A 52541-nucleotide genomic window follows, 5' to 3' on the forward strand; every position below is an offset into this window, starting at 1 on the left:
CACACACACACACACTCACACACACACACACACTCACACACAGACACACACACACACACACACACTCACACTCTCACACACTCACACAGACACACTCACACACACACTCACACACACACTCACACTCTCACACACTCACACACACTCACACACACACACACACACAGACAGACACTCACACTCTCACACACTCTCACACACTCACACACACACTCACACACACACTCTCACACTCACACACACACTCACACACAGACAGACACTCACACTCTCACACACTCTCACACACTCACACACACACTCACACACACACTCTCACACTCACACACACACTCACACACACACTCACACTCACACACACACTCACACACACTCACACTCACACAGACACACACTCACACTCACACACTCACACACACACATTCACACACTCACACACACACTCACACACACTCACATTCACACACACTCACACACACACACTCACACTCTCACACACACACACACACATGCACACTCACACAGGCACATACACACACTCACATAGGCACACAGGCACACACAGGTGCACACAAACACAGGCACACACAGGCATACACACTCACATAGGCACACACACACATGCAGGCACACACACGGGCGTGCGCGCGCGCGCATATATATATATATATATATATATATGTGTGTGTGTGTGTGTGTATATATATATATATATATATATACACACACACACACACACACACACACACACCACACACACGCCCTTGGTGCTGGCCTGTCTCTCCCCCTCCCAAACCCACGGGCTCTGCCTGTGCCCCCACACACTAGCGCACATCCCACCTTGCCTGCCTCTCCCCGCCAGGAGCTGCCATGGAACTCGCTCATCAGCTCAGAAGTAACACGGCCCAAACTCCCCTTTCTGATGCCACTGTCAGATGGGAGGGGGACGCTGGCCGAGGTCACACAGCCTGCCAGCAGCTGAGCCACACCAGGCCTCCTGTGACTGTCCGGCTACCGACTCCGCCAGGAGCTGGGGAGGGGAGGGAGGGGAGGAGTGGTCAGGGACTGGGTAGGCAGGCTGGGGCTGGAGAAGAGAGAACATGAAGGGGAGAGAGCACTGACCAAGGCCCGCAAAGCAAAGCACAAATGCAATTGGGGTCAGGGGGCAAGGGAAGGTGACCAAGGGATTTAGGGGCAAAAGGAAAAGAAAATTCCATTGGCAAAATCACCTCTGGACCCACATGGGCTCCTCTGACATCATCAGCTCCTCCTCCCCCATCAGCAGCCCCTCCTCCCCCATCAGCAGCCCCTCCTCCCCCTGGCTCATTATTTAAAGACTGGGATTCTCTAGCTCCTCCCACATCATGGGCTCCCGCACCGCACCCCCCAAGCTGCCATTCCAGACCACCCAACCAGCCCATGGGCCTCCTGAGGGCTGAGGCCTGTCGCTGTCCGTGGTCCTGAATCCCCCAGGCCTCTCCCAGCCTGGACAGTGTCCACTCCCACCGAGGCCTCCCGGAGTCAGTAGGGTGAAAGCAGAAGTGTGGGGGAGGGAGGGGGTGAAGGAAGAAGGGGGGAGAGAGGGAGAGGGGAGGCAAGGGGAGGAAGGAAACAAAGAACAGGGATGGTGGGGGAGGTGGCCCCGCCAGACATTTCCAGAGAGAGAGCGATTTCTTCTGTTTCCAATCGCCACAGTGACTGAGAACCACAGCGAACAAGCTGGCAAACCGCGGAGGAGGCCTGGTGGTGTCTGCAGCGGGAAGATGGCTCTGCCTCCCCTCCTCCACTACCTCACCTGCCGGAGGATCCTAGCCTTTAAATAATGAACCATTCCTAATGAGTGTGGACAGGCACCGGGAGCCGGGCCGGAGCGGGCACGGGGTGGCTGGGAGTGACGCCGGGCAGAGCGGGCCGCAGTCTCCAGCCTTCCTGCTTCACCCCCCAGCTGACGAGAAGGTGGTGCGTGTTCACACGGCCGGAGGGTGGTCAGAGCTGCGGCTCCTCTGAGCCGGGCCCCACGCGGCTGCATATGCTCCTGACGGCGCCGTCACACCTCGCACAGCTCCAGCTTCTGTTTCCCCCTGGGAACGTGGCAGAGTACAGCCCTCGCTTTCCCGGCACAGGCCAGGCTCAGAGCCTCCTTCCTGGCAGACACGTGACCCCGCCCCACCCCCCATGTTCCAGTTACACTGTCTGTGCCTCTGGGCCTTTGCACCTGCTGCACACACACACACACACACACACACATCTGCAGTGCCTTCCCCCCGTCCCCCCTTTCTCCTTCTCCGCCCAGCTCCTCTGTCTCCCCCAAAGGACACGGCAGGGCAGGAAGGACCACGCTCATCGCAGTATCCCAAGCGGCTGGTCAATCCATTCACTTTGGTCCCTTCCCTTCCATATGAATGAGCTGAGCCAAACAATGCGTGGCGAGCAGCCCGGTCTGGGTGGCCCGGGTGATTACAGCATCGTCCCGATATGCCAAGGTTGTGGGTTTGACAACCTTGTCAAGAGGTTGGCCACATACAAGAAGCAACCAGTAAATGCACCCATGAGTGGAAGAACAAATCCTCTCTCTCTCTCCCCTTCCGCCCTCCCTTCCTCTGCTCTCTAAATATCAATTAAAAATATTTAAATGCATGGCTAAATATCCTAGGACTGGGAGAGGGGTGCACGTGGACACCCTAGAGGTGCTCAGAGGGAGAAGTCTCCTGGTTCTCAGAAAGACGCTGCCTAAAGCAGCCTTAAAGACCATTTTGCATTTTGTATGCTCTCCCCTCCCTGCTTGGTCTCATTTTGCAGATGAGAAAACGGAGGATGAGAGAGAAAGGGCCTTGGACACGGTTGGCCGGGGAGATGGTGGACATCCCGGAGCTGCCCGAGAGGGTGGGATGTCCTGCTGAGTGGGAGCAGGCGGGGCGGGGCCGGCTCCCCCTCCCAGGCCCATGGGCCCCATTGTGGCCACACACCCCCCTCGGGAGAAAAGATTTGGGCCTCCCGCTGAAGATGGCTCTGCCTCCCCTCCTCCACTACCTCACCTGCCGGAGGATCCTAGCCTTTAAATAATGAACCATTCCTAATTTAATTACATCGTTAATTAATCCAGCTCTCCCCGGAGCTCTGAGCTGGAGTCTGAGGAACTGCTCCACCGGCCCCAGGAGGAAGGGGGGTATTCTTTCCTGCTTCGGGGAGGGAGGAGAGCAGGTCGCACTGTCCCCTGGGACCCAGGGTGCCCTCTGCCGTCCCTCCATCAGCGCTGGCTCTGAGACGGCGGTGCTGGGCTGGGGGTGAGGAGGCAGCTGGGGAGGAAGCAGGGGGCAGAGGGAAGCCCTGCTGGGGTTCCCAGGCCCGGCTCACCCACGCAGCCAGAGTCGGGCTCGGGAGCATCATGAGCATGTGATCATGTCTTGAGGGTCTTCTCGTGTCAAGCACTTTATCCCACTGAACTCTTACCTCACGGTATTTCCATCTGCGCCTTGCAAAAGAAGAAACTGAGGCTCAAAGGACAGGGAGTGCTATTTTTCTTTTTATTTTGCAAATGGGGAAACTGAGGCATGGGCAGAGGCTCTGGCCCTGGTCCCAGCCGGGGCTGCACCAGGCCATCTGGCTCCAGTCGGAGCTAGAAGCCACTGTGTTAACTGGGCGGGTGGTGGGTGGCTTGGGAAGTGCCCAGGCTGAGAACCCTCCCCGTGCCCTGGCGACAGTCACACTGGGCTCTCCCGCCTCCACCCCCACCCCCACTCCGAGGGCACCATGCTTGCTTTATGCTCTGCTCTCTCGATGGTAATAATTTTTTAAACAAGGGGCCCTGCATTTTCATTTTGCGTTGGGCTCCACAAATACATAGTCAGCCCTCCCCCAGAGTCAGAGGCCTCCATCAGTATCCGCTCTGCTCCCCTTCTGGCCTGCCAGCTAGGTCGCCCCAAATCAAGGGGCACCCACCGCTGGCTGGCTGTCCTCCTCCCTCCCCCCATCTCCTCATGGCGGTGTGCTGAGATGGTTCTGCCCTGTGTCTCTCTGCAAAGCCCAGCACAGGGCCAGGCACAGCATAGGACCCGGGGGTGCAGGCTGGGTCAGACCCGCTGGAGTGGGATGGAGTGAGCCAGCCCTCTTGGGGGTCCTGGGTGGAACTGTGAGTGCAGTTCCTAACTCTGATTTCCACTTGGAGACCCTGCGATCCCCCTCTGGCCACACCCTGACTCTTGTCCTGGGCTCCTCGCCCAGACACAGCTTCTCGGGATAAACCTTTAGGGGCTCTGGGCCCAGAGACGTGTCCCCTGCACCTCAGCTCCGCCTGTTTGGAGTGAAGAGATTCAGACATGTTATCCTTCTTTGCCCAGGCTGGCAGCGGAGGCCCCAAAAGAGCCAACAAGGACAGGCCTCAGACCCTGTTCCTCTCCAGGCCCCCCTCCCAGCCATCTCAGGAGCCTCCGTTTCCTCCTGTGGTGGAGGGAGCGCCAGGGGCAGGTGAAAAGCTCAGCACACCCCACGGGCCTCCAGCACCAGCTCCTGGAGGGGCAGAGGCCCAGGCTTCTTGAGCCTCTGCATTCTTTTTTCTTTTTCTTTTTTTTTTCTTTTCAATTGATTTTTAGAGACAGAGAAAGGGAGAGGGATAAAGAGATAGAAATGTCCATGAAAGAGAAACATCATTGATTGGCTCCCTCCTGCATGCCCCCTACTGGGGATCAAGCCCGAAACCCGGGCATGTGCCCTGACTTGCACTGTGACCTCCTAGTTCCTGAGTTGACTCTCGACCACTGAGCCACACTGGCCAGGTGAGCCTCTGCTCTCTTGAAGCCTGAGCTTCCAGGGGGCTGGGGTTCTCACAACTGAGCAAACTCAAGGCCCTGAAAACATAGCAAAGCCTGCTCCTCCTTGGTCTTCCTCTGATTCTGCCCCTCGCATGACACAGGTCATCCCAGAGCCCCAGCCTGACATCCTGTGGGTTGGGGGTTGGGGACTGTCAGAAGGGGAACTGGGAGGTGCATTAGTCAGGATGTGATAGGTTATGCTGCGGTAACAAACAGAACTCAGAACTCTCAGAGCTTTGACACCACAGTAGGTTATTGCTCACTTGTGTCAGTCCTAATGGGCAGTCCCCCTGCCATCCCCGTACCAAGGTCACGGTAGCAAGGAAAATGAGCTGGAGATTGCAAGGGCTGCTTTCAAGAGCCAGGCCAGACTCAGAGCTCAGTTCCCAGCCCCACCTAATTGCCAAGAAAGTGCAAACACCAAGCTCTGTCCTCTCCTGAGGGGTGAGGGAGGTTGTGAGATCCCCTTCTGGGAACCGAGCCCCATCTGGTTCGAGAACAGCCCCCTCCAAACGCAGCCCTCAGCCCCGCCCTTGCTCTTGCTGAGATGCAGTCTCACCAGCTTAGCATTAGGAACTCAAGATCCATCATCAGACAAAATGCCATCACTCCCTCCCCACCTCACCCTCCCCTCCTGCAGGCTCTGTGCCAGAGGCCACATCACCCAGCCGAATGGAAGCAGAAAGATAAGCACCGAATGGCCCATCCTCATTCTTTGTCTCCTGGTCACAATTGTTCATTTATCATTTATGCTCTCAGCCATTTCGAAAGAGGATTTCCTAAAAAGTGAAGTAAACGATCAGAAATCATTTAGGGAAGAGGAGTGAGCTAGCTGTACTAGACAATTATTATGTGCAACCCACAGATGTACTAGAAAGTTGAAATGAATATTTACGTAGTACAGTTGAATAAGATAGCAATGTAATACAATAATATGATAAATGACATGTTTTCCTGTAACACTGTAATAATAATACTATTCCATCTGAGCTTCCTAGAAGCACAGACAAAACTTCCTCCAGCCGAAACCGGTGTGGCTCAGTGGATATAGCATCGGCCTGCAGATTGAAAGGTCCCAGGTTTGATTCCGGTCAAGGGCATGTACCTTGGTTGCGGTCACATCCCCGGTAGGGGGTGTGCAGAAGGCAGCTGATCGATGTTTCTCTCTCTATCCCTCTTCCTTCCTCTCTGTAAGAAAATCAATAAAATATATATTTTTTTAATAAAATATATTTTTAAAAACTTAAAAAAACACGCACAAAACTTCCTCCATAGAGTCACCCCTTCCTGCTTCTTCGGCCCGTTCTCTTTTCCCCTCCTGACTCCCTTCTCTTTAACCTCCCTCGTGTTCAGATTCACTGAGGGCAATCCCCCTCCTTTCTTAGACACCCATTACCCCACCCCCTCACCCTCCCATCCCACCTGCCTGCAAGGGAAGGACAGCAGCAAGTCAAGTGGCTACAGGATGAGTGTAAGGGAAGCCTCAGAGGGAAGATCTGGAGCCTGCACAGGACTGCAAGGTCACTCCCTCACCATCTTCCGGCTCCTTCCGGATAGAGCAGAGGCTGGATGCTCAGGGCATCGGACACCTTGGCTCCACATGGCAGGGGTCCAGGCCTTGGCGTCACCAAACGCCTGGGACTGCATTTGGAGGGCAGACCCCCTTCCCTAACGCCCGATATACTAATTCACTGGATCCGCAGGGGGACCCTGCAGGAGAGCCCTGTACTGTTAGCCCTGACTCACAGAGGGGGAAACTGAGGCCAAGAAAGGAAAGTGACCTTTGCAAGCTTACCGGCTCCCTTCCCCTGCAGACCCCGCCTCAGGGCAGGGGATCCCCACGCTGTGGGGGAGGTACTCAGAGTTCTGAGAGAGGGAGGGAGCGAACAGGCAGCCTTCTGTTTGGTCAGAAAGGAGGAGGGGAGGGAGATGGCTCCCCTCTCCCCACTCCCAGGCTTTAGTTGCCATGACAACATGGCCTACATTGCGGGTGTTTATTGGAACTTTGTGTTTTAATGGAGATGTAATTAGAATTAAAAGGCTGAGGCTAAAAAGGGCAGAACCTATGCCATCCCCTAGGGCAGTGGTCGGCAAACTCATGAGTCCACGGAGCCAAATATCAACAGGACAACGATTGAAATTTCTTTGGAGAGCCACATTTTTTAAACTTAAACGTCTTCTAACGCCACTTCTTCAAGATAGACTCGCCCAGGCCGTGGTATTCTGTGGAAGAGCCACACTCAAGGGGCCAAAGAGCCTCATGGGGCTCATGAGCCGTGGTTTGCTGACCACGGCCCTAAGAAGCCAGAACCCCCCTCCACCTCCCAACCTGACGCTTTTTCTACCACCACACTGTCCCCACTGCCCAGGCGGGACCCTGAGCTGTGTCTGTGGCTGGTCAGGGTGGAACCATTAAGAAGGTCCCACCTATAACCCACAACCAGAGTCACAGTCTGACCCCAGATCTCCATGGAGAATTTCCAGTAGCTTCTTCCTGTGTATTTTTTTTTAAATATATTTTATTGATTTTTTACAGAGAGGAAGAGAGAGGGATAGAGTTAGAAACATTGATGAGAGAGAAACATCCGTCAGCTGCCTCCTGCACACCCCCTACTGGGGATGTGCCTGCAACCAAGGTACATGCCCTTGACAGGAATCGAACCCGGGACCCTTCAGTTAGGGCTTCCCGTGTCTTTTGTAAAGATTTTCTAATTGGTTTTTAGAGAGAAGGGAAGGGAGAGGAGGAGAGAGAAACATCCATGTGAAAGCAAGACATCGATGGATTGGCTGCTTCCTACACACCCCCCACCGAGGATGGAGCCAGATACCTGGGCATGTGACCTGACCTAAATCAAACCAGCAAACTTTCTGTGGGCACTCAACCAACTGAGACACACGAGCCAGGTCTTTAATGACTTCTTAAGTCAGTCATGCCAATCATTTTATCTTTTCATCCTCCAATCATTGAAAAGAAGCCACTCTGTCTCCGCCTGGACCTCTGTCAGAGGGGACCACAGTCCCTGGGTGCCACCGTGAAGCCTGCAAACCCTGGGGTCCCAGACCAGCCCTCGGAGGGAGCAGAGGCCCACGCTTGCGGAGAGGGTGGTGTGAATGTGTGCGCACCGCCAGGCACGCGAGCAGCCCTATGTTTACCCCGAGTCCACCTCCCTGCAGGGAGCACGCTGGTCTCTATGAGATGTATGTTGAGTGAATACATGACTACGAGGCAGGCCCTGCTGCTGAGCACGCTCTGTGCAGCCTCTCCGGGCGCCTGGCAGCAGACCTGTAAGGGTGGCCCTGCCAGCTCCCACCCAGCCCCCAGGAAGCTCAGAGAGGGGACGTGACCTCCCCAGGCCACACGGCCGCATTTGAACACAGACCTGCTGACGCCACGCTCTTGAGCCCCCCTGTGGGCACCAGTGGGCATGAGTCAGGCGCACTGCCAGCCCAGGTGGCTGTCACTTTTTACAAGCATACAGCACCCTCTCTGTGCCCGGGGCTAGCACAAGTGCTTTGCACTCAGTCCTCACAGCAACCTTACAAGGGAGGGACAATTATTAAATGCAACTCACAGCCGAAGCCGGTTTGGCTCAGCGGATAGAGCATCGGCCTGGGGACTGAAAGTTCCCGGGTTCGATTCCGGTCAAGGGCATGTACCCTGGTTGTGGGCACATCCCCAGTAGGGGGTGTGCAGGAGGCAGCTGATCGATGTTTCTCTCTCATCGATGTTTCTAACTCTCTATCCCTCTCCCTTCCTCTCTGTAAAAAAAATCAATAAAATACTTTTTTTTAAAAATGCAGCTCACAGACTTGAGAACCTAGGCACGAGAGGGTATGTGACTTACCCAAGGCCGCACAGCCGGGGGGGGGGGGGGGGTGGAAAAGCCAGGATGTCCACCTGCTCGGGCGGCTCTAGAATCCATGCTCCCCCCAGACCGCAGGGCCCCACCTCCTCAGCCCTGGGAAGAGGGCGGGACAATAGTGCTCAAAGCCCAGGGGGAAAGGCCGCTGGCTTCTGGACACACAGCTCGGGGAGCACAGTCTGCCAACCCTGAGATCCCCCTGCCCACGGCCCTGCCCTGCTGCCAGCATCTCCCACCCAGACGGACACTGAGCCAAGACACGGAGGAGGAGCGTGGCCAGGAGGAGATGAGATGTGAGACACACGCAGGAAAGCCCAAGACTGAGCCAGAGCCAGAGAGACCCTGAGGGGGACGAATGAGACCAGAGACGGGGCCAAAGGGAGCCCTCAGCCCCGAAAACTGAGAACCAGGCCGCGCAGAAATGGATCTTCTCTCTGTAACGGCACTTCAGAGCCGCTGATGGCAGGAGGAGGAGGAGAGAGGGAGGCAGGGGTGCACTCGGCAGTAACGCAGAGCAAGGCGGGGAGAGAAGGGGGCGCGGACACGGAGACTGGAATCCACCTGACCACAGAGGCAACTGGAAACTCCATTCGGGTTTTCAGTTGAAGGTGGAGAGAAGCCAGGCGTTTGGGGGCAGGGGTGGCTGAGCAAAGAGAGAGAGAGGGGACTCAGACAGAGAAAGGAGAGGACAGACACCTGAGAGGCAAGAGTCAGAGATAAAGACAAGGCGACCAAGGACACGCAGAGATGGAACAAAGGCGGAGAGAAAAGCAAAGGCAAGTTGTAAGATCCCAGGTGCCCCCATAGAGACCAGCAAAAAGATCGCACTCACACACACACATACATACAAGCACTCGCACACACATGCTCCTCACACTCCTGCTCAGGGCTCAGAGACCTGGGTTCTAGGATTGACGCTCCTCTTTTTTCTTTTTTTAGTGTGTGTGTGTGTGTGTGTGTGTGTGTGTGTGTGGTGTGTTGATTTCAGGAAGAGGAAGAGAGAGGGATTAATGATGAGAAAGTACCATTGATTGGCTGCCTGCTGCACGCCACCCCCTGGGGATGGAGCCTGCAACCAGCCAGCTTGATCTGCTCTTGAAAAACGCTTTTCAAGCTGCAGGAGGCCCGCCTCCCTGGGAGCCTCCGGTCCCCCTGAGCGTGGGTGCGGTTGGGCTGGTTCCCGGAAGGCCGGGCATGTGGGCAGCAGGCTCACCGCGGGCCTTCTCTATGTGGAGGCCCCGGTGAGCAGGCACTGCGGGGGCCCTGGGTGGCGGGGGGAGGGGTGGCAGGGAGGGGGAGCCTCTGGGAGGTGGGGGGCCCTGGGAGGCAATGGGGGGCCCTGGGAGGCAGGGGTCCAGTGCTTCCCCCACAGATGAGGAGACAGGCTCAGAGCAGCGAAGCCTCCCTCGGTGAACACAGCCGGGACAGGAACCCCTGTGAAGTCCCGAGATGCCCCCTCTGACAGGGACACGGGCAGAGCAGGAGGGGGCTGCTTTCCTGAGCCCTCCCCTCAGGAGTCAGGGCCCTGGCCCTGGTTCTTGTGCAGAGAGGGGTGGGCATGTCTGTAAGACCCGCACACAGTCGCTGGCTCTGACTCCCTCTGTTCGAGGTGCTTCAGGGCATGAATGGACGGGCGCCTCCCACCGCCTTGTTAGGAAGCTGAGCCCATTACACAGAGGGGGAAACTGAGGCATCTGTGAGGGATTGCCGAGGGCCCCATTGCCCCCTGCAGCTGCCCCAGCTGCCCATCGTACCCCCTCCCAGGAGGCCCCTCTCCTGAGCAGCCCAGCCCGACGCTCTGCCTCCCCTTCCACCCGCTCCCCCGGCCACAGGGCAAGCACAACGAGGATGGCTGCAAAGAGCCCATTGAGACCAGGGGTGTCCCAGTCCCACACTCCTATCTGGACACCCCAACAGGGTCCTGGACACCCCAACCAGGACTGAGACACAACCCGTCTGGGGCGCAAGAAAGCTATCCTGCGGCGCCATCTAGTGGCCGCAGAGACCGCCTGGGCCCGCGAGTCCGGCTGAGACTGGGATGCTTCAGGATTGGGGGGCCCCAGGCACCCCCCACCACCACACACACACACACACACACACACACCGTCGCTGGAACAATTGGATGCAAAGAATTCCTCCAGCCCGGACACTGGCTGACCATCCTAGGTCGGAAGCTGACTCACACATCCCACGGGTACATGGACATTTCTACCCGCAGACCTCGGACGCCCCAAACCCAGTCTTTGTCTGTCTCATTCGTGCACTATGAAGCACTTATGCATGCCCAGCACTGTTCCAGGCGCTGGAGATACCACGATGCTCAAAATGAAGACCCCTGCCCTGCGGTGGGGCGCGATGGGGAAGCACAATAAGCAAGGAGCATGAGAAACAGGAAAACAATCTGGTGGTTTGAGAAGCAGGAAAAGGGAGTGTGTCTGACAAGTCACTGGGCCAATTATGCTCAATTAATATCTGACAGAGAGGCAAGAGCATACAATAAGTCAAGACAGTCTCTTCAATGAATGGTGTTGGGAAAATTGGACAGGTACCTGCAAAAAAAATGCAACTAGACCACCAATTTACACCATACACAAGAATAAACTCAAGCCAAAACCAGTTTGGTTCAGTGGATAGAGCATCGGCCTGTGGACTGAAAGGTCCCAGGTTCGATTCTAGTCAAGGGCATGTACCTTGGTTGCAGGCACATCCCCAGTAGGAGGTGTGCAGGAGGCAACTGATAGATGATTCTCTCTTATCAATGTTTCTAACTCTCTGTCCCTCTCTCTTCCTCTCTGTAAAAAAATCAATAAAATATATATTTTTTAAAAAAGAATAAACTCCAACTGGATAAAAGACTTAAATGTAAGTCATGAAATCATAAAAATCCTAGAAGAAACCATAGGCAGCAAAATCTCAGACATGTCTCATAGCAATATGTTTATGGATACATCTCCTAGGCAGTGGTCAGCAAACTGCGGCTCTTGAGCCACATGCGGCTCTTTGGCCCCTTGAGTGTGGTTCTTCCACAAAATACCACGGCCTGGGTGAGTCTGTTTTGAAGAAGAGGCGTTAGAAGAAGTTTAAGTTTTAAAAATGTGGCTCTCCAAAGAAATTTCAATCGTTGTACTGTTGATATTTGGCTCTGTGGACTAATGAGCTTGCTGACCACTGGTCTAGGGCAAAGGAAACGAAGGAGAAAATAAACACATGGGACCACACCAAAATAAAAAACTTCTGCACAACAAAAGAAACCATCAACAAAACGAAAAGGGAGCCCACTGTAAGGGAGAACGTAGTTGGTAATGATACATCTGATATATAAGATATATATATATATATATATATATATATATATACACACATATATATATTTATATATATATATATATATATATATATGCATACATATATAGAACTTATACAACTTTACAAAAGACAAACAAGCCAATTAAAAAATGGACAAAGGACCTAAATAATTTTCCAAAGTGGACATAAGATGGCCAAGAGACATATGAAAAAATGCTCAAAGTCACTGATCATCAGAGAAATACAAATTAAAATGACAATGAGGCGTCACCTCACACCTGTCAGAATGGCTACCATCAACAAATGACAAGTGCCGGCGAGGATGTGGTAAAAAGGGAACCCTCGCCGAAACCGGTTTGGCTCAGTGGTAGAGCTTTGGTCTGCGGGCTAAAAGGTCCCAGGTTCAATTCCGGTCAAGGGCATATACATTGGTTGTGGGCACATCCCCGGTAGGGAGTGTGCAAGAGGCAGCTGGTCAATGTTTCTCTCTCATCAGCGTTTCTATTGTATTTCTCTATCCCTCTCTCCTCCTCTCTATAAATAATCAATAAAATATATTTTTTTTTAAAAAAAGGAACCCTCATGCACTGCTGGTGGGAATGCAGACTGGTGCAGCCACTGTGGAGAACAGTATGGAGTTTCCTCAAAAATTAAATCTGGAACTGCCATTTGGCCCAGTGATCCCACCCCTAAGAATATATCCCAAGAAATCAGAAACACCAGTCAGAAAGGATATCTGCACCCCTATGTTCATAGCACAATTTACAGGAGCTAAGATCTGGAAACAGCTCAAGTGCCCACCAGTAGATGAGTGGATAAAAAAGCTGTGGTACATCTATACCATGGAATACTATGCAGCAGTAAGAAAGAAGAATCTTACCCTTTGAGACAGCATGGAGGAACCTGGAGAAATGAGGGAAAAGGGAGACATATGTAATATTTTCAACAATAAAGACTTAGGAGACAACTAAGTTGGCAGGCATAGGTAAACGCTTGTACTCCCTGCCTCCCACAACCACATCAAAATTACAACTAAAATACAGAACAACCATCATCCAGAACCTGGAAAGCTGGCAAAACGGAAGTGAAGGAGGAAGCACTGAAACTGGTAGGAGGTGCAGAGGCGTGGAACGGGCTGATCGGGCACCCACACGGGAGGGAGATCTTCTCTGCAGAGGGCCCACCCCCACACCAGACCTCCCAGCCCAGAGTCCCAGAGCTTGCTTACTTACATACTATGGGCTGTAAAAACCAGTGCCGATTGGGGATCATGAGAACAGAGCTGCTAGAGATCCAGCTGTTCCTATTAAAAGGCCAGCACCGCGAACTGAACTTACAAGGTCCCACTTCCTCTGAGGTCCAGCACCAGGGCAGGTCTCTTGGGAACACAGACACATTCAAGGAGGAACTGTGGACTGTCGGGCATCGGGGCAGGAACTCAGAGGTGGCCTGCTCCCAGACGCAGGTGCTGGCATGGATCATTGTTCCTGTGCTGGGACCTCCCCAGAGGCAGGGCTGAGTAGCAGTCATTTCTGTTTGCTCAGCCCAGGTGATTCCCTAAGACCCCACCTCATCCAATTTACAACCCCACCCAAGCTGCATGCAGCAGCTTTTGCTTCTGAATGGCCTTTATTTGCTCAGGCTAAAATCTCTCAAATGAGCTGTAGCTCGGTCAGGGAGCCCAAAACCTATCAATAAAAGGCCCAAGACCTGCTACCAGCACCAGCCTGCCTGGCTTCATAGCTGGGCCTCATCTGGGCACTTCCAACCCCAATACAAAGAGGAGGAATCTGCAGATCTCTCTGTAGCTCCTGCTGCATGGCCCCATGTTGAATCACTGTATATTATAGCAGCCTCTGTTCTCACTGAGCCCCAATCGGCACTGGTTTTTACAGCCCGTAAGTAAGTAAGTAAGCAAGCAAGCTCTGGGACACTGGGCTGGGGTTCTGGTGTGGGGCTGGGCCCCCTTGCTCCTCCGAGTGGCCTCTGCAGAGAAGATCTCCCTCGCGATTAAAAAAGCAGCCCTTGCCGAAGCCGGTTTGGCTCAGTGGTAGAGCGTCGGTCTGTGGACTGAAAGGTCCCAGGTTTGATTCCGGTCAAGGGCATGTTCGTTGGTTGCGGGCACATCCCCTGTAGCGGGTGTGCAAGAGGCAGCTGGTCGATGTTTCTCTCTCATCGATGTTTCTAGCTCTCTATCTCTCTCCCTTCCTCTCTGTAAAAAGTCAATAAAATATATTTACAAAAAAAAAAAAAAAAAAGCAGCCCTGTGGGTGCCCTACAGCCCATTCCACGCCTCTGGAGACCCAAGAGCCACTGTGGTCAGTGTCAGATCATATCAGATTACAACTCAAGACACCCGTAAGTAACACATTCAAGGGGAAGACTCGGTGAGCACCAAAGCCGCAATTCGTAAGGGTGTTTCCTGCACAGCAGCTCTCCAACTATAGTCACAGCTGGTTCTCACAGCCAATTGCCTGGAGGTCAATTCCTCCCAGTGACGCCAACAGCAATCAAGTCTCAACTACAACAAGTCTGTGCTCACAGCCCAAAGAGGCGTGGGGAAGCTGAACCACTGGATCCTACAGAACACTCTACCAACTCAGGGAGACATAGCAGCTCTACCCAATGTATAGAAACACACACAGGGAAGCAGCCAAAATGAGGATAAAATAAACATGTCACAAATGAAAGAAATGGAAGAAAGCAAACTACTGGGTATAGAGCCATAACCGGTTTGGCTCATTGGATAGAGTGTCGGCCTGCAGGCTGAAAGTACTTTCTTCATATTTTTGGATTCTTTTTCCTTTTTGCTCTTCTGGTTGAGCGTCTTTTGCTTCCTCATATATCAAATTGTTGACTTGATTCTCAAAATCCTCTACTATTGAATCACTGTATATTATTTTTAAATATATATTTTTATTTTTATTTTTACAGAGAGGAAGAGAGAGGGATAGAGTTAGAAACACTGATGAGTTGTCTTTCGGGCTGTCTGGTCTAATTAGCATATTATGCTTTTATTATTATAGAAGTCACTGGGCTAGACATGTGTGTGTGTGCACACACACACACGCCTATGCTCAGGCATGCACTTAGGGGAAACTCATGGAGTCTGGCGCCAATTAGATCACCTTTCCCTCTTGCTCCTCTGGGGCCACTCCTGGCCCAGGGGATGTAACCTCACCACAGGGTCCTCCTTCCCGGGACCCTCCCCTCTCACCAAGCTCCTCTTCTCTGGAGGTCTGTGACCCTCAGGCTGGGCAGGCCCCACTCAGTGCACAAAAGCTCAGGCCGGGCTGTCTTGATTCCCAGCTCTGATACCACCTGTGACCTTGGCTTCTGTTTCCTCATCTGTAAAATGGGGAAACAGTTGCTCCTACTTCACAATCATGGGGAAGGGGGGGTAAGTTAACAAATGTAAAACAGTATCTTGATACAGTATTGTCACTATTTAGGTGCTTCTCTTCTTCCCAGCATTGCTGACGGCTATTAGACAGGAAGGACCGGCTGAGTCATTTCCATGTCCAGTGCTCAGTGTCAGGTATACAAAAGGCCCGCAGGACATGTTTGCTCAGTGAGCTCAGCGGTTCCTCCTCTCGCCATTCATTTACTGAGTGCTTCTGCATGCCAGCTAGCACTGGACTAGGAGCTGCAATTGAGTAGTGAAGACAGGGCTCCCTTCCACTGCAAGAAGAGTCATTTCTAGGCCAGAAGTTCTCACTTTTTTTTTTTTTTTTTTGCCTAACAACCTCTTTACACTCTTTTTAAAGTTTCAAGATCCCTGTCGAAACCTGTTTGGCTCAGTGGATAGAGCATTGGCCTGTGGACTGAAAGGTCCAGGGTTTGATTTCGGTCAAGGGCATGTACCTTGGTTGCAGGCACATCCTCAATGGGGTGTGTGCAAGAGGCAGCTGATCAATGATTCTCTCTCATCGATGTTTCTAACTTTCTATCCCTCTCTCTTTCTCTGTAAAAAATCAATAATAAAAAAAAAGTTTCAGGATCCGAAAGAGCTTTTGTGTATGTTAATATCTGTTGCTATATGCCTATTAGAAATTAAAACTGTCCTAACTGATTTGGCTCAGTGGATAGAGCATAGGCCTGCAGACTGAAGGGTTTCAGGTTCGATCCCAGTCAAGAGCATGTTCCAGTCAAGGGCACATCCTCAGTAGGGATCATCTGATCGATGTTTCTAACTCTCTGTCCCTCTCCCTTCTCTCTGTAAAAAAAATAAATAAAATGTTTTTTTAAAAACAAAAACTAAAAAAACTAAATATTTACCAATTCATTTAAAATAACAAACTCATTGCATGTTAACATAAATAACATATTTTTATGAAAATGTTTTTTCCCAAACAAAAGTGTGAAAACAATATTGTTTTGCATTTTTGCATATGTCTTTAATGGAAGACAGCTGAATTCTCATGCCGCACTCAATCTGTGCTATATGTTGCTTTGGTTGAAATATATTTTTAAAAATCCAACTCAACAGTCTCTTTTTTTGTAAAAATTGAGAATACTAACACTGCGCTCGACCCCGCCCCCTAGAGTTTGGATCTACCGTACTTGGTTAGGCTTCCGGAAGGGGGCGTGGTCTGGCGCCCAAAGGGATACGTGGCTGGGATTGGACAACAAACGCGTCTGTCTGCACGTTGTCCCCGCCTCCGACCCCGCCCCTGTTCCTTCTCAGTAGTAAACTAACCTAAGGAAGGCGAGCACTTCCGCCCGCTCACCCCGCATTTCCGCTGGGACAACGAGGGGGGCCGGGGCGGAAGTAGCGTGGGGCGTGTGGGCGGGGCCAGGCGCAGCCATGTCGGCGGCCTTGCTGCGCAGAGGCCTGGAGCTCCTGGGGGCGCCCGAGGGTGAGGAGAGCCTGCCGGAGACTCCCGGCGCGGCCAGGGGGCTGGGGCTGAGGGCGGGCTCCGGAGGGTGCGGGATTCCGTCCGGCCTTGTCCCGGTGGGCGCGGAGCCCTGCGCGCTCTCCGACCCGGGGCCGTTCCTCTGTCCCTCCAGCCCCCCAGGCCAAGCCGGGCCAGGCCAAGCCGAGCGGGGCTCCGGGGAAGCAGGCCGCGAAGGCGAAGGCGAAGGCGAAGGCGGCCCAGGCCGGGAAACTGCGGAACTCGGCGAAAGGGAAAGTGCCCAAGTCGGCGCTGGGTAAGGTGGGGAAGGGGCCGGGCGTGCTGCCCCCGGGGCCGGGCTGTGCCCTGGAGGAAGGGGACCTGGAGGCCGGGCTTGACACGCGTGTCAGGCATTCCTGGGGCACCTCCTGTGAGCCATGCGCAGAGCGGGGTCCTGGGAAAACACAAGGTCCCAGGGCGCATGGTCTACAGCCCCGGTGGGCAGAGAGGCATCAGAGAGTTTCAAAATCAACTGACGTGTGAGGAAGGCTTTGAAGGTCTGTGATCTGAGAGGGACTGCGAATAAAAGACTAAGTCAGACTTCTGAGGGAGCGACATGTGAGCCCAGATCTGAAGGAAGTCCAGAGAGACTGGCATGTGCAGGGTCAGAAGTGTGTTGCCTTTGACAATTTGGAAGAAAGAAGCCTGGTGACGGTGACATGGAGTGAACGAGGGTCGGAGATGGAGCATGTAACCAGGTCCTAGTCAGTGTGCCGGTTGCTAACCCTGTGCAAACGCTCACTCGTGTAATCCTCACCGCAGCCCTGTGAGATGGTGCAGGTGGCAGCCAGGCAGCGCCTCCAGGGCCCGGCTCTTGCCCACCCCGTTCAAGTGAGAGGCGCTGTGGCCTGGCAGTGGTGAGGGTGCAGAGAGGAGAGACCTGTGCAGGTGGAAGCTGGGAGGGATGGGGGGAGGAGCACTGATGGGCTTCAGTGGTGAACTGGAGGGAGGGGGAGACACAGACGATCCCAGTTTCCACAGCACCGTGGGGGATGTGGTGCCACTTCAAGAGATACAGACTTGGGGAGGGGCAGGTATGGGCAGGATGGTGGGAGGGAGGATATGTGCCAGGACTTGGTGAGTTCCTAGAGTCTCTGAACCTGGGCCTGTTGCATAAAAAATATTCAAGTGTTTGGTCAAAGAACTATGAAACCCAGGGAGGAAACAGCCCGAGCAAAAGTGTGGAGGCAGAAAAGTGAGGCCCATTTGAGCAATAGTGATGTTGGTGTGAAGGGCATAGGACACAGGTGGCCCCATCCAGCCCAGACTTTGTCCCATAATCCTATATAATAAAGAGGTAATATGCCAATTGACCCTCGCACCCTCACATCACAAGATGGCCACCCCCACGTCATCATAAGATGGGGGTGACCAGGCCTGCAGGAGGGCAGTTGGGGGTGACCAGGCCTGCAGGGGAGGGCAGTTCAAGGTGATCAGGCTGGCAGGGGAGCAGTTAGGTGTCAATCAGGCAGCCAGGCAGGCAAGGGGTTAGGAGCCAGCAGTCCCAGATTGTGAGAGGGATGCCCCAGATTGGAGAGGGTGCAGACTAGGCTGAGGGACACACACACACACCTGCACGAATTTTATGCACCGGGCCTCTGGTTGGTACATAATTGACAAGTGAGGGGATTCACAAGCCTCAGTGGCCAATCTGAAAAACACCTCTGTGACTGCCGCTTCTGGGAACTGCCTCTTTTGCCTGAATTACTGTGAAAGCCTAGCTGGTGTCTCACCTTCCACTCCCCCTTCCTCAAACAGCAAAAGTGATCCTACAAAATGGTGTCTTCTCTGCCCTACACCTTCTTGTGAAGGCCCGAGTTCTCAGGGTGCCTAATGAGGCCCACCTGGCCCGTCCCTTCTACTGCCCTCTCCTCCCCTTCCAGCCATTTTTCTCACTTCTGCTTCAGGGCCTTCACACTGCCTGTTGCCTCTCTCTAGAATGATCTTCCCGTAGGTACCACACTCTCCCCTGAGGTTTTTGTTTGTTTTTTTTAATATATTTTATTGATTTTTTACAAAGAAGAAGAGAGAAGGATAGAGAGTTGCCGTGTTTCCCCGAAAATAAGACATCCTCCGAAAACAAGACCTAGCGCATGGAAAGAAAAGACATCCCCTGAAAATAAGACCTAGCGCAACTTTGGGAGAAAAAATTAATGTAAGGCACTGTCTTATTTTCGAGGAAACAAGGTAGAAACATCGATGAGAGAGAATCATCGATCAGCTGCCTTTTGCACACCCCCTACTGGGGATGTGCCTGCAACCAAGGTACGTGCCCTTGACCGGAACCCTTCAGTCCACAGGCTGACGCTCTATCCACTGAGCCAAACCGGTTTGGCTCTCCCTTGAGTCTTTGCTCAAACATCATTTCATTGAGGCTTTTTCATGTGAGGGTTAAAAAAAAAATGTTAGCCGTTGGCTGGTGTGGCGCAGTGATTAAAGCTTCAGCCCATGGACTGAAGTGTCACTAATTTGATTCCCAGTCAAGGGCTCACACTTGGGTTGCAGGTTCAATCCCTGGCCCCAGTGGGGGTGAGTAAGGAAGGCAACCGATTGATGTGTGCCTCTCACATCAGTGTTTCCCTCCCTATCCCTCTCCTCCTTTCTCTCAAATCAAAAAAAAAAAGAATGAGCCCCCGTCTTTGATTCCTGTTTACTATTCTGTTTTTCTCCATGAAATGTATCACCTTCTAAATACTCTACCACCTCTCTTCCCACTGGGAAGGGACAACAAGGCCTTTGGCAAGGCTGTTGGGTGGAGGGGGGTAATGAGGAGATATCAAGAGGGGCCTGGATAACGAGAGGGAGTGCATCTGAAATGCTGCCGCCCTGCCTGCCATCCACAGCCGAGTTCCAGAAGCGAGAGCAGCGAGGCTACCTTGGCGTGAACCTGGCGTTTATGACCAGTGCCAGGAGCACCGTGCCCGAGTCCGTCACCAGGCAGGTGTGTCGCGGTGGCTGTGGGGGGGGGGAGGGGGGCGCTGAGGATGTTCCTGGGGGTCTCGGCCCTAGTGTGGGGTGGAGTTTGGGCCACCTCCCACACTCCTATATTGCTATGCTGTGGGGGGTCTCCCCTGAGGGGCTAAGACAATGGTCGGCAAACTCATAAGTCAACAGAGCCAAATATCAACAGTACGAGGATTGAAATTTCTTTGGAGAGCCAAACTTTTTAAACCTTCTAACGCCACTTCTTCAAAATAGACTGGCCCAGGCCATGGTATTTTGTGGAAGAGCCACACTCAAGGGGCCAAAGAGCCGCACGTGGCTTGCGAGCCGCAGTTTGCCGACCACGGGGCTAAGAGCATACCAGGGGAGGGGGCAGCACTTGGCCACTGTGCCAGGTGGTTCTGCTCCCTCACGTCCTGACTCCTGCACATCCCCAGATTCTGCGCCAGAATCGGGGCCGCAAGGCCTGTGACCGGCCCGGGGCCAAGAAGAAGAAGAAGAAGGCTGAAGGCACGGTGTTCACGGAGGAGGACTTCCAGAAGTTCCAGCAGGAGTACTTCGGCAGCTAGGCCCCTGGAGGCCATGGGAGAGACTTGGGCTCAGCTTTCTCCTCTGACCTCGCAGCCACTGCTGGGCCTGGCACCCTGCCATGCAGAGGGGCCAGCCTGACCTGAGGAAGCCCCGGAGCTGGAGCCAGGGGCAGGGTGGAGTGGAGCTGGCGAGCTGGAAGCCTGCGGGAGCATTTGAACATTTAAACTCTGACGGGAAACCCGCAGGCTTGGGAGGAGCCACCTTCCTGCCAAAAAGGAACCTTTCTGACTTGTTTGCTTTGGCCCAGGTAGGACCTCTTGGCTGTTTGCTTGTGGAGGCCAGTTCCTGGGCCGCAGGGCCACACCTCCAGGAGCAGGGGGAGGCTTCTGGGTATGCTTCCGGGTTCTAATAAATATGGCTGGAGCTGGATGTGCGCTGCTGGTCTTCCCTCCGTCGTCGTCGCCCCCCCCCCCCCCCCCCGCCCCCGCCCAGTGTGGTTCTTGGAGCTCAGGGCAGAAGTCCTCCAGCTCAGCCCCAGTGCAGGCTGCCAGAGTTCACACAGCATCTGCTGGCATGGCCAGAGGGGCCCTCCTCCCCTGGGGGTCGCGCCCACAGCTGCCAGAGGTTTTGATCCAGGGATGCGACTCCAGGGTCTGGGGGAGGAATTTTGCCAGCCTGTCACCCAAGTCCTATGCTCACATGTGGGGAATGTGTCAGTTGGGCTGGTGGGGTGGTTCAGAAGGCGACGGCAAGCAACAGGGTTTCACACTCGCGTCTGCCTGAGCACAAAGGTAGGGGCTGGACCCCTTGCAGCCCGCACGGCCCAGCATTGCCTAAAGTGTGGCGAGGACAAGTCCTGGAAGCCAGAGGCCCCTTGGGATTGGGGGCCTTCAGAGGGCGTGGGCACCTTCAGGCAGCTCTTCTACCTCCTCTCCTCCTCCAAGGACTTCATAGGTCGTGGCAATCACTTCAGCAGGTGCCCTGTGGCTGGAGCCAACCCCTGCACAGGTACTAGTGTGCCAGGGTTCCTCAGCCCTACCCACTGCCTTGGAGCTCTTCCTGCTTATTAACCAGCTTTCCAGCCTGAGCCTGGACAGGAGTGCCACAGAACTGCTGGGGTAGAGCTGGACCTGGTCCCGTCTGCAGGCTTTGGCCCCTTTTCTCATGCTCCACCCGCATTAAAAACCCTGGTAGGGGAGAGGGGAGATATCCTTAAGTCATCTTTCAAGCTTAGGCTAGTTGCAGTCCTTTTGAATGTGGGTGTGAATTCAGGACAGTGCTCCCTGAACAGCCCCAAAATGGAGGAACAAAGATCAGCAGGAACTCTTTAGTCCAGATTTAATCTCCTGCCTCCTCCATATCCTGCTTGCAGTGGCCACAATTCTGGCCCATGACCTGTTCCCAGGGGATGTCACCCCACCTTTCCTGTGGAGGTTAAGTTCTAGCTTCCTGGTGAAGCTGCCCAAGTGACAGGCCTAGGTCCTTCCCCTTTTCTATTACAAGAGTGTCAAGATGAAAGGGAAATAAAAGCTCATCAGCACACCCAGCTGAAGGACTGTGGAACCTTATCTGGGTGCAGAATGACAGATGGCAAGAGGCCAAACTAGAACAGGTGGAGCCTGGGCTGTTCCTACAACCCAGTCCCCTCTGGTTAAACCCCCATAGAGCCTTCCCCCTAACCAAGGGAGAGCCCCCCACTTCCCAGCTCTGGAAAACCACCTGCTGTGTGTTGGGGTTCTGGCCCAGAGTCCAATGTTAGTCACCAGTGATCCTATAACAAGCACACTTCCCTCTGGGCTCAGCCGTAAGCATGCTGCAATCTCCCTCTGGCTAAGAATCCAGTTCTAAGACAGTTGGCTGGGTTGGGGCAAGAAGACAGACACAGTCTGCAGTCCTTTCACTACAAAATAATTTATTATAATACAATCTCCAGCACAAGCCTCCTATGTACAAGACACACCGACTACCCTACCTAGGGGGCCCTTTTCTTCCCCCTGGCTTTGCGGACCTCTTCTATCAGATCTTTCAGATACTGGATCTCCTTGGCCAAGGAATCGGCCTTCTCTTTCAGAGCCTCGTTCTTCTTCTCTAGCTCCTTGCACTCCCCGGTGAGGGCCTCCTGCTCCGCTCGCTTCTTCTGGCGGTACCTAGTGGCTGCCGTCTTGTTCTGCTCCATCTTTTTCAGCCTTTTATCTAGCTTCTCACCCTTTACTTTTGCTACCACCACCTTCTCTACAGGAGGGTCGTAGGGTTTGGGGCCAGCAGACCCACAGGGGGTAGCTGGAGACAGCAGGTTCCTGTTTGGGGAGGCCCTGGAGGTGGAGGGGCTATGCTGGGGAGAGCCCAGGTAGGACTCGGGGCTCATACAGACGCCACTGTCATTGTCTGAGGTGCCCTCCTCCTCCTTGATGCTTTGAGGGACTATGGTAATAAAAGTAGCGGAGTCTGATTTCCTATCTCCTTCAGAGATGTCAACTTCACTTCCCAGCTCTAAACTGAATGAATGCTCCGGAGTGCAGGGCAGGGCCTCTGGGTTAAGGGCAAGAGGTTGCAGGAAGGTGAAGGGGGCAACCTGATCAGTTTGTAGTAAACTTTCTGGAAGATGGCCAATTGGGTTCACTGTATGGAGGGGCTCCTTATTAATCTCCTGGTCTAAGGGGTCAAAGAGTTCACAGGGGTCATCCAAGGTGGCCAAAAGCTCATCATCGGGCATGGTATCCAGGTCACCCAAACTTAACAGGGCATCGAAGTCAAACTCCTTGAGATCCATTTTCTCCACCATCCAATCTGTCCCCGAAAAGGCATCCTCTGCAAAAGATTGAAAAAGAACACCAGTTCAGCCAGATGCGCAAGGCAGCCAACGATGACCAGGACTCCGTGGCAGATAAACGATGGGCACTTACCCTTGCCGTTGTCTGAGGCACTGACCAACCCATCCGCAGCCAGCCATTCGGAGCCCGCCTTCGCCTGGTCGCTGGAGAACCCATGGGGTTTCAAGTTCTTGGCCACCTCCAGGTAGTCGTCTAGGAGATCTAAGCTTTCTTCAGCCCCCAAAGCCGACTGGCTGAAGGGGGACATCAAGCCCCCCACCAACACCTCGCTGCTCAAGAAGCTCATGTCGGTCATGTTGTGGGGCTCTGCTGGAATCGAGGAATGTGTTCAATTCGAATGTGTCCTTGTCGGTTACAGCAAGGCTGCTGCTGAATGCCGTGAAAAGCCTGCATAGGAGCGAGGAACAGAGTCCCATTAGCCGTCAGCTGGTCTGGAAACGTCACCTTTCCCCGCCGGGGCAGGACGGCTTGGCCGGAGGGGCCTGGAAACACGTGGCGCCGGGGCCATTGTGCTCCTCCTCCCGGATGCCGGTCAGGAGGCTCAGTTGGCCCGAGGAGCCAGGCCATTCTCCAAGCGGCCACCAGAGGTAGGGCTGCTTCCTCTCCTCCAGGCCAAACAGGGCCGCGCCCCCGCCTCCCCGCCTCCCCCGCCCTGTGACTCACGCCCCGGCCGCCGCCCAGACCGCCGCCATCTTGGCTGCTGCTGCCACGTTTCGCCCGGCGCCAGGCGGGCCTCGGCGGGTAGGGGTGGGGCTGGGGGTGGAAGAGGCGAGGCCACCGGGGCTTTCCCCCCGGCCCAGCCGCGCTCCCCCAGCCCAGGCGCCGGCGTCTCGGAGCAGCCAAACTGGGGCCAGGCGTCCCCCGCGCTCGTAAAACCGCTTCCCCCTCCGCGGCGCCGCCGGCTGCGGCCGCGCCCATAGGATCGCTGGTCCCCGACGCCCCAGGGGCGCCCGCGAACGGCAGCCCGACCCCGCACTTACGCCATGGCTTAAGCCGCTGGGAGGTGCCGCTGCAGAGCCTGGTGCTGCTGCCGCCGCTGCGAAGGCCAATGCTGCCGCTGGCACTGCTGCCTCTAGTGCGCCATGTCGGCCGGAGCTGTGGGAGCGGAGGAGGGAGGGAGGGACACGTTCAAGAGACTACATCTGCAGCGGGAGAGGAAATGGCCGCGCCGGCCGCGCCGCGGATCTTTTATAACTTTCCTCCCTCACGATGACGCATCACAAAGAAGAGCCTTCCGCTGCGGTCACGTGACCTCCACCTCCCACCCACTTATTTCCACCCGTGGACGCCCTACTTCTTCCAACCAACGACTTTTTCGGCCAGGGCGTAACTCCAGAGAGAAAATGTGCTGTTTTAAAGTCCTCGAGAAACAAAAGATACGCTGCTTTACAAGGCTCCTAAGATCAAAGAGTCCCTCTCATCGCCGAGCGCGGAGGGATCCACCGGACGTGCCCCGCTTCCGGTCCTGACTGAAGGGCGGGGAGAAATGTCACTTCCAAGAAAGGTTTGTATTGTGAAGCCCCGGAGCCTTCTCATCGCGCGAGATGCCGGCGGAGAGCGCGCACCGAGCCGATTGGCCGCCCGTGGTGAGTCATATATATCTCGATTTGTTATTGGCTCAGGGTCCAAGGTGGGTGGGCTCTGCAGTGAGGTGACCTGGGGTGCGGGAGGGAAGGACGGGGCGGCAGAGTGTTTCCCAGCGTGTGGGGTCTGGCGGCCTGTCGTCCGTCCGCCCTCTGGGCGCACAGCTCTGCGGTGGCTTCCTCAGGCCTGTCGCTGGCCACGGCGCTTCTCACCCCGGGAGTCCCGGGTGGTGACGTCGGGCCCCAGCCCCTGCTCGTAGCGTAGCTCCAACTAGGGACCGGATTGCGGCTGGAAGATGAAGCCAGGCAAAAGGAAATGCCCTTTCGTGTGCGATCTCACCACATGGAAGCCCTTGGGTAGCTGGAAGGGGAGCCTGAGGACCAGAGGCGGAAGGTCCCCTGATCTCTGCCCACCTACCATCGCAGGCAGCTCTGCGGCCTTATTCCGAGTTCTGTCAAGTTGCGCCGGGAAGATGCATCATCCTATAGCCCAACCAATTCTGCTTTTATATATCCACTCTGCCAACATGTGTCTGCTCGTCTATTAGAATCCGCAGGCTATCACAGCAGAACTTGTTTGGTTGTTTCTCTAAAGAGGGAAAAAATTCACTCAACTACCTACCACTTCTTAACCCCCCAGGCGTCCGCTTCCTACCAAGTCCTTGGGATGGGCCATAGACATTCCCAGGAGGGCCGTGCTGTGGAAACATTGGGAACCTCTGTCCTAACTACAAGCCATCGACTGGCTTCATCTAGTTCAACTTCTTTACAATGGAGAACAGGACGAATGGGATGAGGTGTTCTGCCCAAAGTCACACTGCCTTCCTGGGGTAGGAGTTAGAAGGCAGACCCTAGGGGGCAAACCCAAAAGAATCCTGGCTCTTTCATGAACTAGCCAGGATGTTTTGGTTAAGTGACTTATTCTTGCTGGGGCTCAGTTTCCTCGTCTGTAAAATGGGGCCAATGAGTATATCCTTAGAATGAAGTGAAAAGTGCCTGGTACCTGATAGGTGCTCAATTGATTATTATTAGAATTCAGGTCTTCTGACCCTGACCTCCCAATCCCCACCTCCCCATCTCCATTATGTCATCCTGCTTCTCAGAGGGCTCCCATTTACTGAGAGGAAGCCAACAACTATAAACAACTGGTAAGTGCAAAGCATACTGGATCCTGGTGTGTGTGGTTTTTCTATCCCCATGGGGAGTCCCAAGTATTGAGATAACATAAGTCATCCAGCCTTTAGATCAAAGGCAGTGAGGGTCCCTGAGCCACTCCACAAGTCTTCCAAAGGCCTAACTAAGGACCCGCAGGGCGTGTCCTCCTTTTCTTGTTTCAAGAGACCTACCAGTGCCTCCTGAGGGCTGACCACGCAGATGGTTGAAAATTAAAGTAACACTGCCCCAGTTCTGACACAGCAGAGGTCACGGAAGAAAGACTGCAGTAGCAGCTTATCCCAGCCATTCGATTATGGAGACCCAGATCCAGCACCTCACCGTTCTAGCGGACAGGAAGAACCAGTAGCACTCCTGTGGGAAAAGGTTTCACGCCACACACACAAGTCAAAGCTGTTGGGAAGGAGACTTTTATTTTCTTCCCGTGCTGTGAAGGACATCACGTTTCCAGCTTTATCTCCTCCCTCCAGGAGAAAAGGGACAGCAGTTCCCTGGCTCTTAAGGCTAAGCTGCTTCTCTATGGAGCTAACCATGACAGGGCGAAAGGTTGGTGACTGACTCCAAATTACCAGCCAAGCATACCAACTACGGTACTACTGAGGGCAGACAAGTGACTGGAAGGCAAACTGTGGACTTGGCATTGGACCAGGAATTTAAAGACTACAAGGTCAAAATAAAAGGTAAACAACACACTGTATACAACCAACCGCAGAACCACATCTCGGGCACACTGGCCACTCAATCAGTAGCTGTCCAAGAAGGACACAGCCTCACTGCGCTAGTCCTAGGTGTCTTTGGCCTTGAGCTTCAGCAGCCAGGGCAGAGTTCTAACAAATCCTGACAACAGACGTCCCCAGCCAGGTCATCGTCGCGAGAAAGATGAACCACAGCAGATGACTCGGAACACAGGCAGGGATCCCCACTTACAGAAACCCCCAGGGGACTCTCCTGGGCCATGTGACCCTAAGGCTGATTCCTTGTCCAAACCACTCCTGTTCTAAACCTGAGTGGAGTACGAGGAAGCAAACTCAGCTGGTCTGGAGTGTCACCCGGTGGACCACCAGGGGCTGAGACCCAGGAAGAAAGACTGTAGGCCTCAACACAGCTTTTCCAAATGAGCTTTGATTATTTATTTGGAAAAAGAAAAAAGTCACAAGCAAGTGTATAAAAAATACTATTGTCCTGAATTCATTTCTAAAAAAGGGCAACAGGGAAAACCAAAAGACACTTTGGAATTGATTAGAATCTCCAGACAATGAGGGTACTGTGTAAGCATTAGGCTGTGGTTTGTGTATCTTAGAGGGTGTAAGTTTCCAAATGGAGACGTAGGACCAGATGCTATTGCTTCAGGAAAGGTGAATTATGAGCAGAAAGGCAGAATGGCGGGAAAGGCACCACATCTTTCCCCAAAAACTAAAGGGAGAGCCGGGGAGGGAGGCAGAATGTTGCTCCCTTTACCAGAGAATCTCAAAGTACTTGTCTGTCTGCCATGTTTTATGATGAGGTTTGCCCAGTGGGTTAGCAAAACCGCCAGACCAGGGCAGGGAATTCACACAGCTTTTAGTTCTGAGAACTCCTAAGAGGTTCTTGCTTATGAAATGGCAAAGTCATGGTTTCTTGGTTTTATGAAACACAGTTGAGAGATGCCCTTAGAAAGATGCTCTAATAGAGGAGATAAACTCGAATCACAATTACACTTGGCTTGAATTTGAGACTTGATCTTTAAAATGGTTTTTGTTGTTGTTTGTTTGTTTGTTTAGCTATTCTGTCAGTGTTTTATATGGAATTTGGTTGGAGACACCACCTTGGGAAAAATTGCAAGGCTTTTTTTTTTTCCTTCTGTTTTTGTCTAGCCTTTCAGTGCAAAGGCAGTAAGAATTTCTGCCTTTATATTTGTTTGTTTTTAAATATATTTTTGACTTCTGAGAGGAAGAGAGACAAAAACATCAATGATTAGAATCATTGATCAGCTGCCTCCTGTACACCCTACACTGAGCTTTAGCATTGTGGGGACCGAGCCCACAACCCAGGCATATGCCCTGACCGGCAATTGAACTATGACCCCCTTGGTCATGGGTCAACACTCAAACATTGAGCCACACCGACAGGCAAATTGTATGTTTTATAATACACTGGGAAAACCAGATCCTTTATCTCAATGAATAATAACTCATGTTTTGGCAACACTTTCCCAGCCCACCCCTCTTAGATGCCATGCCAGGCTCCACCTTCTACACCACTCACCAGGGCAGCACTCTGGCATATAGTTTTAAAAACCTCATTTGGATTCTTAACAGCCAGGCTGGAGAATCCCTCAGGGTTCTGAGCTTTATGATTTTCGTTCTCTCCCAAAATCTTCATAAAAATGAAACAATTGAACCACTTAAAGGAACCCTTGCACACACAGAAAAGGCAGGAAGTTCTCCAAGGTTAACCCTAGTTCTCAACCCCCTAATCTATGACCAAAGGGAACAGGAATCTCGCCATGGACTCAGAGGCTAGCTGAGGTCTTGCTATTTATAGAGCGTTTTCATGTCACTGTCATTGGGAGGGAAGGAGCAGCTGCAGGGAGCTTTGCCAGAATCTCACTGGCCGGAGAGGTAGTGTGCACAGAGGAAACAGCAACACTTGTTGGGAGAACAAAATACTGGACAGGGTGATCAGAAACAGAACTAGAACTATCAGGCTTTTGCCACAAACAGGAAAAAAATACACCAAACAAGAAGATGCACTGGCATTGTGTATTGAACACTCCTCCCCACCCCACCCAGGATTCTTCGTACATTGCAATAAATAGTGCAATTTTAGCAGCGGGAAATAAGGAGCGCAGGAAGTCCCACCTCCTTCATGTGTGTTTTATCCATGTGCACTCTTCCTAGGTAGCACCATTCTCCCCAGGTGCTGGGTGAGAGACAGACGGGAGTGGAGGGGGAGGGGAGGGGAGAGGTCTGAGCATGTGTGCTTGCCTTTTGGCCTCTGGAGGTGCCTGGAGGGTTCAGCAAACAGCCCTCTCCCACTCCCATGGCAGACTGCTCTGCTCAAGACAACATCCTAGAAAGGCAGGCCTGGTGGGGGGGAAACATGGTCACTGAGCCACAACCGGTGACTGGGTCTTCCAGCTGACATCCTGCTGCCTGTCAACCTCCCTCCAACCTCTGGGGCTAAGGCTGTGTTCTCGGAGGCCTCATCCTTTTAAAGGACAACGAGGCGAGGGAGAGGGTGAATGGACTGCTCATGCAGAGGTGCTGCCCTCTGCCTCCGCCACACAGGTGGTGCTGGTCTGGACCAGCCACAGGAGCTGGAGACATCAAGTACACAGACCCTCTCCCAGGCCACCTCCGGTTCCCGCACTCTGCACGCTCACTGATGGCCCCTAAGAATCTCCAAATAACTGCATCAGTTTACCTTGAGCCCCCGATCCTGTGTGGGCAGTAACAGTGTTCCCGTGAGAGACCTCTCACACTATGGCTACGAGCTGGTCAGGAGGTTGGGGGAATGGGCCTCTTTCCCAGGAACCTGAATCAACGGCCAGCTCTTCGGCCACTTTACCCCAGAACCCCTAAATACTGCCTGAGCGCTCTGCAGAGGTCAGCTTGGAAACATGCGATCATAAGCTCAGTGATATTCAACTAAAGGCAACGTCTTGATTGGCAGGTGTGCTCCAGGGAAAGGAACAAAACGGGCATGAACAGCAGGAAAGGGAGAGAAGACGGGAGAGAAGCAGGCCAAAGGGCGAGGCAGGACAGACGGGAGCGGAAAGCCTGGGCCACATGCAAAACACCGAGTGGTTCCCATAGCTCGGGCCAGGGCTTCACCTCGACAATTCATTCCAGCAAAATCAGCCCGGAGCACGGAGTGGAGGAGGAGGAGGGAGCACAGTGTTTGGTAACAAAAATAGAAAGGGTCGGGTTTGAGAAAATAGGAGATTTAAGAGATGTCATTCTAACCAGCGTGAAGTGACCAGGGCGATGACCAGCAAGACGGGAGGCACCTAGGACCCTGTGAGGCACCATCTCTAGAGCCCAGTGTTCCTAACAGAATCCAGGCCTGACTGCCCAACACCCACCGGCCTTCGCCTGCCCTACGTCTGCAGCAGCACCTCCGGCTCAGACAGCGAGCAATAGAGAGTGTACCCCAACTCGTCTATCTCTTCCGGGGTGAGCTCAGCAAATAAGTTCACCTTGGGGTTTAGGGCACTGGGCAGGACTCCGGCCTCTAGGTACCTGATGAGTCCCCTCAAGGCCTGCAGGAACCGATCGGCCAGCACATCTGGAGACCAGTCAGCCTCCTCCTGTGCCAAGTGGAGGATGACGTTGGTGAGCTGGCTGGCAGTGAGGGGGCCCAGAGCTGGCGTGGACTTGCATATGGCCTTGAGGATCTTGAGGCACAGAGATCGGCAGCCCGAGTCGGCCTGGTCCAAAGCCCACAGGCGCGCGGTCTCAGCGGGACGCAAGCTCAGCCGCCACAGGTTGTCATACTGGGCTAGCCGGTGTGGCCTGGCCACCAAGACAGTGTCACCGAGAGTCACTGACGGCAAGAAGTCAATGACAAGATGTTTGTCACGCTCATATTGCACTTCCAGAGTCAAGGCCTCTGGAGGGGGCGCCGGGCGGATCACATAGTCCAAGAGAGACCCTATGGCCGGCCAGTTGATGGAGCCGGCCACCACCTTCTCAAAGGTGTCCGCCACCGTCTTTGGGGAGAGGTAGCCCCCTACCACACAGCGGTCCCAGTAACTACTGCCGCGAGGAAAGTACTCGGGGTTCTCACGACGAACCAGGAAGAAGCCGGGGACATTCATGATGGTGTCCTCGCCGGGAATGCACGACCACAGGTTCTGCTCCAGGACAAGGGGCACAATGAGCTGGATGTGGTCCGCTGTCACCACCTGGTGAGAAGAATTAAAAAGGTTTTGAGGGATGTAATAGCTTCCTCACACACAGGTCCCTCTATCTTGTATTTCCCCAACAATAACGGAAACTAAGAATTCTTTCCTGCCAACCTTTCAGTTCCGATAGAGACATACTGAGGATTTAAACCCAGGTCTGCAGACCGCAGCTCGTCTCATGCCACATGGCACATTGTACTGAGACATGAAAGCATGCGGGACAGCCCCCACGCCTAAAGACCCGGCAAGAGGAACTAGAAAGGAGAGGCAGGGACAGGAGTGGAGGAAGGAGGAGCCTCTTATGGTTTCCTGGAAGTTGTGTGACTAAAAACCAAAGATGGATTTTTAAAGACCAAGATAAATTTTTAAAAAATGAATGAGATCTATATCTGAAAAAAAACAAGGCCCAAGATAACGATCTCCAAATGCTCCCGGTGTGCAGGGTTCAGAAGCAGTCAGACTTCAGTCTTCCCGGCAAGCCTGGGGCACTCCTCTTTTGTACAATAGCACGACTGAGCAGCACCCCGGTCAGCACCCAGCCCGGCCTGGTGAGCACTGCCTGTTACCTGCAGGTCGTCATAGAGGCTGCCGCTCAGGTACATGTCCCGGAGCGGCATGTCAGGCAGCTTGGCCCGCAGGAAGCCCCGGAGCTCAGCACATATGTCCACCGCAGCCTGCTTGGCCCGAGCCTGCTCACCGGCAGGGATGGCAGCCCGGGTCCGGTAGTAAGAAAGGAGTTTCTCCTGCAGGGACATGCGGAGTCGTGACTTCTTCAAGTCCACCTGGCCCTTCCTGGCCAGTGGCTTGGGCTGGGGTGGGCAGAATGTGTCTGCCAAGGCAAGAGAGAGAGGCATGTCAGCTCTTCCCAGCTGCCGCCACCCAGAAAGGAGAGCTCACACCACAGGCAAGTGCGAGCACGGTGCCTGGCACGTACGTGCTCGCGGGATGTTTGCTACACGCGGGAGTAGCACCGAGAGCCCACAGGGAGGGCCCAGAAGGGGCCAGGGGCGCTCTCACCTGTGTCAAAGGCCGAGGAGTCGGTGGGGAGGGTCTGCAGGGACCGGCTCAGGCCCGTCTTCATGTCCTTGTTCAGCAGCCGGGGGGAGCCCATCCAGTTTGGTTCTTCCCAGCTCCTCTTCCCCGAGTGGCCCAGGCGGGTGGGGCTGGTCGGGGCACTGATGGCCCGGTCGTACATCTGAAACAGCCAGAGGACCACACATGTTCCTGCCTGCCTGCTCCCCTCCTGCCCGGCAGCTGTAGTGAGCTCTAAGCTAGTTTCCAATACCTTGGCTTTATTCTGGATTATGGAATACTCTCTCCATGTAGAAAATAGGAAAGTTCAGGAAACATGAAATGATATAAATAAGAAACAGATTTATCCATAATGTCACCACCCAGAGATAAATGTTAATATTTTTAGTATATTTCTTTCTGGAAATGTAGGTTTAGGTAATTAGGATCTTGCTCTATATATACTTTTAAAACCTAATTTTTTTCACTTATGATTTTTGTCATTTACGCAGACCAGTAAAAATGAGCCGGTGTTCAACATTATGGTGCATCTTCTAACTATACAACACTGTACCTTCCGAATGTAAGGGTGAACTAATTTATTTAACACATACTGAGTGGCTACGACGTGCTGTGCTAGGTACAGGAGAGAGCACTAACCAGAGACCCCTGGAGCTCCCAGTCCACAGAGGGACACAGGCAAAACATCAACAAGTTAAATGCAAAGTAGGCAGAAAGGTATAATAAATGTTAAGATAGAGGAGAAAAGGGAAACCGGAAGTGTCTGCGTGGTGGGGTTGCTATTTTAAATAAGGCAGTCAAGGAAGAATCTTTTGGGTATTTATAATTTCTCACCCGCTGGGATAAACGTCTTCATTTGATTTCTTTAGGGAAGAGACCTAAAAGTAGCCTTAACTGAACTCTTGTAAGGTCTCATCTAATAACCAATGACCCAGTTGGACTCCCATGAGCAGCACCCAAGCCCGTTCCAGACCGGCTCTGCTCCCGAGGCAGCCCCTCTCCACCCGGGCTCAGCTGCAGGCACTTACCCGTTTCACAGCCAGCGTAGCGATGCCCAGCATGGCTGCTCCGCCCACCCCCAGCACCAGCCGGGCATTGGAGAGCACAAAGTCAATGGCCGTGCCGATGCCATTGTCATCCTTCTTGCCTTTGCGCTGGCCAGCGCCTGCCATTGCTCACCTGAGGATGAAGGCAGAACACAGCCGTCACCACCTGGGGCCTCACACACTGCTGGCTGACAGTCGCTGTCAAGTCCAAGAATATTTCCCCCGAACTAGAGCTATTGCCTGGGTGGCCCTTTTCTCCCCCTTTCACAGTAACAGAGCTTCACGGGAGGGGCACATGAGACCACTTGGCCAAATGAACTGCATTCCCACGTCAAACACAGAGCAAGCCAAGCCGACAGAGTTTCCTTTGTATTTCCAGGGAGGCCGGCCAGATGCCAATCATCCTCTCCAGTGGCCACTGGCACAGGGATGGGACGTATCACTCAGGTGAGGCAGCAGAATCCAGCCAAGACCACATGGACACTGCATGGTTCCCACACGTGATAGCCCCCGATCTGTGGTTGTTTTAACCAAGAGAAGCTCTGCTAATACAGTTGTAGTAGAGAGAGCCACTGGATGGAGACGCTCTAAGGCAGGGGTGGGGAACGTCTGGCCAGAGGGCCATGTTGGCCCTGCCAAGGCATTAGTGGTGAGTTGTCTGACGCAGGCTGGTTTTTAGGTAGATAATTTTTTCAGGTAGATAATAACATCCTGGCCCATGAAGGTGGTTACAAAAACCTAAATGGCTCCTGGCAGAAAAAGGCTCCCCCCTGCTCGAAGTGGTCCCTGGATGGGAGCAGCAGACAGAAGGGCATGTCCTCCCTCCGAGCAGAAGCCAGAAGGAGCCCCCCTCCCCACCCCCGGCCATTCAGTCCTGGTCCATCTGACCAACTGTAGAGTGCAGGCGGTGATGTGGGAGAACAGAAAAAAGCCTGGGTTTTTGAGTCAGAAATCCTGAGATGGAGTCCTCGCCTTTGAACCCTGAGTTATTTAACCCCTGAGCTAGGAAAGGGGGGAAATGATGAAATTTATAATTTTCGCAGGGCCTAAATCACAGAGCTGTAGTGAGGGGAAAATCCTGTATGGAAACACTTCTATACTGTCAAGTACGTTAAAATAAACTGTCAGCCGAAACCAGTTTGGCTCAGTGGATAGAGCGTTGGCCTGCGGACTGAAAGGTCCCAGGTTCAATTGCCCTCAAGGGCATGTACCTTGGTTGCGGACACATCCCCAGTAGGGGGTGTGCAGGAGGCAGCTGATCGATGCTTCTCTCGCATCGATGTTTCTACCTCTCTATCCCTCTCTTCCTCTCTGTAAAAAATCAATAAAATATATTTTTTTTAAATAAAAAATAAACAAACTGTCAAGTACTCCAAAAATTTGGGTTTATCATTGTCTTTTCAGATTTGTACCCACAGGACAAAAGTTCAACTTCCAGAAGGCAGCCAGCCATCCAGCTGCTCTCTGAGCTACCTCTGAGCTCCTGAGACAGAGGCAGGAAGGGCCTCTAAAGCTCAGGCGCATGCTGTCCTGGGCTGAAGATTAAACCCTTAAGTTGAGCAGACGGTTCCTCCTCTAGCGCAACATGCTCCCCACCCAGGGGCCTGGTGACCTGGAGGAGCGCACAGCCATGAGCTCAAGCAGGAGCTGAGGGCTTCCTCTAGGTGCCCAGTTCCAGCTGGAAGGGCTTCGCCTCCGTGCGTCCTGCCAGTGGGAGCGCCAGGCAGGGGGCGGGCTCCTCAGTGCTATCAGAGCGCTGGGCTTTGATGGGCAAAGAGTCTCCGTTTTGCAAGATAAAAAGTTCTGGAGATGTTACACCACAGGGTGGACATTTTTTTTTTTCTTGCCATTTTTAAAATATAACATTGCTTAGACGGTTTGATACAGAACAGCTTTGCTTCTCACTATGAATTGGAAGTACTACACAACTGAATACAAAGAGGAACAAAAGTACAAAACCAAATCTGTGATTTTGTTCATGTGGCATAAACAATGTGAATATTCTTAACGCTACTGAACTGTACCCTGAAAACTGGCTGTGGCCTGGCGGGCAGGGCGGGCAGGGCGGGGCAGGGCAGGGGGTGGAGAATCTGAGCACTGCCAGCATTTCAGAAACACTCCTCACCCCAACAATCCCGTCAGGCAGGCAGTCACACCATCCCCATTTCCAGACGAAGAAACGGAGACAAAGGTGGCGGCACTGGCCCAGGGTCACCATGGCAGTAAGTGGGGCCGAGATCGGAACCAGACAAGCTGCTGGGGGTAGTGGACGGGGTCTCAGGCAGCCTGCTCACATGTCCTGTTAACCACTAGAACACAAGCTTTCGGGGGCCTCTGCTTCATTCACTGCTCCGGCCCCGCCCATGGGTGACACACAGTATGTGTTGCTCAAGTGAGCTGTGAACCCGGTGGCTTTTTGTTTGTTTTTCCAAGGAGGGGGTGGTGGCGACCTGTAACCCAACTCAGACAAAACTGATTAGGAGCTCAGGACCTCACTATGTGGTTCCAGACCTGCCGTCCTTGCCGAAACCAGTTTGGCTCAATGGATAGAGCGTCGGCCTGCGGACTGAAAGGTCCCAGGTTTGATTCCAGTCAAGGGCATGTGCCTTAGTTGCGGGCACATCCCCAGTAGGGGGTGTACAAGAGGCAGCTGATCGATGATTCTCTCTCATCGATGTTTCTAACTTTCTATCTCTTCCTTCCTCTCTGTAAAAAATCAATAAAATATATTAAAAAAAAAAAAAAAAAAAAAAAGCCAATCTCCAAAGGACTGGCTTACATAAAACCTGCTGCCCTTGCCGAAACCATTTTGGCTCAGTGGATGGAGCATCAGCCTGGGGACTGAAGGGTCCCAGGTTTGATTCCGATCTGTCTGCCATCAACCTAGTGGCTGAGGACCAAAAGCCATTCCATACGGCTCCTCCCTGCTTTTCCTGTGGAAGCTGAGCAGTCCCTCCTAGCTTTCCCCTCAGTTATCCCCCATTCTTCTTTCTCCTCCTGCTTTAGCGAGCGGGTGGCCAAACCCCGCTGCCGTACGAGCCATATTTACGTCCCCCCCCCCCACCACCACCACCTCCTCGGTCCAATCTCAGCGGCCACGTTCGCTGCCTCTTGTCTCTGCCCCCAACTTCTTCTCCGGCTGCCACTGCCCCGCTTCCTCTCCCAGGACATTCGCTGCTTTCAAAGCTGTGCCGGTCCCCCTCCTATCAGCCGCCCCATCTCCTCCCCGGGGCATTCGGTGTCCTTCCGGACCGGGCCCAGCCTCCACGCCAGCCACCTGCCTCGCAGGTGCACCGTTCTAGCCAAGCCAGACTCAAGTTTCCAGCACAAAGTGCAGCTGCACCTCACTGGCTGCTGCTTCCCATCTCCTCAGCAGCCTCAAATGTCCCCTTTCCTGCAGCTCCCGGGTCCCTGCCACCTGCCCCAGGCAGCTAGGTTCCTGTCCGTGTCTCTGTGCCCTGGCCCCCTCCGTTACAGCTGCTCGTGCCGCAGTTACTTCCTGCTGATCTCTGAGACCAACTCCCTGGGTGGACAGCACCATCACCTCTACCCCAGCGCCTACAGGAAGGCCAGCACATGGAAGGCCCTCTGGGGAAGCTGCTGAATGACATACGACCATTAGGTGACACTCAGTAGGACTTCAGGAACAGTGGTATCGGGAGCAATCCTAAGTAACCCTCAGGGCTGTGTGTGCATGCTCACTGAATTCTCATGGCCTGAAGAGGGAGTATGTCCATTTTACACACGAGGCAATGGAGGCCTAAACCCCGCTGTCCCCCGACGTCTGTACCCTCTGCTTGCTTTACAGCACAGACCGCTGTCCCGGGATCTACAGTAGTTATGTTTTGGGGGATGTGGTCAGACCCGCAGGATAACTGAATGTACAGAAGAATGAGCCAGCCTGGAATTAAACCCTAATCATTTTAAGCGATGTCTTTTCTCACGTTTTCACAGTTAAACCGTTATATGTGAACTAGAATGGTGATAACAGTCCCATTCTGGCAGGGCTTAAACTCAGGGCCTCTTTTCTCAGTAAGGGGACAGACCTCTGTTCATGTGTCTGCCGTTTCTCCGCTGATTTCTAATGATTAAAGGACTTCAGTCCCTAAAAGGAAAGGGTCTCCCGCTCCAGGTCCCCGGCATCAGAAAAAAAACAAAAAACGACACCGCCGACACGGGTGTGGCTCAGTGGTTAGAGCGTCGGTCTGTGGACTGAAGGGTCCCGGGTTCGATTCCGGTCACGGGCCTACCTACCTGCAGCTGCTACTGCATCTGTGAGGCGGGGGTGGGCGCGCAGGCGGTCCGCAGAAGGCACCTGTGCCCTCCCTCCCTGGGAATCAGGATGGACGAGGACAGGAGAGGGTCTTAAATCAGGCCCCCCAGTCTGCGCTGGAGGAAGACCAGGCCCTTTTCCAGCTGCCTCTCCCGGGCCTTGGGATCCTCTAGCTTCTGATTTTTCCGGAACTCACGGCGGATGGAGGCGAGATAGAAGTCCCGGTCGGTGTAGCGGAGCTCCCGGCCCTGGCGCAGCAGAGCCCGGTAGAGACTCAGCACCGCCTCTCGGCTCCACGGGGCCATGGGGGACGCGCAGGGGCTGGGCGCCAAGCTGTAAGCAGGAGGGAAACAGAAGCCTGGAGTCAGAATTAGTGACAGAAGGGCTACGGAGACGATCTAAAAGTCAAGAGTCCTTCCTGAACGTCTCAGACGCCCCCAAGGCCGCACTGTAAGTTAGGGACAGGGTCAGGGCCAGACCCCAGCCTCTCATCCTGCTCCTGGGAAGCACAGTTTATGCTGAGGGGCCAGGGCTGGGAAACTGAACTGTCTGGGCCTGCATCCTCCCTCCTCGGCTTATCACATGACTTCCACGTGACTTTGGACAAAGCATTTCCCCCCTCTGAGCATCCGCCTTCTCCCTTGCAAAATGGGAATATTTGTTACCAGAAGCTGCTACATAGTTGAGAACAGTGTGATAACACATGTAAAGCATCTGTAACAGCATTTCAGCGCAGGGGTGGTCCAGGCTGCCCAGAAGACCCTCAGACACACATGAATCCTGAGCTCATCGCCGTGGGCAGATTTCTTAGCCCCTCTGCCTTACCTGCTTCCCACCCGGAAAGTGAGGATTCAAACTGCATTCTGCCCAAATGGCTGGTATGAGGGTAAGAGGAGGTAACGTATGGGCACATGTCTGGCACAGCACTTGGCACATACCAAGACTCCATCTAACTCGGATGGCGATCACTAGTGCCACGGAGCCTGGTATGTAAAGGCTCAATAAACGGATTTCGTTCCTCGTGAACTGCCACCATCCCCTTCCAGGAACAGGGTGCTGGCGTTAGTAAAGTGCTTTGTCACCCATCATATTTACATGAAGGAACCTAGGAGGTGGTCAGGGGTCATAGTAACAGTGAACACTTACTGCTTACTATGTATCACACATGTTCTAAGCATATCCCACATCTCACTCTATCAACAGTCCCAGGCCATCGTCAGCGGGGAGCCTGCAGCTCCAGGGAGAAGTCACCTGCCCAGGGACCAGGGTGGCTGCACCCTGACCCCCATTCCGGCCTCGGGAGGGAGGAGGGTGCCCTCTAGCCGGGGCCCCACCATGTGCGGCTCCCAAACTTCCCCAGCGCAGCGCCGGGCACACACCAGGAGCTGGAAAACCAGGTTGATGAAGGGGAACCCCACAACGCCCCTGCGCGGGAGAATGAGCCCCCCGTTCCACAAATAAAGGAATGAGACTGCGGGGGGCGGGAGGATCTGAACTCTGGGCCCAAAGTCAGCGAGCCATCAGCCTCTGGCCGGGCCGGACCAAGCCCTGTCCCTGCCCCTTTCCTCGAATGTAGAGCTACCCCCACCCCCACCCCGGCCCCGAGGCCGCGCCAGCGGGAGACGAACCAGAAAACCAGCAGGGAACGTGCTCTATGAGGTGGGAGGCGACTGTCACGTAAGGCTGTTCGCACGGGTCCCCCTGGGGAGGGCGGCGAGGGCCCGGCAGGTCCCAGTCCCCCGCCGGCCGGGGGGAGGGGGGAGCCGTGTCGGGGTGGGGGACCCAAGGGCCGGAGCGGCTCCGCAGAGATGGCCCAGGGCGGGCCGGGGAGACCCCGGCGGCCAGGCCCGCAGCCCCGGCCCCGGCCGGATGGGGGCGCCGGGCAGCGCCCCGAGAGGAGCTCGGCGAACCCGGCCCCGACCCCCCCGCACTCACCCGCGGGCCGCGCTACGACTCCTCGGGACTCGCCTCTCGCCCGGTTCCTCTCCCCGGGTCACCCAGCAACATGGCCCCTTCACTTCCGGGACACGACCTTGTGCGCGGGGCGGAGGGGCGGGACTGAGGGAGGACGGCGGCGGCTGGGGGCGGGAGGACTTCCGGTCTCCTCGCCTTTAGGGGCGGGGCCTGGGCTGCGCGGGTCACGCCCCCTGGGTCGGACCTTGTCCGCAGCCCTGAGACCACGCCTCCTTCGTGATGTCATCTAGGGACCCGGAGATGTCGTGTTGCCGGGGATGCTGACCTAGAATAAGGACTTTCCAGCCGAAATCGGTTTGGCTCAGTGAATAGCGCGTCGGCCTGCAGACTGGAGGATCCCGGGTTCGATTCCGGTCATGGGCCATGCCCCCTTCATCCACACACTTGGGGGCCTCCTTGGGGCCCACTGAAATGTCTGCACAGTGAGGGCTCTTGAGCGGGTCAACGACAAAACCGGCCAAAACCGGCCAGGCCCTGCTTCCCAGTTTATCCCCCAGTTTCGCTGTCTCCCAGCAGCTCTGAGGCAGGAGCCATGCCTTCTGGAACCTGGGAACCTCTCCCCCAGTGCCTCCTGTGCCCAGCTCGGAGGGAAGCCAAGGAACGCTCCCAGTTCCACGCCACCGTTTAGCTCATTGCCCTCTGGCCATTTCCTAATCTCTCCCCGCCTGGGACTGTTGAGGATTGAAATCCTCAGCCAGTTTGGCTCAGTGGATAGAGTGTGGGTTCGATTCCCTTGAGTATCTGGGTTGCAGGTTTACTCCTGGCCCAGTTGGGGTGCGTGGGGAAGGCTATGTGTCTCTCTCACATTAATATTTCTCTCTCGCACCCTGACTGGTTTGGCTCAGTGGACAGAGCATCGGCCTGCAGACTGAAGGGTCCCAGGTTCGATTCCGATCAAGGGCATGTACCTTGGTTGCGGGCACATCCCCAGGAGGGGGTGTGCAGGAGGCAGCTGATGGATGTTTCTCTCTCATTGATGTTTCTGACTCTCTGTCCCTCTCCCTTCCTCTCTGAAAAAAGTCAATAAAAATATATTTTTTAAATTTCTCTCTTTCCCTCCCGATCCCTCCCTTCTACTCTCTAAAAATCAGTGGACGCCGAAACCGGTTTGGCTCAGTGGATAGAGTATCCACCTGCAGACTGAGAGGTCCCAGGTTCCATTCCAATCAAGGTCATGTACCTTGGTTGGGGGCACATCCCCAGTGAGAGCTGTGCAGGAGGCAACTGATCAATGTTTCTCTCTGTGAACGAAAGGTGCCACATGCTAACCTCACAAGCTCAGGGGAGGCCTGCGTGGCAGTCTTGCAAACTCAGAGACCTAAGATAACCACAGAAGATGGTTTGAAAATTAAATATCTAACTACAAACAGGTTATAGAGGGTAGTCATGTCCTAGGCCAATATTTTCCCTGACAAAGATCAACTTAGATCTTTCCTGAGCCCTTTTGCCAGTTTGTCTTTAAGATAACATTTCTGTGAGATATCTGGTTAACTTATAACTTCCCTTTTTCTGGAGCCCCTGGGGCATAAAAAATGTGGTGGGCACCAGGACAGATGCCTCAAATTCCTTCTTTATCATATTAATTGTTCCTGCACTCACCTTAATACTTGTCCATCATTTTACTTTTTATCCAATGCCAGGGGTTTCCCACCGCTTTGCTTTCTCCCGCCTCCTTAATCCATCACCAAATGAATTTCATGTAACCCACCTATGTCCCTCCTTTGATTGCAATGTATAAATATAGAAATGTAACCTGCCATTCTCCGGAGCGTTATCTCAATCCATTGAGGTTCTGCTTCCCGGCTTATGTCGACAGTTTGGCTCAAATAAACTCAACAATTCTTTACAGGTTTCAATGTTTTTTTCATTAACATCTCTCATTGATGTTTCTGGCTTTCTATCCCTCTCCCTTCCTCTCTGTAAAAAAAAAAAAAAAAAAAAAAAAAAAAAAAAAAAAAAAAAAAAAAAAATCAATAAAATATATATTTTTAAAATAAAAATTAAAAAATCAGCGGAAAATATATCCTGGGTGAGGATTAATAACAAAAACAAAAGGTACCTAGCACTTAAGGAGTGGTAGCTCCTCCATTCACTGATACAAAAAATCATCCTTGCCAAAACCGGTTTGGCTCAGTTTGGCCTGAGGACTGAAAGGGCCCAGGTTTGATTCCGGTCAAGGGCATGTACCTTGGTTGTGGGCACATCCCCAGTAGGGAGGTGCATGGGGGGAGAGGGGGCAGCTGATTGATGATTCTCTCTCATCGATTTTTCTAACTCTATCCCTTTCTCTTCCTCTCTGTAAAAAATCAATAAAATATATTTTAAAAAATAAAATAAAATAAAATAGAAAAGAAATTGTCTTTGAGGGCCTCTGATGTGCAGCCACTGTCACAGGCATTGCAGAGAACAGAGCTCAAAACCGGGTTTCCTGGTTGCTCAGTCTCCAAACACCTCCAGGATCTGACACTGCCTTCAGGGTGGCCCCCTCCCTGGGGGAGCCCTGTCTGACTTTATGGGATGAGAAAACCAAGGCCCAGAGGTCTGGCACTTTCTCCAGGGCCCCAAGCTGGGCCCTGAGAAGCTCTCAGTGGAACCCAAGTCCTTCTGACTCCGAAACGGGCTCTTTCCACTCCCCCGGGGCTGCCCTACTTTGCTCTTTAAACAAATGATTTTGTGACCCAGATAAATCTAAACGGTGGCATTTCCAGCTGGAAGACCTTTCATATCGCTCCTGACCCTGCTGTTCTATAGAATAATATTTTAGGAGAGGAGGGAGGGTCTCCTGGGCATGGGGGGTACGGGGGGGGGGGCAGGGAGGGGAAGAGGTGCCCTTCAATCAGCTCCCCCAGCCTCTCCTTGTCTTCAGAGTTTTCTCTTCACAACTCACAAGGCTCCTCCTGCCTCCGGTGCCTCCAGGGCAGTGTGCGGAGAGGGGCGGAGGGGGAGAAGACGGGCAGTGAGGCCGGTGTCTGGCACCCACGTGCACCCGCGGTGGCTTGTAGACTGGAGACCCCAGCCAGGGGCACTGACCCCGGCCTCAGGGCTCTGCCAGGTCTCACGGACCAGGGCCTTCTGGGATGGCTCTGAGGGGTCCTGCAGCTTTGTGTGACCCCTGAATGATGACGACAGCTCCTCATGGGATCATGAGGGAGAGAGGGAAGCACTTATCCCACCAGTCGCTCACACAGAGTAGGCCTTTCATTGTGGAATAAGTTCATTAACATTTTCCTGGGGTTTGGGAGAGAGGGCCATTTCCCCGGAGTCAGGCCGGTCTAGCCTAAGTGGGAAGGATGCACAGGGGACAGTGACTTATGTTGAGCTTGCCTTGGTTTCCTCCTCTGTGAAGGGGACAGACATGGACGAAACATCTCTGCTGAGGGACCGTGAGAACCAGCACTGTTGTTCCCGGGGTACTGACCAAGTAAGTAGGCAGTCGCCTGTTCACCATTCCGTGAGCACCTCGTGTGAGCCAGGAGCAGAGGGGAGAAATAACACACGCAGTTCCTGTCCTGGGGCGTGCGGGTGGAGGGAGGAGACAGACGAGCACACGGACAGGCTCCAGGAGAGAAGCGCCTGGGACCCAGGGCAGAAGCAGGGGAGTGGGCACTGTTAGGTCCGGGCAGGGGGGAAGCCCAGAGCCCATGCAAGCAGCTGCAAGGTGGATGGTGGCAGAGATAGCTGGCGCCTTCCTAGGGCCTTCCTGGACCCCTGGCCTGAAGCAGGAATTCCACCTCTCATGCCCCCCCCCTCCCCCTCCCCCGGAAACAGCTGTATAAAAGAGGTACCTGTGCCGCCTTTTGGCGCAAACTTCCCTGGCCCACCCCGGACCAGCGAGCTTCGTCCCGGAGCACAGATTAAAACCTCCCCCCCTTTTGATCGCCTGGACTCCGTGTCTTTTTTTTATTTATATATATATTTTATTGATTTTGTACAGAGAGGAAGGGAGAGAGATAGAGAGTTAGAAACATTGATGAGAGAGAAACATTGATCAGCTCCCTCCTGCACACCCCCTACCGGGGATGTGCCCACAACCAAGGTACATGCCCTTGACCGGAATCGAACCCGGGTCCCTTCAGTCCCCAAGCCAACGCTCTATCCATTGAGCCAAACTGGTTTCGGCTGGACTCCGTGTCTTGCTTCTGTGTCGCAAACCTCTCAGCTGGAGCCTTACAGGCACCCCTAGCCGGAGCACAGGTGGGAGCTGAGGCTGGCCGGGCGAGCGTCCGGAGGCAGCCAGCGAGGACTGATGGCCTACAGGCGTGCCTCAGGCTGGGGCACCAGCACCCTTAGGCGTGGGTTTGAATCCCAGCTCCACCTCCTGATGGCTGGGTGACCTTCTACAAGGTTCTCCACCTCTCTGAGCCTTAGTTTCTCCGCTCATAAATCTAAGTGCCTGGGCAATGAGACCTCAACACGCACACCTGCCGACTAAACGCAGGAGAGATGAGCAGGGCAGGCAGATGTGTGTGGCAGGAATGGTAACCACGGCTGAGGTTTTAGGGAGCCTGGAGGGTGGAACACGGAGGAGTGTAGACAGAGCTCCCACGGGAGAGCTCACAGGCCTGGAGCCCAAAAAAAGCAGGAGCAGAGTCCACGATGAGACTGAGAGAGGCAGGGCCCAGCAGCCGCCCGGGGGATCTGGCCCAGATCCAGCTGCAGAGGGGAGTCCGCGTCATGGCAGACTTGGGGGCCGGGCCACTTTGGGGGGCTAGCCTGGTGGGCTGAGCCCTGCAGGAGGCCGGCCTCAGGCCCCCACGGTGTCCCTGGTGAGAGCCACCAGTGGCCAGGCTTCCTGAGCCTGTCCCGTGGCCGGCACTGGCCGCCGACCCCAACTCACACCGCCCCCTGAGGACAGGACTGCGGAGGAGACGCGAGGGGGAGGAGACAGTCGTTTTTCTGGGAAGGCAAAGGGCAGGACGAGAGGACAGATGGTGGAGAGCGCTGTCAGAGGGATCGTGAGGGCACAGAGGAGGCGGAGGGAGAGGGAGCGAGCAGGCCGGGGGGGCAGCGGGGCAGGCAGGGTGCCAGGCTCCCCTGCAGAAGGCAGAGAGGGCGATGCCCTGGCCTGGGGCCTCCGTCTCACCAGTTCATTCCCTTCACGTTGCTCGGTTGGTCCCTGATGAAACGGAGTCCCTCTGCAGGTGCTTGTGGCCCTGATTGGAGGGAAACTGCTTTTGGATGACAAGACGGAAAGCTCAGCCCGCCGCCTCCACTTCCCCAGCCTCCGGGGAGGACTCAGAGCGCAGGTGCTGTGATCGCCCCCTGGTGGAGGAGGCGGCCAGCGGGCCAGGGGCCCGGAAATCACTCTCAGACAGCTCCGCCTCCCTCACAACGGGGGTCTGCTCTAACCAGATGTCACCGAGTCTGCACTGGCCAGACTAAATCTGAAACCCTGCACAGGAGGGAGGTGGAAGTGAGTGAACTCCTTGCTGCCCGTGTTGTGTCAAAGGGTGAGGAAATGTAAGCTTGCTGGGTTTTTTTGGTGTTTTTTTTTTAATATATTTTATTGATTTTTTACAGAGAGGAAGGGAGAGGGATAGAAAGTTAAAAACATTGATGAGAGAGAAACATCAATCAGCTGCCTCCTGCACACTCTCCACTGAGGATGTGCCCGCAACCAACGTACATGCCCCTGACCGGAATTGAACCGAGGACCCTTCAGTCCGCAGGCTGACGCTCTATCCACTGAGCCACACCGGTTTCGGCTAAGCTTGCTTGCTGAATACCCTCCCTTGGCCAAGCCACAGGCATAGGGGGTGGGGCCTGGCAGGGGTGCGGGCTCAGAGTCCAAATCCCAGCATCTCTACTCCACACCCCTGCAGCCTCTGTGAGTTTCAGGGCAGGAGAAAGATGGGGAGGCTGAGTACAGTGCCAGCCCAGAGCCATTGCTCAATGCATGTTACTCATTTTTCTTTCATGTCCTTTATCCCCACAGATCCCTACTACTCTCCTGTGCGGGCTGCATCTCAATGGACCCATTTCACAGATGAGGCGGCACCCTCCAGGCCGACTACAGCCCCCACCTTCTCATCCTCCAGGGGCAAACAGGAGGTCTGTGTGCTGGATTGGGCCAAGAGCTTTGTAAGCCCCAGGCAGCTACAAGAGCCAGCTTTTCTGGTTTCCTCAAATATTTAGATCTTGCAACACTAGGCTCGCCACCTACGAAGAGAATAGCCATCACCTTTGGACAGAGTCTGAGCTCCCCAGCTTACCCACCCCCACCACTCCCTGTTGTCTCACCCAGGAGTGCTCCCTCCTCTCCGTTGCCTGTCGGGCTCCTGTAGTCTCCGAGCCCGAGTTTCTCATCTACGTGGGAAGGAAAAGGAATCCAAGAGAAAGCCCGATGCCCCAGAGCCACGGTGAGTGTGCTCCCGGACTTACCTTCCCAGCTGCCTCACAAGGCTCTGGCCTTTCAAATAGAGAATGAAAACCAAAATGGCATAGCTCGTTCTGAGCTTGGACTCAAGTCCAAGGTCAATGCCTCTGAAGTCCAAAAGAAACTGAAGCCGAAGCCCTGTGTGCAGCCTGGAGCTGGACGCCTGAGGGGAATGGGGACCTGCAGAGCCCCTGCCCTCTGCCAGGAGTTCCAGGAGTGCAGATCGGAGAGCCGAGGATACCCCAGTTACAGAGGGAGCGTTACAGGAGGAAGGTGGGGATGGGGGGTGTAGGGTTACTGGGCTTAGGGTCAGGGCATAATGAATGGCAGCTGTCATAGCAGTTAGAGACTGACTGAGAGTTTGTCCAGTTCCGCCCCTCCCAGCCGGACCCAACACACACACACACACACACACACACACACACGCCCCAGCCCAGAGAGAAAAACTGGAAAGACTGGCCAAAACCGGTGTGGCTCAGTGGATAGGGCATCAACCTGTGGACTGAAGGGTCCTGGGTTCGATTCTGGTCAAGGGCATATGTGCATTGGTTTCAGGCACATCCCCAGTAGAGGGTGTGCAGGAGGCAGCTCATCGATGTTTCTCTCTCATCGATGATTCTAACTCTCTATCCCTCTCTCTTCCTCTGTAAAAAATCAATAAAACATATTAAAAAAAAAAACAAAAACAAAAAACTGGAAAGACTGGCCAGACTGTACTTCCCCAACTTTTTATGTCTTTGGTGTATTCCTCTGGGATTCACTGTTTGGTGTGAGGAGGGATTGTGACCGGGCTTTCCTCTACATGGCTGTCAGATGTGTATGCATTAACACTTGCACCATTAAAGCTACCTTTATCCTCTACGATGCCACGGACAGCCGCGGGCTCACGCAGCCTGTATCCGAGGACACACCTGCCGGCCCCCAGCATCCTGTGACTTTGGGACTTGCTGACCGCGGGTCAGCGTGACCTCCCCCAGGTCACAGCTCTGACGGGGCGACTTTCAGTTCCCAGCGCCACTCAGGTCTGTGCTGAGGATCCGCCGGAGCCAGCGACCGGAGCTGGTCTCTGCTGGCTGCTCCCTCTGCACCTGCTCCCTTCGCCCCTTTCCAGCCGCCTCCTCCCGGCCTGGCCTGGCGCACTCCTTCAGACCAGGCCTGCAGGGGGCCTGGCTGCCTGCCCATCAGGTGACTACTCCCTTCGGAGGAGACGGCAGGGGGTAGCGACAGGACTGCGGGTGACAGCACTGCAGGTCACGGGAGCCACGAACTGTTGTCAAGTTGAAGGGTAGTGACGGAGCAGACCTGGAAGGCAGAGGGGCTGCGCCCCAGGGCGCCTTTCACGTCATAGACTGCGGAGCTACCGTGTTTCCCCGAGAATAAGACATCCTCCGAAAATAAGACCTACTTACAGGTTTCCTTCTGAGTGAAATATAAGGCATCCCCCCGAAAATAAGCCCCACCCCCCACCCCGGGCTAAACATGAAAGATTTGGTCCACTGATTCTGAAAGAAATGGAGTCACAAGAAATTCGCCAGGAAATTCAGGAATTGGATTGTTAGGATGATGTTCCAGAAGATGATGACATAATTGTCATTGAATAAATGAGTAAATTCTTGATACTGTAGGATTCACAGTTTGTCTGGTTTGTGTTGACAACTACCGTACTATCGTACCGTATGCAGGTAATAAATTTCCTTCATTTTAATTTAACAATAAATGTGTCCCGTATTCTTCTTCATGGAAAAATAAGACAACCCCTGGAAATAAGACCTAGCGCATCTTTGGGAGCAAACATTAATATAAGACACTGTCTTATTTTCGGGGAAACAGGGTAGTTGCCTGTGTCTTCTGACATGTCTTTGGCGGGAGGCAGTGCGTTGTCTTGTTCTTTAGAACAAGATGGCAGTCTTCCAACAGGTGGAAGCAAAGTGTCTGGAGGAAGGGCTGCCTTCCCAGTTTGCATGAAGGCCTGTGTGGAGAAGGTGGTGGAGGGCCTGGAGGAGGGAGAAGGAGGAGCAGGGGGTGATTTCTGCGTTGCCAGGTCAGGGTCTGGACTGCGTGGCAACCCCAGGGCTTAAGACGAGATGTGTTCCCAGAGGGTGAGCAGGGCTGGGAGGGCCCTACTGCCGGGTTCTTTTCTCAGCCTTAAAAGGGCTCAGCATTCTGCCGAGACCGGTTTGGCTCAGTGGATAGAGCGTCAGTCTGCGGACTGAAGGGTCCCAGGTTCGATTCTGGTCAAGGGCATGTACCTTGGTTGCGGGCACATACCCAGTGGGGGGTGTGCAGGAGGCAGCTGATCGGTGTTTCTCTCTCATCGATGTTTCTAACTCCCTATCCCTCTCTCTTCCTCTCTGTGAAAAATCAATAAAATATATTTTAAAAAAAAGGGGGGGGGGCGTTCAGCATTCTGGAGAAAGGGGCTGATGTGTAGATTCAAGGAGTCCAAAGATGAAAGATTTTGAAAGGCACTGGGGGTCAGGGGAGCTTTAGCTAAAGGAACTTAAGACTACCCCTTGTCTAAGGACCCCGTGCTATTTATTACCACAATTTGTCCTGAGGTGGAGACATACACTTCAAAGGGTAGGGTATCAAAGGATATCGTCAGATTGGGGAATAGCCTACAGCTGTTCAGGTGTTTGGCCAACAGGAGGCAATAAAATGCTCTGAGCTGTCTGGCAGCAAGCAGTTATCCTATTCAGGTTTGGGGGAAGTGCCATTTAGCCGTTTCAAGCAGGTAAACTACATATGTGGCTCACCCTTGTTGAGCCCCTCAAGCTTCACCAACCTTTTGGTGAAACTCTTGTCATTATCACATGCTGGAATTGGTTCCCGGCACCCTAGGTGTGGTTTATTTACAATAGATGGCGAGTTCTGATGTTTCTACATGTTCTTCGTCCTTTGAGTCTTAGAACTTGACCCCCGGGTGCCCTCCTGCTGGGTCGCTGGCCAAACAGCCTTCCCTTCCCTGGGGGTCTCGGCAATCCACAGGCCACACGCAGGCTGGAGAACGGGAGGAGCCCTCACCAAACACAGCTCCGCAGTGGGAAAGTGAGGAGTGCTGTGGAGGGGTGAGTGAATCCCTTGAGGAAGGGAGCTGCCCTGGTCAGCCAGGGTGCCAGGGTCTTTGGGGTCAACATCCACTAAAATCACTAATAACACAAGTTAGAGGCCTGGGATGGGTCGCCCAAGGAAGCGTGAATTATGTGCACATCGTGTCAGCACAATGCAGTGGGGTTTGGGGAGCACTCCGGGCCCCGGGCAGAGTGATGGGGACACAAAAGTGAGGAGCACGCTCTAGACAAGACAGATGCCCCAGAGGTGCCCGCTGTCAGCGTTCATCCCGAAGCCCCACCACTTCCTGTGAAAGTTCTGGAACCTCCATTCCCTCACCTGTAAGAGCGCGAAGAGGACGTGCCCGGCTCCTCTGCACCTTCGACACTTCGACGCGCCCCTAGCGTGGCCTCTGCGTTGTCTGTTGCTTCCTAGGCTTGTTTTTTAGGATTCTACTTCTCCGTCACGCTAGCCTTTACACGCCTGCCTGCCCATTTGGCAGCAGCGTCTGCACAGCTGCCTGGAACCCAGCGTGGCCTCCAGCGAGGAGGAAAACTGGGAAGCGTGGCCGCTGCAGCGACATCTCACCCTCCCACTAGGGGGCAGTGCAGGACCGTCAGAAGGGCGGCGGGGACTGGTCCTAAATCCCACCCGGGAGCTGAGTGCCTTGGAGCAATTCTACCCTTAATCTCCCTAAATCCTAGCCTCCCCACCTCCCATCTCCCAGGATGGAGAGCGGGAGGACACCCCCAATACCATTAAATTCCACAAGAGAAAAGCTGACCCCCAGTGACCACTGTCATCCATCCCACAGGATCACTAGCAGGTGAGGTAATTGTACAACGTGCCCGGCACGTCTACAGTAGATGCTCAACAGCTGGGTACTCCTGCTCCTGCGGGAGCCTGGGTGACCCTGCACCCAAGGGAGATTTATTCAGTAATGTCTGGAGACATAGCTGGGGCCACACTTGGGGGACTGGGTGCTAGTGGTGTCTAGTGGGTAGGGGCCGGGGACGCTGCTAACCGCCCTGTCACGGACAGCCTGACACAAAGAATGGCCCGGCCCACAGTGTCAGCGGCGCCAAGGCCGAGAAACCCTGGCTCCTCCCGGTGGACGTGGCGCTCCTGGAGGCCAGAAAACGGCGGGTCCATTTCTACGTCTTCCTCAGGGCCTGCTGTGCAGCGGACAGTCAACAGCCGAGGGTAGGACTGACTTGAAAGGCCAACAGTGGCCAAGAGGGTGGCACAGATATGGGGGGTGAGGCCCGTGGGTGGCAGGACAAAAGGCCTAATTGTTCCAGAGCGGGGTCACGTGCCTAGCTGCATGGGCACGGGCTTCCAGAGAGAGGAGCTGGATTTGCAATAACAGAACTGCTTCCTAAGCATCCTCACCGGATCGCGTTACATGCTGGCCATCGAGGGGACCCGTTAAGGGCTTTGTAAAACCGAGTACCCCCTCCGGAGCCTGTGCCCCAGGACGTGGTCACGGTGAACTGGGCCTGGATTGGGCGATTCCCTGTCCCCTAAAATCTCAAGGACGTCCCTCCCACCTCCAGCCGCACGCGAAGGGCTTGGTGCCTTGTGAGTGCTCGGGAGGCACCAGCCCCTGCTCTGGCCAGCAGCACTGAGGTCACTCCTTCCCGTCCCTGGCCTCGGCCTCCCCATCTGACACGGAGGCTGACAGCCAGCCCACAGGGGACAGAGGCAGAGTTCACGGTGTCCATTCCCGCCATCTCTGGGATTCTCCTTAGAAAATACCCAGAGGCCCTCCCCAGGACAGACCAGGACCCACAGGTCCCAGGGGAACCGCCAGGAGGCCCCCCACATCCCACGGCTCCAGGCGCCATCGCCGCCCATGTCCCTGGTCAGCTCCCCGGTCAGCTCCCCAGGAGAGAGGGCTGGTCCTGGAGGCTGCCGTCTCCTCCTGCCTGACGGCTGATGACAGGACCAGCGCTGTCAACCCAGGTCCAGCCCTGTGCTGCCATCAAGGGGCGGAGTCTAGTGGGTGGAGGCCGGGGATGCTGCAAACATCCTGAGGACCCACCGGCTCAGGAAGGAAACGACGGAGGGGGACGCATTGGTCTTGATGCCCCAAGAGCACGGAGGCCGCCTGGGGAGAATGGCTGCCTCTTGGTAGAGGCACCCACGTCTTCATCTAGACCCCCCAGAAGTCCCAAGTCCGCTTCCCCTTCCTTCTGCCCAGACCTCCCCTTTCTCAGTGTATCTCCATCGGTGGGAGGGAAGGCTGCCCCCTGGTGCTGGTGGAGGTAACTGCACCCAGCCCTGGGGAGGCCCGCCCTCCACAGCAAGAGTGGCTTCAGCAAGACCAGAGCCACCCACCCACTGGTACCCTCCCTGCCCAGAGCATCCCACACCAGCCACACATGCGCACGCTGCAGACTTTGCAGATGTTTTTATTATTAATATTATCTTAAACATCCCTTTAAGGGTGAAATGAAATCCAACCATTTACAGAGAAAATGATTTCAGAATGTACATATTGATTTTCCCTTACAAAAGAAATAATGGTGTCCTTAAATTATACCTTTCCCAGGGCCCTGTCCCTGCTTGGGCAAGTCCTGCCTCCCCACCCCGATGGTCACCTTTGCCCGAAGCTCCCCACACCGTCCCTGGGACCGGACCGGACATGACCTGGGGCGGCTGGGCCTCCTGCAGTCACCGGGCAGGTGGCACAGGGCAGGCTATCTGGTGCACAGTGTTCACATTCACAGTTCGGTTTCCCTTCTATTGGGGGAGTGGCCCAGGGCTCCCCGACCCCCCAAATTCCCAGTGTATGTTGTGACTATAATCGAAACTCTTCAACCCCATGCTTCGGCCCCACCCCTCTGACAGCTGCCATCTCCATCCCATGGCCAGGCTGCCACATGGCAGAGACCACAAACAGCCCTCGGGGTCTACGGAAAGGCAGGGCTCGCTGTCCTGGCTCCGTCGTCTCCGAGCTGGTGAAGTGGAGGCCGCCTGGGAAGCAGCATTCGCAGTCGCAGGCGGGCCAGGGGCGTGGGGTAAGGGAGCTGGTGAGGAGGGGGTTCCTGGGCTGGGACTCAGGCCTGACTCAGGAGCCCTGACACTGCCTGTCCGGGGGTGAGCAGGCTGCTGGCTCTGAGCCACGTCTCAGCCCCACGCGGGATCAGAGAGGGCGGCTGCTGGAACTCGGAGGGAGGAGGGAGGAAATAGAGACCCTCAGCCTCTGCATTCCTGCCCACCAGGGGCTGCTCCCAGGCCACGCCCACCCCGGGACTCCCCCAGACAGAGCTGTGGCAGAGGGGCACCCCCTCTCTGGCTGTCAGGAGACACTCAGAGAAAGCCCTGCTGGGGGCCGGAGGGCAGAGTGGGAAGATGTGGTGGGGCCAAGAGTGGCTGGAGGTAGTGGGCGCTCAGGTCAGGAGGATTCTCATCTCTTGGACTGAAAGACAGACAGACAGACGGACCCTGCATCCCTCAGCCTTGTTTCCAGGCTCCCCACGGGCTTTCTGCCTGGCATTCTGGGGAGCTGCAGGAGGTGTGGCCACAGGCTCCAGATCCCGGGAAGCACCTGGGCCCTGCTCCCGTATCCACACACAAGCATCTATGTACAGGGACACACCGACACAGACACATACAAGTACACACAAGCATGCACCCATGCCCATAAATACACACACGCGTACCAACATGTACCGTCCCACAGGCAGCCTCTGCCTCCTGGCATCTCTGTGAGCATCCAATGGGGCCTTGGAGAGGGGGTGTCTCGTCCTCCCCATGACTGCAGGCCCCCCTGCACTCCAGCCCTGGCTGGCAGTGAGGGGGCAGGAGCAGGTTGTTCCAGGGGCTCCGATGTGAGAGGAGGATCTTATGACTCTTCCCCACCCCCTGCGCCAGAGGTGCCCCGGCCCCCGTGGCCACCCTCCCGCCTTCCTCTAAGAGGAGAGCCGAGCTGACGGGCACGTGGAGGCCCAGCTTCCCTTGCA

General features: G+C 54.4%; 4 protein-coding genes across 5 annotated transcripts; 1 reads left to right on the top strand and 3 right to left on the bottom strand.

Annotated features, from left to right (window-relative positions):
- The first annotated feature begins 16719 nt into the window (after positions 1-16719).
- RPS19BP1 (ribosomal protein S19 binding protein 1) lies at positions 16720-20791 on the top strand. The gene is made up of 4 exons (XM_036458204.1): positions 16720-16836; positions 16988-17128; positions 19716-19813; positions 20253-20791. The coding sequence occupies exons 1-4, from the start codon at positions 16785-16787 to the stop codon at positions 20382-20384; spliced, it is 423 nt and encodes a 140-aa protein (XP_036314097.1). The 5' UTR covers positions 16720-16784; the 3' UTR covers positions 20385-20791.
- Positions 20792-22240: 1449 nt separating this feature from the next.
- ATF4 (activating transcription factor 4) lies at positions 22241-24334 on the bottom strand. The gene is made up of 3 exons (XM_036454675.1): positions 24158-24334; positions 23250-23564; positions 22241-23154 (listed from the first exon to the last, which is right to left on the bottom strand). Exons 2-3 carry the CDS (start codon positions 23470-23472, stop codon positions 22319-22321), a joined length of 1059 nt encoding a protein of 352 aa, XP_036310568.1. The 5' UTR covers positions 23473-23564; positions 24158-24334; the 3' UTR covers positions 22241-22318.
- Positions 24335-27775: 3441 nt separating this feature from the next.
- Positions 27776-33025, bottom strand: MIEF1 (mitochondrial elongation factor 1). Its single transcript, XM_045587469.1, has 4 exons — positions 32882-33025; positions 31839-32016; positions 31388-31650; positions 27776-30821 (listed from the first exon to the last, which is right to left on the bottom strand). Exons 1-4 carry the CDS (start codon positions 33023-33025, stop codon positions 30015-30017), a joined length of 1392 nt encoding a protein of 463 aa, XP_045443425.1. The 3' UTR covers positions 27776-30014.
- Positions 31885-38138, bottom strand: LOC123653110 (MIEF1 upstream open reading frame protein). 2 transcript variants are annotated; one of them, XM_045587471.1, is made up of 3 exons: positions 38111-38138; positions 37154-37505; positions 31885-32016 (listed from the first exon to the last, which is right to left on the bottom strand). In XM_045587471.1, the coding sequence occupies exons 1-2, from the start codon at positions 38119-38121 to the stop codon at positions 37265-37267; spliced, it is 252 nt and encodes an 83-aa protein (XP_045443427.1). In that variant the 5' UTR covers positions 38122-38138; the 3' UTR covers positions 31885-32016; positions 37154-37264. The 2 variants fall into 2 exon arrangements, with proteins under 2 accessions (XP_045443427.1, XP_045443426.1); XM_045587470.1 differs by lacking the exon at positions 31885-32016 and adding an exon at positions 32877-33032 and having other exon boundaries at positions 38111-38133.
- Positions 38139-52541: the final 14403 nt, after the last annotated feature.

Source organism: Pipistrellus kuhlii, unplaced genomic scaffold (genome assembly GCF_014108245.1).
Source record: "Pipistrellus kuhlii isolate mPipKuh1 unplaced genomic scaffold, mPipKuh1.p scaffold_m20_p_3, whole genome shotgun sequence".
In the NCBI taxonomy this organism is placed as follows: domain Eukaryota; kingdom Metazoa; phylum Chordata; class Mammalia; order Chiroptera; family Vespertilionidae; genus Pipistrellus; species Pipistrellus kuhlii.

Bases quoted from the DNA above. Each gene is read 5' to 3' on its own strand.
- ATF4 (XM_036454675.1), bottom strand. From the start codon at position 23,472: ATGACCGACATGAGCTTCTTGAGCAGCGAGGTGTTGGTGGGGGGCTTG. The intron at 23,155-23,249 runs GTAAGTGCCCAT...AATCTTTTGCAG, and splicing joins TGCCTCAGACAACGGCAAGG to AGGATGCCTTTTCGGGGACA.
- RPS19BP1 (XM_036458204.1), top strand. From the start codon at position 16,785: ATGTCGGCGGCCTTGCTGCGCAGAGGCCTGGAGCTCCTGGGGGCGCCC. The intron at 16,837-16,987 runs GTGAGGAGAGCC...CTGTCCCTCCAG, and splicing joins GCTCCTGGGGGCGCCCGAGG to CCCCCCAGGCCAAGCCGGGC. The intron at 19,814-20,252 runs GTGTGTCGCGGT...GCACATCCCCAG, and splicing joins CCGAGTCCGTCACCAGGCAG to ATTCTGCGCCAGAATCGGGG.
- MIEF1 (XM_045587469.1), bottom strand. From the start codon at position 33,025: ATGGCAGGCGCTGGCCAGCGCAAAGGCAAGAAGGATGACAATGGCATC. The intron at 32,017-32,881 runs GTAAGTGCCTGC...TGGCTGTTTCAG, and splicing joins CTACGCTGGCTGTGAAACGG to ATGTACGACCGGGCCATCAG. The intron at 31,651-31,838 runs GTGAGAGCGCCC...TTGCCTTGGCAG, and splicing joins CTCCTCGGCCTTTGACACAG to ACACATTCTGCCCACCCCAG.